At 41.3% G+C, this 62984-nt stretch overlaps 1 protein-coding gene across 1 annotated transcript; it reads left to right on the forward strand.

Moving 5' to 3' along the window:
• The first annotated feature begins 32106 nt into the window (after window positions 1-32106).
• BMX (BMX non-receptor tyrosine kinase) lies at window positions 32107-60667 on the forward strand. The gene is made up of 17 exons (XM_075410908.1): window positions 32107-32244; window positions 33278-33382; window positions 35676-35757; window positions 37399-37518; window positions 39234-39295; window positions 44008-44186; window positions 47260-47319; window positions 48966-49020; window positions 50627-50706; window positions 51438-51565; window positions 51988-52062; window positions 52820-52991; window positions 53920-54136; window positions 56343-56407; window positions 57348-57466; window positions 59429-59586; window positions 60593-60667. Exons 1-17 carry the CDS (start codon window positions 32107-32109, stop codon window positions 60665-60667), a joined length of 1890 nt encoding a protein of 629 aa, XP_075267023.1.
• The last annotated feature ends 2317 nt before the right edge of the window (window positions 60668-62984 follow it).

The following is a 62984-nucleotide window of genomic DNA, read 5'->3' on the forward strand; positions in this document are numbered from 1 at the left end:
GCACGCTCTGTCTCTGGATGGGAGAGCAGCCCTGAGGATTCATGGCCCCGCTGTAAGCGCACGCCTTCCACTGCCACAGACTGTCCTTGCTTCTGGGCCTCGGATCTCTAGTGCTGCAAATCAGAGTGTTGAGGAGAGGGAAAAAAGTCTCTGAAAAGAAGATTTGGGGAGAGAAAATGAACTGTACTGGGAGAAAGAGTATGGTCCTAAAACCGTGAAGGCTTTATGTGTAGAACACAGGAGGAAATGCTGATATTTGCTGGCAGGAGATGCACCATTTCAGTGTTGTTAAGTCTTGTGGTATTTACTGCTTTTTAATGCTCCAGGTCCTGAAATATAGTTGTGAAGTAATCTGATTTTTTTTTTGAGTAAGTTCCTTTTGATACGCTTCTGGATGAATGTTTGCAAATGTATGCAAAACCGTAACATGTATTAATATTTCTTTTTAAAATCTGCTTGAAGACCTGGTTCCAAATTTCAGTTGATAATATGGTTACATAAGTTCTTAAAATAGCTATAGGTACTGGGACTAACAGAATGGGTTCACAAAAGAACAGAAATTGTAAGATTATTTGGAAGGTGAGGTTGTCTGCTCCATTAGGGTTATTCAATCCAGGACCTTGTCCATGCCAAGGGGGACAGCACACAGAGGGGAAAGGAATAAACAAGAACACACAGAGACACAAACCTGGTAGACAAGGAATGACAGAAGCAATGCCAAAGACCAAAAGTCTCCCATCACTAATTGATGGGTTATTAAGAAATTACCGTTCTAGCTTTGGAAAAGGTCAACTTGGGCTTTGTAACTGATCAGAAGATGGAAGCAAAAGGAACATAAGGATTTGGGATTTTCCAACGAGCTCAGTGGGACTGTGCCAAACTTAAGGAATGTTTAGGGAAGGGGACTGAGGAAGAACAGAGAGGGGCTAGACAGAGAGGGGCATAAAAGGGGCCGGTTGCACGTAAAACACCACTGGACGGTACGCTTGTGCGACTGATGCCTGCACCTGATCGCCACAGTCTGTCCTATCTGCTTATTAAATCCTTTCTTAACTATCTCTCTGTGCAGTCCCGGCCTCTGTCCTGTGCGAGAGCTGTACGGATGAGGTGCCTGCCTGGCAGGCGCAGGTGGGTATGGGGCCAGCTCCCGGATCCTGCCCGGGTGAGGGTCTCGGCTGCCAGCCACCAGCGCGGGAGTGTTGCATGTCCTGAACACCGGCTGCTGGGACAGATGGGAGTGAGTGAGGGGCTCGGCACCAGTGGCCCCAGTGCTGCAAGTGGGAAAGCAGCAGCTGTGCCTGTCAGACAGAGATCCCCATGTCTCTGAGCAGGGCTCCATTGGCTGAGCAGGGAGAATCCCCCAGCCTCAAGTATGCTGGAGGTGGAACTGCTTTTAACATCCCTTAACAGAAATCATGTAAAGATATTAGAATTATAGAATATTAGAAAATCCTTGACACAGAAGGCATGCAAATAGAAATAGTATATCCTGCACTGCTTGGGCTTGTCAACCTCATGAATCAAAATGCTTTTTCATCTCTGACTTCCTGTTATAGCACACTGATCGTGCAGACACTGATGGGTCTAGCATGGCCTTTCAAGACTTGCTCTTGTGGGAGATGTGGGACAAGAGCCAGAATCGTTCATGACTGAAATGTAAGGCCAGAAAACACACCTAAAACATTACATAGCTCATGCTCTATGCTAGGATTTTAACTGCAACATGGCTGCACTTTAAATGAAGCCTGGGACACTCAGTTTAACCAGCAGCTGATAGGATAGATGGTGGTGAAAGCAAGCTGAACACACCCTGCAAGAAAAGACAACACAGGAGTAGTGTTGAGCTGCTGCAGATTGCTTCAATGACTTGCAAAAAGACAGAAATTTAGGAACCTGCAACAGTAAGGTGTCCACAGTAGGGGCAGGAGGGGATTTCCTTACAGTGACAGGGCTGGGTAAGAAACCCTGGAGTAAATTCGGGAGAGGAGCCTGGCCAGGTAAACATAATTCAAGACCTTGAGGAACAGACAGAAGGATGAGTAGAAAAGAACAGACAGGCAGTAACTTTTATTTTGTATTTTTAAGACGCCAAGACTGATAAAGTCTAGTCTTAATTTGAAAAATGGGCTGCATATGATGGCATTGACCATCCCATGGACACAGCAGAGGTGGAGACAGAGATGGATTGTGAGAATCCACAGAAGTGGAGCCTGCTTCAGCCTCATGAACTTTGAGACTGTATTTCACAGGATTTTCAAAGCCACAAAACTGCACAGAACCTTTGGACGAGTAAGCTTGCACCTGAGGCTACTGTCAGAAATCTTCAGTCTTAGAGATCAAATCCATTATTAAAGCTCCTTACTCTCCACACTAAATTGTTCTCATCACTATTTTCATTAGTGAGAAACTGCTTCATATAGCAATTGGGGATCTATGAAACAACTGAAAGCACACAATCAATTATTTCTCAGGAATTTGTTAGAAGCAGAGACAGAAGAAATGAGAGGCCAAAGCAATTCAGACAGACATATGGGTTTTGCACTGCTCTAAGCTTTGCATGTTTTTTGGTTCACTGTGACAGTGGTCTGGCAGAGAACAATATACTAACAGGAAAATCACATGCTAGGCATTACATGCTTATATATAAATGAGCATAAAAGAAAAAGAACTCAAATCTTCTGCCTTGAACTGTTTTGGGGATCATTTTAAATAAATGAATGTGAAAATTATAAAATGCATAGAGACATAGGGAAAAGGAATTATTAAATCTATCAGTCCAACATCTATCCAACTGGCCAGCGTCTTTTTCTGAAGTAGCAACAAGCATTAGGTACTTCACAGGAAAAGTCAGAAATCCCACATTGGACAGATTAAGTGTCTTTCTGTTTTCTAACAGAGGCTGTCTCAAACTGACAAGGATGTGGTTTAATAACATTCTAATTTTTTAATATTTTTTAAACCAATAACCACCACAACCTAGAATGTTCTTATTAACCCTATATTTCTGTCAAAGAGTTTATGAAACTTGTTATGTTCTCAGCATCAACAACCTCCTATGACATGAGTTCCAAAGCCTAAATACATTTTTGGTCTAAAAAGCAGTAGCTTTCATCAGTCTTCAATTTGCAAACTTCACATCTGCACTGAATGTCCCCTTCTTGTCTCTTAACAACAGAAAAGCAAATATTCCTGGATCTACTTACATGTCATAGTCTATTCTGAAAAACAAAATAAACTAAACAACCTTCCAAAAACTCTACCTGCACAATTCTCTTTACAAAAAATAATGTGACAATATAGTTAAAAATCATAATAAATTAAGTTATAATTTAAACACAGTGCGATTTTGTATCTCAAGCTACTGCCCTAAACATATATCATTCAGGGACATGCCCAGCAGCTGGATTTTCTCTTTTCTCAGAAGACAGGATCTGGCAAGCAAACATTCATCTATCTGTCCAGCATTCTGCATATAGCAATAGACCCCTATCCTGTAATTTGTCCTTTTAGCTACCATTTGTCTATTCTCACAGCTAGTGAGGTGATCGTTACATACTCACTCCATCCTTGCAAGGAGACATTTAACTACCTAGAATTTTAAGTCCCGCTAGTTGGTTTTGCTCCTTTAAAGAGAGGAGAGGTCATAAAACCCCTTGGTTATGTTTTTGAAAACTGTATTTGAAGCCCAGTGCTTATAAGCATTAATACTACAAACTTTCACATCCTTCTGTGAGACAACAGCTGCAGATTGCAGCACTTACTGTCTGGTACAATGATCACGCAGTTAAAGCAGCCAAGGCCCCAAGCTCTACCAAAGCTTTTTTAAACCAATAACCAAAAACCAATAACTACCAAAGCATTCTTCTGTTTTTACAATGTCCCTTTCCTTACCCAGCCCTACCTTTCTTTCCTAAAGTGTATGAAGGAATCAAAATCCTTAGATTCTTTTTTGTGTTCATTACAATAGTCTCTCTACTTTTCCTCACCATGAACCCAGCTTTAGCATCTAAAAGACTTTTACAGATTAGATCGGTTTAATAAAAGGGCCACAGAGCTGACCTATTTCGCTTAGCACCATCTCCTTGCGCCATGTGATCAGTCCAGTCTCTTCAACACCTCTTCTTTCTAGTGAAATTGTTTTTTCCAGAAAGGCTGCCATCAAATGTGTGTTTTTAAGCATGAAGCTAGCAACAACAAAAATTTTCTTGCATATAAAGTGTAGACACAGATTGGCACTCCTTCTTGGGGGACTGTCCATTCCTGAAATCCTGGTCCTTTCTGAATGTTCTAGTGTCTGTATGGTTGAGTTTTCTGTGGTTAAAGGAATCCTCCTTAATTGTCTACCAGTGACACAGAAGACATGGAATACATTCTCTAGCCAGCTTGCTTATTTCTAAAGTCATCATTTTTGCAAGAAATTCAGTCACAGCATGTGACCTGCATACATGCAAGCTTGAGAATTGTTACACATACCCCCAACATTTTAGAGTTAAGAACTTTGTCACTCCAACCACCCTATCTAGACAATAAAGAGGCACTTCTCAGTGTGATCAAGGCTGCACAGCATCTTGGAGGTTCCTATTTCTCTTCATTAAGGAAAGCTATGAAGAGTATAGGTGTTGCTTAACAGAGGTGGTAAGGAACCAAAGCTGCATCCAGGCTTATCTTATATTTAATCATATTTTCAGAGAAAATTCCAAATTCTTTCCCTTAGAAGTAGCCCAGCATCCACTCCTATACTGCATCTCTTACAGAGCATTTCTGGCTTCTACTGATTTGATGGCATGACCTTACTTCAAATTCATATTTGTTGTAACACCAGATACACATATCTCCAGATTTGCAGCAGAGATAGGTCTATTTCCATTATCCCTAGTATTTCTAAATTTGCTGCAGCCAGGTAAATATTCTGTTTGGGATACAAGAAAAAATATATTTGATGCAGTCCTGGTAAACAAGAGGCAAGTACAAAAGGTAAGTACCCCCATATCTAGCAATCCTTCTGTACATGGAGGAATTTCTAGCTGCAGTGTATTCTATATGCAGAATGATGTGCACCAGTCTTAGAAGGACTTTTCTTAGGTAACTTCATTGAATCGCATGAGCTCTATACTGTGAAGTAATGCTCTATAATTTTGAGTTTCTGGCACTTACATGTTCTTGTGTTGGTACGAAACAACTGGACTTCAGGTTAAAGGTGTGTGTTGGGACAGCACCCACTAGTAATAGAAAGAGGTCTACAGAATAAGAAAATATAGAAAAATACGGTGACATTTTGTGAAAGATGGAACAGGAGACACCTCATTCATAAGATGAATGCCTCCGATGGGATTCCTAGCACTTCCTTTAAAGCTGCTCCACAAAAATTCCTTCTGTCTTCCATAACACTGTTGACATTCAGTGAAAAAAAAAGGTCTTTTTTTTTTTCTCTCTGTGTACACTCTTACTGTGCTTCATAGACTGCTTGGAGAGGAAAAAAATTCCTGTGCCAAGCTAGTTTGCAACAGAAAAATTGTATCCCTTCTAATCCACAGTCCTCAGTATACTTGTTCATATCACCCTATCAGAAACAAATTAGAACAGCCAAAAAAAGCTAAACATTCCTGAGACTGTCTTTTCATTTACAGATTGCAATTACAGATGGAACCCATTACCACTCACTTCCTCAGTTAGAAAATGGTTACTCTGTACATTTTGTAGTGCTCCTCAGATGCTCTGGGTGCATTTGTCCAGACAGCTATGAGTGAATTCTGTCCCCACTGCACGAAAGTCAAATGTAAGCCAGCTATGGAGCACATGTCTCATGGATAAAGTCATGGATATCTGCAAATCAGCCTAGTGAAAAACTGATTACCTGAGCCTGAGTGTAGCACCAAGCTGTGTAGTGCAGCTCCCCTGCCCCAGACCTTCTCTGGCTCCCACGTCCCATGGACAGAGAAGCCCACATCTGTCTGCATACTCTGTGCAGATGCATATCATTTGCTTGTAAGTGGAGACTTGCTAGATAAGATAGTCATTGTGCCCTGTTACTTACATGTGTACAGTTGATTTCTTTCAGCATGGCATTGTTTACATTCAGGCTAATGTTAGCCTCCAAAAAACTACATGTCAGGCCTACACTTTTGTATAAAAGCTTTTGCTGCCTGTAAAGGCAGTGAAGAAAGAGAAGCACCTGGACAATCAGTTTATCTGGTCTGAAGAACATGTGTAAATTAGAGACAGATGCTTCTTTTCCTATCAATTACATACGACCTCCAGACATTCAGCTAACTTCTGTAGAGCCCTACATGCTTTACCGGAAAAGTCTAAACCTGACAAGCTTTCTGACTGAAAAAGTTACAGTCTGGAGGTATGATTTATCTGGCTAATACCTCTTATTCATACTCACTGAACCATAGGGAGAACAGTAAGATACAGGCAGTTATTTAGAACAGCAAAAGTTATCACAGAAAATTTCCTCTTGGTGCAATGGGAAGAAAGAAAGCAAAAGGATGTGCTAGAGGGTGTAATACAATGAGTACATTTCCTTACACGTGCTGTTTATTTTGCACTGCTCTTCTTTCTAATTCTGCAGGCTCTCTCCTCTAAAACTGCTCCTTGAATGGGCACCTGGACTGAACTCCCCTTGGGCTGGGGACTGTCAAACAGATGTGTACAGAGACACTTGCATGCTCTTGACGTGCTACAGAGCTGGCTGTCAGGTTAAAAGGAGGAGATGAATGCAGAGGCCAAGGCTGAGGTTGAAGCTGGGAGCAGCAGGGTGATCCCCCCTACGTGAGCACCTGGAAGCTGCTGTGCAAGCTGTACTGCTGGTTGTTCCTTCCCAGCCTGCTCTGATGAAAACATCCTGCTGGTTCACAGCAAAGACAAAAGCTCAGTTTTCTTTGACAAGACACGTTCCTGCAGATCACAAAGGTATTCTTTCTTACCTAAACCTTGTATCTGAGGAAATTGACTCTCTCTTCCATCTGCTTCTAGACCTGTGTGTAATCAAACCCTAACAAGAGATTGCATTCTAATAAAATTATAAGCAAAAATAAGCAGCTTGACTCATACACATTCAAAGCCTCTCACCCCAAAGATAGAAAAGTTCGAATAATTTCTTTGTTTTAACAGAAAGAGGAAATAAAACATGAAACAAAAGCACTTTTCATTGTGCTTTCATTCTTTTTTCACAAGGCACATTTTGCTATAAGAAAATTACTAGGACAGGAAATCACATAAGCAGGTGACCTTAAAAATTATTATTTTTTTGCCATTATTTAAATTTTTCCATTTCATACTACACTAGTATTCAACAGAAATTTTTCCAAGACAACTTCCTGTTTGACCAGACATTTGGAAAAAAGAGTGGGTTCTTTTTCTATTTTTAATGAGAAACAAAAAATGTTGCTGTCTTTCTGATGCATATAACTTTCATTGCTATGAGCTACAAGTATGTATCAAGAAAGAAAAAACTCTTCTGAGACTCAGCAAAAGGGAATATATACTTCTGAAATATATTTAATTTATACATCTTAAATGCACTGTAGATCTTCTAATCTGGACAGGAAATTGAATATTTACATTGTCTGTAAACAGCCTTTATACTTTTTAAGGAAAGAAAAGCCATGTAAAGAAACATGGAGGAGTCTTTGACACCTGAGGGTCGTGCCACCATCCAGAGGGATGTTGACAGGCAGGAGAAATGGGCTGACAGGAATCTCATGAAGTTCAACAAGGGGAAGTGCAAAGACCTGCACCTGGGGAGGAACAACGCCAGGCACCAGTATGTGCCGGGGACTGACATGCTGAAAAACAGCTCTGCACAAGAAGACCTGGAGTCCTAGTGGAGAGCAAGCAGGCAATGAGCCAGCAATGGACCCTTGTGGCAACGAAATCCAATGCTGTCCTGGGCTCCATTAAGTGCATCATCCACAAATTGAGGGACATGATCCTTCGCCTCTACTCAGCACTGGTGAGACACATCTGGAGTACTGGGTCCGCTTCTGGCTCCCCAGTACAACAGAGACACAGACAAGCTGGAGTGAGTCCAGCAGAAGGTGACAGAAATGATCAAGGGATTGGAGCGTCGGAAGCAGGAGAAGAGGCTGAGAGAGCTGGTATCATGCAGCTGGGAGAAGAGAGGGTTCAGGAGGGACCTTATCAATGTATACAAATGCCTGATGAAAGCATGTAAAAAGGAGACAAACTCTTTTACCTGGTGTCCCGTGGTGGGACAAGAGGCAATAGGCACAAACTGAAATGCAACATATTTTGTTTAAATGTAAGTGAAAAAAATGTTTTACTGTAAGGGTGACAGCACACTGGAGCAGGTCTCTATCTTTGGAGCTATTCAAAACACAACAGAACACAACCCCAGCAGCCTGCTCTGCATGACCTCAAAAGCAGGGCCTTTTGGCCTAAAAACATTTCCAATGGTGCCTTCCAACCTTAACTGTTCAGTGATCCTGTGTCTCTCTAAGGGGTAAAGTACTGCCCTAATATTTATGCCAAAATTACAGTCAAACGCATCTGGATTTTGGTTAGTGTAAAAACTATGGTCATCAGTTTCCTTCTTTACAAGCTGCAGGAATAGCTTGCTTACCAGAGGAAAAAAAAAGCGTGTATCAAATTGAAGGGATTAAGGGTCAGCATTCTTTAAAGTAAAATTTTTTTCAATGCTTCTCTTTATACAGCTATGCCAGTAGACCAGAACTTTTGTTGTTGTGGTATGAGCAGGAGATCACCTTCCCTTAGGCTTCCTAATGATCTGTGCCATCAGTTCTCACACATGGAAAAGGTATTGAAAGGCTGTCAATCTGTCTTCTTTTGCTTGGACTTAAGTGACAACAGAAATGATAGCATCATGCAGAACCAGGCCTCTTTTTGCAGTCTGCTTTCTACACTTCCCTGGTACCCAGCAACCAGTGGCCTGCTCCTCCATGCCAGAGTAACACAACTGCACCAGGACAGGAAGAGCCAGCCAACATCCAGCTTTTCAGACCTGGTCTGACGCTCCATCCCTATGGCACAGGCATCCTAGAACAGAAACTTCAGGGTAAAGACAGTGAGTTTGCCAAGAACAAGAGCAGCATAAAGCCTTTTTAATGCCACCTACCTTGACTTGGTTGTTCCTACTACTCTTCCCCCACTGTTAAGCCCATCCCATAGAAATCTTTATCAATAGGACCCTTTGTCAGCAAGACTGGACCCCCTAACAGCATGAGATTTTTCAAGGGAACACTGCTATCCTTTTTTAAATATTATTTTAAATAATAACTTTTAACTTTTAAATTTTTAATTTTTAAATATTAATTTTTAACGGTCTGCAGACTGACATTAACTAGTACCTCTCATTAACTAGTACAAGCAGTCAGAGTGGATTCAAACTATTCATGCAAGTCAGAGCTGTACAGACAAACCCTTTGCAAAGAAACTCTTCACCTAACAACACGTATACGTAAGACATTTTTTCATTGAGTGGCAAACCATGCCATAAATATGGCTTGTAGTATATCACATGAAGGAGTGATTGTAATAAAATGAGGCTTTGCAAGAAATACATCTTGCTGATTAGAAATCACAAGATAGAACATTTTCTGCATAAATGCAACCCTCAAAATTTATTTACAAAATTCAGAGACTCTTCAGTCTTCAAGTATAAGGAAGCTGAGAAAAGAGTTATGTTTAAACTTGTCTACAGTTGTATGATAAATAAAGTTCTACAGCATGCAAATCCCTTGCATATACCAACCAGCTGTCCCAGTGTTCTAAAGAACTTACCTTTGCCCCCAGCGTCTCCTCTGAAATGATGGATGGAATTACACCATTCTTACGGGGTTTTGGCACTGCTTCGATTGTTTCATGGTAGTGGGGTCTTACAATTTTCTCTGATCTGCTCAAATTGATTAGATTTGAAGGCCATGGGCTATTTTCTCTGAGAAAGAGATCTCTGCATGAAGACCTGTCTGTCTCATCCAGTAAAGAAGAAATGGATAACAGATGACACACGAAAACCAGAAGTCAGCCACTACATCTTAGAACAGAGGACGACAGGAGTGGGGCAATGCCGCAAAACATTTCCCAGCCTAAGAAATACCCACAGAAAAATACTAAAAGGCAAAGTACAATGCAGTGACATAGATCGAAAACACACAGTGTTAAAGGCATCATAAATATCCTACACTCCTTCAACAGCAGAGACCATATCAGAGGAAGCACAGGTGGAGACAAATAAATACTAGAATTGCATTTTATGGGACAAACTGATAGGCTGAGACTTTCACCTGATTTGAAGGTAAGTTAGGTAAACAATCACTTCCTATCTATTATCCATTCATTTTTCTGTGTTGAAATGTTGCATGGAAAAATACCACTGAAATGCTGGTGGAGATTTAAGCAGCTCAAATCTAAAGATTCTCAGTAAAGCATGGCATATTGAGAATTCATCTGGAATGTAAACATGCTACATTTCTGAGGGCAGAGTACAATACTTTGGCTGACTTCAACAGCTGGTTGCAGCATACCAGAAAGATGCAGTAAGAAAGACATGCAATATTTTTAGGCTGCAAAGTCTTAATCAATTCACATAAGAAGGCAGTTGGAGCCTTTTAAATATCAGGTACTCCTTTCTGTCAAGATTGCTTTAACCGTGAATAGCTTGGGTTCTGTTTAGTCGCATGTCCACAGAAATCTGCATAAGCTGTAAAATCTCTAATGGTTAAGTTACCATGAAGAACAAGGGATACAGATTAATGCAACAAGTGCTAGCTGCATTCAAAATAATCAGAAACCCAAATACTTTACACGAAAAATAAAGATATATGCTCCAGTAGAATAGGCAGTGGTATAAAAGAAATAATTTATTCCACTGCAGCAAACAGCTGAAGGCAATATGTGTGGTTTCCATACCTCATGTGAAAATTACACTTTTTGGTTTTGTTGTCTTCATGCCTCTCATTTCTTCATTTCTTTTCTTTTTATTAAGCTTTTCCACCTTTTCTGCCTTGTCCATTCTTACATCTTTGAACTTTCCTCTTTTTTTTTGCTTTTGTTTCTAGGACAGGAGAAAGAGCAGAAGAAATAAGCTAGGATCTTAAACCTGCACACCATAGGATTTATTACAGTGGTAACACAAAAAAACCACATTTCACTACGACTGTCCTCAACGAGGAAAGCAGGAGGAGAAGCTCTGCAGCAGAAGTCATGGTCAATCTTTCCTGCAACAGCATATTGAGGAAAGCAATGCCAAGACATCTGCAGAGGACTGTGCAGGTCTGGCTGTTCTTGCAAGCACATAATGCTCACTTTGAGGTTTTCAGAGAACTGCAAATTAAATCTGACTGAACCAGCAGCTGAATTCCCCGGTTAGCTGGACTCTAGCTGCTGAGGCAAGAAGGAATACCTTCAACTGGCCAAGCATCTCTGGGCTTCAGTTGGTTTCAGTTGCCAGCAGGGCGTAGGCTCACGCATTTCTCCATCTGTTTTTGCTCACACCAGATGAGCCCTAGCATCTGAAGCTACAAAATAATTCTGTGCTATCTCCTCTCTGGCTCAGCTTCTCAAAAAGTAGTTGCAGTTTGAGCGAAACTTAGGTCAAACAAGTTACAGATCTGGGACAATAAAGCCAAGGATTGAGAAAGACCAGGGGTATAATTATATGGGCGGGGAGAGGATCAGAAGTCAAATATAAAGCAGCATATGTGGGCACCTAGAATAAACAGTCAATTAAACTAAATATGATCTCCCATGCAGGGACTGGCACAGACAGCGATGATCAGAAAACCTGTCCCCCTACTTCAAGAGAAGGCCTCAGTATAGCCCATCCTAAGCATTTACAAACCACAAGTCCAGCCTGCAGAAATCATGCTGCTCTAATAAATATATATGAATTTTTAGACATTGTCTACCATGTACATTAATTTTTCCATGAAACCTCCTAACTTCAGTATGTAAGTAAACAGTTCAATGCTCACTATAAAAGGGAAGCAGCAGATAACGGTCCCCTACTCTCCATATGAGGGAAACTCCATCTATCATATCAAAATCCCCCACACCAGGCAGGTGGATATTTTAGCTGACCTCTCCTGTCACCTCTAGTCTCATCTGCACTATCTATTTTGTGGGCCTTCTCTTGCCCCCTCCCAGGCCATCTCCTTCGTCTCCCCGGTCCGTCTACGCTCTTACATTACCCCATCTCTCTCACACTGCATCCCACCCCTCCAGGCCCATCACATCTGCAGAATGCAGATATTCTTTTTTGGTTTTGTTTTTTGCTTTTCTTATAATAAATTGCAAGCATCTGTAAATGAGTGCATTAAGAAAATGGCAGCCGTTCTGCTCCAGTCTGACTCCACTGAACGTGATGGGAATCTGCAATTGTACTGAATGAGGAAATAATATCCCAGGAGATGGAAGGCAGGAATAAGGAAACAACATGCAAATTAGGGACAGGTCTCAGTATCGCAAGACTAAATTCACAGATACATGTCACAGAGAAGAATAATCATATGCTCACTTACGCCATGGGTGAATTTGGTCCAGAACAGTCTTTTTGTACTTATGAAGACGAAGAAAAGCATTTTCAAAGTAGTAAAAAGCAAGTTTTGCAGGATGTGTAGACAAATTACCACAGCCTCAACAAAAATATCTGTATCATTTTGCAGCCATGGATTTCTTTACGTGCTACAGTGAGGCAGTATTTCATATAGTCATGATTTTGTTTCAGCATTTACATAAAAGTTTGCTGAAAATCAAATTTTAGGGACAGCTAATCCATCTCCAGAATTATACCACATTAATATTCTTACTCAACTCATGTTTGATGTTATGTGAAAAATCTCTCCCCTTTTAATCAGAAAGCTTCAACCTAAATTATTTCTAACATTCATCCTGGATATATAGGAAGTTACTTCAATGGATAACTCAATTACAAGGGTATTGCAAACATTTTTAACTCTCTAAAGTTAGATTCTTGTGGTTTATGGCATTTGTAGTACACCATGCATAGAGTGAATTGCAATTTTTGCAGTTTATTTACTATTTTACATATAATCTGGTGATTTCCATCTAATCCTTCTGCTGTTTTCAGTACAACCCAGTCCTTTAACTTGAACTTCTGCAATTATATAGTAAGATCTACAAGCAGTGTTTCAAAAGAAAAATCTGTGATTATCATTTCCCAGTTAAAACAATGATTTTAAATATGAAATATAATCTGTAATTTTGCATCTTTGCTCAATGCCACCCTAGTAATATAACAGCAGCATTTCTCCGCTGGTTTTCCATCTCTTCATTGACTGAACTTTGAATAACTTGCCTTGTCCATTCTTTAAGAAAAACTTACTTGTCCTTAAATTTACTGAGTCATTTAGTTAATATATGCTTCCTGTGATGTTTGGATGTTTGGTTTAATCACCAGTTGTGAACAAAAACGTGTATCTTATTATTTTCCCCCAAGGCATGAGAAGCGCTATTCTTTTAAAAAGAAGGGTTAATGTACTACTGCCACACTTAGTTTTATACCACTGAAACTTTGCACTAAGAAAAAGTCAACAATGTTATACCACTACAAAACATGTTGTATCAGGCCTTGAATGGAGATCTACAATAGAAAAGTTGTATGTGTAAATCTGTGCCGAGTACTTTTGCATAGATAATGTTTCACCCTTACATGCAGTTATATTATGAAAAGGTCCAGAAAAGTTAAAGCTGCTTTAGGCTTTGTTACAACACCTTTATATAGCTTTTTCTTTAAAAGACCTACCTTGATTTTTTCTAAACCTATCAGTCTAGAGACAACGTACATAACTTTAAAAGAAAGAACTGCCAAGTGTCTGAGCTGTGGGAACAGGTAATGCAGTTACCCTTGGATTGCCTCTTTAAGGTGAGTTTCAGAGAGCTGCCACTGGCAGAGGGGCTCCTCATCCAAGTGTGAATGCTACCAGAAGCTCAGAAAAACAGAAGTCTCATGCCTCTACAGGTGACTATATATCTTTTGCTGAAATTAAATACTGCTGAGATAGAACAGTGAAGAAGAGAGTCAACAGTAAGAGGGAAACATTATCTCTGCTTTACAGAGACCCTCAAAACTTTTTCCAAGGAGGAAGACATCAAGTACCCATTGCTCATCCACAGTTTTTAACTCTGCAGCAGGGTTACTGCTGGTTGTGCTCAGGCAATTTAAAATGCAATGCACAACTGGAACAATTTACAGAGGCATTAATCACCACTTACTCTTGTTAGAAAAGGACGTGTGAAGAATCTTCCAACATTAAGGCAAGTGCTATATGAAGTTCATCAGATAGAGCCAATTCTCCATCCTGAAACAGTACTTGGTTTTAATTGTAGACTTTACTGCAATGAATGAGAGATTAATCTCCAAAGGGAGACTACCATTCATGAAATAGTTGAAGAAAGTTTTACACACAAATTGTTTCATAATAGTCAAATCAGACACACACATAGGATAATAGTGTCCCAGAAACTCATAATTCTCTGCCCACAACATTTGTAGATTTACCCAGATCATCATTTTCTGTCTAGGAGATTCTGCCAGATTAAAAAAGGGAGAGAAGGAGGAATGAAAACCACTTTAGTAATAACTAAAGAACAAAGAGTGGTTTTGCCAATGTAACATATTTGTTTGGGGCAGTGTCAAGAAAAAAAACAAAAAAACAAACTAAGTCTTTTAACATAGTTTGAAACCAGATTCTCCTCAGAGGAATGGAAAGAGGGGGAAAAAAAAAAAGGCTGTTTGTCCTGAGGCTAGAGATGAAGGCACACTGCAACACTTCTAACTAAAGGTCGCTGCCCCCACCACCGACATCCCACAGACACATACTGCTGCACTGCAACAACACAAGGCTCCGGGTACAAAAGAAGCGAGACTGCTTTGTTAGGTTTATTTTCACGTAGAAGAATCTAGTAAATGTGTCGAACACTAGTACTCCTTTGATAGTATTTCCTTTCAGAAAGTGTGGCTGGGCAGTGGAGGCAAAGAGCAGCAGGACTAGAGAGACTGTTCTGATGGACAAGAGCAGGAAGGCCCTTACACCTGAAGATGGAGTGTGAGGAGGAGAAAGAGGTGAACAGGAAGCTCAGCTAAAAAAGATGTACTATAATAAACGCTTTCATGGGAATATTTTAACAAAATTGCTAATTCAAAATATTAAAAGCTTTCACTGAGAAGAGTGAGTTGAGCCAGCAATTGAACCAAGGCAATGAAGTTGGCCAGCACCTGGCACAGGTGGTTTTCTATCAGCCAAGCATCTCGGTTCCCATGCTTTCCTAAGGAACAGGGTAGAGGAGGCACAAGCAGGCAGCAGCTACCTAGGAAGTTGTCTTTGAGCTCCCTCTGAAAGTGTTTTTTCTCTTTCTAAATCTTTGGTGGGTTCAGTTGCATTATTTGCTTCCTTTAGCAGAAATTCTGGCATATGAAAGTCGCATCTCCTTCCTATCTCGCCCCTTCTTAGTTCCTTATTCCTAACCCTGCACCATAATTCCCAGCTCTCATCATGAAAACTCTTTTTTTAGCACATGGTGATGAGCTTATGACACAGACCACAAACAGTTATGTTAGCACAACTGAGAGAGTTGCAGGAATAGGAAACAGCAGCCAGGAGATGGGAAAGGACAAGAACGTCTTGTCTCCAAAGAAAGCACACTGTGGAGCACCCTCCTGAGAGCTCAGCCAGCTTCAGCCAGGCTCCTGGCTTTCCAGAACTACTCCCCAGGCCTTGGCCCAGCACATCTACTCCCTCTCAGCATCAGCTGCTAATGTGAATTTCACAATACTAGCTGTTTTCCAGTAGCCCTTCTGCTCTGGAATTAAGTTAAATGAACTTACATTAAAAAACAAACCAAAAAAAGCATTTGTGGTTTGAAAGACAAGTTTGATAATGTGAACTCTGATGATTCAACACATCTAGAAGGAACAAAGCTGCATGGAATTAGTAATTTGTTCACGGCTTGATTTCATGTCTTCTTGGACTGACTCATGACCGTAAGGCTCAACACCTGCAACACTCCTATCTGTGTTTGACTAGGTAGAACATCTTTCCCTCAGTTTGTCTATAGTTTCAGCCTAAAAAAGTCAGCTTCCCCATGTCTATATAATGTGATTGCAACTCAAAACAGAGGTGTTCTTCTCTCTATACACACACACATGCCCACAATAAAGCAAAAGAATACAAAATTAGGAGAGAAATCATTGGCTTTATCCACTCCCAGATGGAATAAACAGATCAACCTTATCAACCAAGTTTGAGAACGTCTGCTCTTGCCATGCTCAGCCACCAGCGCTTTGGTGGAAGCAGTTTCATGACACATGGTGAACTACCATAAGAGCTTGCTCTTGCCAGCTGCACACTCCCTGTTGCTTTAGTTGTGCCAGCTTTCATGTTGTTCATCAGATTTCTCCATGAGCCAGTGTAACTTACGCAACACAGAGAAACAATCCGGCAAAAAATGAAGACATTTTTGCTGTTTTAGTGAGTCAAATCAATTCAGTAGAAAGTAAGCCACTAACCAAAAACCTCTGCCAAGGAGAAGGCAATCTAAGTGACCTTGCATAGCTCATTTTCTCCTTTACCTCAGCTTCCTTTTTGTAAACGAGGCTCTTGCAGAAAAAGGCATGCTATTCATAATGGCGCTTTTCTTCTGAATGTTGATGAACTTTGTCCAGTTGTTTTGTCCAGACTTGTTCCTGTTTTACCAAGTTTTGAGTTTTCTGTAGTTAACCAGAAGCCAGTTACTTGGTAATTGGAGGCTAAACAGAAAGAGATAAGCAGTCTCTTCCTAGCACTGTGCCCACTGCCTGTGACTAGCAGTGAGCTACTCCAATATGCAAGGCTCTAGCTGGTATTGCATAGCCAGGTGCTCTGGAGGCATACAAGCCTCTGCACAGCTGGCTGAAATTCTTCCAACACAGGGCTACATCTCTGCTGCTTAAACCTACAAAAAGTTTGGGCACATCATTTCTTCAGGAGCTGGAAGGCTGAGAACCAGCTTAGCATTCCAAGCCAGCTGAAATACAATGCCTTGATCTGGATTTTGAATGCAAGTTAATTTTGCTTACATGCTGCCAAGATCTCAGACAGTGCTGCCTTCAGAGCCAGTACTTTTACAAAAACACGTTTAAACCAGAATTCACATCTTTGGAGATGGGATATGTACGGAAGAAGAGTAGGAATACAGCTCCTGGCCTTGCACTTGGCACCTTCCTCAAGGTCCCCTGGCTTAAATTGGTTGCCTGATACACTAAGAAAATCCCCATTTGAAACTACCATTTCCTGAAAAATACTAAACCTTTCAGATTCTAGGAAGTATTATCGAAGTCCTTGGTAGCTACCACCAATGCTATTCCCTCCCTCCACCAACACTATACATGTTCTCGGGAAGCATATGCATCAGGAAGTGTTTAGATCAGTCAATAACAAAGAGTTCTCTCTCCATAGACTCTTATTTTCATCTCCTAAATTACCTTTTAAGTGAAACTGTGAACATCAGATACAGAGGTATCAGATAGCTAGTATTTTTGTTCTGTAAGAATTGCAGTTTGAACACTTATCAATGACAAATTTTCCTTAGCTGTCTCCCAAGTTGAGAACCAGAAGGCCAACCACCTTAAGGGTGGGTAAGGCTATTGTGGATCCTCTTGCATCCCTCCAGGAAAACCTGCATGCTCGATTACCTCTCTGAAATGCATGTACACCAATGCACACAGCATGGGGAATAAACAGGAAGAACTAGAGATTGTGTGGTCACAGGGCCATGATTTCACTACAATTACAGAGACATGGTGGGACAGCTCGCATGACTGGAATGCTGCCATAGATGGCTACGTACTTTTTAGGAAAGACAGGCCAGCAAAGCGAGGTGGTGGAGTTGTTCTTTACGTGAGGGAGCAACTGGAATGTATCGAGCTCTGCCTAGGGGTGCATGAAGAACGAGTCATAGAATCATAGAATCATAAAATGCTTTGGGTTGGAAAGGACCTTTAGAGGTCATCTAGCCCAACCACCCTGCAGTGAGCAGGGACATCTTCAATGAGACCAGGTTGCTCAGAGCCCTGTCCAGCCTGGCCTTGAATGTTTCCAGGGATGAGGCCTCCACTACCTCTCTGGGCAATCTGTTCCAGGGTTTCACCACCCTTATGGTAAAAAATTTATTCCTTTTCTCTAGTCTAAATCTACCCTCTCTTAGTTTAAAGTCGTTGCTCCTTGTCCTATCGCAACAAGCCCAGCTACAAATATTTTCCCCATCTTTGCTATAGGTCCCCTTCAGGTACTGAAAGGCTGCTATAAGGTCTCCCAGGAGCCTTCTCTTCTCCAGACTGAACAGCCCCAACTCTCTCAGCCTTTCCTCATAGGAGAGGTGCTCCAGCCCACAGGTCATCTTTGTGGCCCTCCTCTGGACCTGCTCCAACACATCCCTGTCCTTCTTGTGCTGGGGGCTCCAGAGCTGGATGCAGGACTCCAGGTGGGGTCTCACGAAAGCGGAGTAAAGGGGCAGAATCACCTCCCTGGACCTGCTAGCCACGCTTCTCTTGATGCAGCCCAGGATACAGTTGGCCTTCTGGGCTGTGAGCGGCCCTTGGTGGTTCATGTCAAGCTTTTCATCCACCAGTACCCTGAAGTCCCTCTCAGCAGGGCTGCTCTCGATCCTTTCATCCCCCAGCCTGTATTGACAGCGGGGGTTGCCCTGATTCAGATGCAGAGGCTTGCACTTTGCCTTGTTGAATCTCATGAGGTTCACACAGGCCCACTTCTCCAGCTTGTCCAGGTCCCTCTAGATGGCATCCCGTCCTTCTGGTGTGTCAACTGCACCATTCAGCTTGGTGTCATCTGCAAACTTGCTGAGGATGCACTTGATGTCGCTCTCTACGTTGTTGATTAATATGTTAAACAGCACTGGTCCCAGTATGGACCCCTGAGGGACACCACTTGTCACCGGCGTCCATTTGGACATTGAGCCATTGATCACTACCCTCTGGCTGCGACCTTCCAACCAATTCCTTAGTCACCGAACAGTCTACCCATCAAATCCATATTTCTCCCATCTAGAGTGAAAGATGTTGTGAAGGACTGCGTCGAAGGCTTTACAGAAGTCCAGATAGATCACATCCATAGCTCTTCCCTTGTCCACTGATCTAGTCACACCATCATAGAAAGCCACTAGGTTGATCTGGCAAGACTTGCCCTTGCTGAAGCCATGTTGGCTGTCTCAAATCACCTCCCTGTCCTCCATGTGCCTTAGCGTAGCTTCTAGGAGGATGTGTTCCATGATCTTCCCAGGCACAGAGGTGTGGCTGACAGGTCAGTAGTTCCCAAGGTCCTCCTTCCTATCCTTTTTAAAAATGGGCATGAGTCAAGAGCTTACGGGTAAGAATTAAGGAACAGGCTCATATGGGTGACACTGTTGTGGGTGTTTACTACAGGTCACATGACCAGGAAGAGGAAGTCAATGAGACCTTCTACAGACAACTGAAAGTAACCTCATGATCACAGGCCCTGGTTCTCATGGGGAACTTCAACTGTCCTGATATCTTCTGGAAAGACCACACAGCCGGGCACACAAGGTCCAGGAGGTTCCGACAGAGCACTGATAATAACTTTTTGACACAGGTGGTGGAGGATCCAACAAGGAGAGGTGTGCTGCTGGACCTTGTGCTGACAAATAGACATGGACTGGTTGAGGATGTGAAGGTTGGGGCAGCCTAGGCTGCAGTGACCTTGAGATGGTGGAATTCAGGGTCCTGCGTGGATGAAGCAGGGCAATAAGTAGGATCGAAACCTGGAATTTCAGGAGAGCTAACTTTGGCCTCTTCAACAACGTCCTTAGAGGAGTCCCATGGGTTAGGGCTTTAGAAGGTAGGTGGGTCCAAGAGAGCTGGTTATTACTGAAGCATCACTTCCTCCATGCTCAGGATCGGTGCATCCCCATTAGTAAGAAATCAAGCAAAGGAGGCAGGAGACCTGCATGGATGAATGAGGAGCTTCTAGCAAATCTCAAATGGAAGAGAAAGGTCTACAGAATGTGGAAAGAGGGACAGACCACTTGGGAGGAATATAGGAACATTGTCAGAGTATGCAGGGAAGCAACAAGGAAGGTTAAGGTCCACATGGAACTAAATCTGGCAAAGGATGTCAAACACAACAAGAAGTGCTTCTTCAAGGACATCAGTAGCAAACGGAAGACTAGGGAAAATGTGGTGCCACTGCTGAATGATGTGAGTGCCCTGATGATGGAGAGTACAGAGAAGGCGGAGTTACTAAATGACTTCTTTGCTTCAGGCTCTACTGCTCAGGCTGGCCCTCAGGAATCTCAGTCCCTGGAGGTAAGAGAGAAAGCCTAGAGAAAGGAAGACCTTCACCTGGTCAAGGAGGATCAGGTTAGAGATCATTTAAGCAAAGGGGACACCCACAAATCCATGGGCCATGATGGGATGCACCCAGAAGTCCTGAGGGAGCTAAGTCACTCTCCATTGACTTCCTGGAGAACATGAGAAGTGCCTGAGGACTGAAGGAAAGCCAATATCACTCCAGTCTTCAAAAAGGGCAACAAGGAGAACCTAGGGAACTACAGGCCAGCCAGCCTCACCTCCATCCCTGGAAAGGTGATAAAACAGCTCATTCTAGATGTCATCTCTAAGCAAGTGGAAGAAAAAGTTATCAGGAATAGTCAACATGGATTCACCAAGAGGAGATTATGCTTGACCAATCTGATAGCCTTCTATGATGACACGACCAGCTGGGTAAAAGAGGGGAGAGCAAAGGATGTTGTCTACCTCAACTTCAGCAAGGCTTTCGACACTGTCTCCCATAACATCCTCATAGGGAAGCTCAGGAAATGTGGGCTGGATGAGTGGTCAGTGAGGTGGATTGAGAATGGGTTGAATGGCAGAACTCAGAGTGTTGTCATCAGTGCCACAGAGTCGGATGCGCATAGCTAGTGGTGTTCCCCAGGGGTCAGTGCTGGGCCCAGCCTTGTTCAACTTATTCATCAATGATCTGGATGAAGAGTTAGAGTGTACCCTCAGCAAGTTTGTGGATGACATAAAACTCGGAGGAGTGGTAGATACACTGGAAGGCTGTGCTGCCATTCAGCAAGACCTGGACAGGCTGGAGAGTTGGGTGCAGAGGAACCTGATGGAGTTCAACAAGGACAAGTGCGGGGTCCTGCACCTGGGGAGGAACAACCCCATGCACCAGTACAGGCTTGGGGCAGACCTGCTGGAGTGCAGCTCTGTGGAGAGGGACCTGGGAGTGCTGGAGGACGACAAGTTATCCATAAGCCAGCCCCTTGAAGGGCAATGGTATCCTGGGGTGCATTAAGAAGACTGTGGCCAGCAGGTCGAGACAGGTTCTCCTTCACCTCTACTCTGCCCTAGTGAGGCCCCATCTGGAGTACTGTGTCCAGTTCTGGGCTCCCCAGTTCAAGAAAGGTGAGGAACTACTGGAGAGAGTCCAGCAGGAGGCTATGAACATGATGAGGGGACTGGAGCATCTGTCCTACAAGGAAAGGCTGAGGGAGCTGGGCTTGTTTAGCCTGAAGAAGAGAAGGCTGAGAGGGGACATTATAAATGCTTATAAATATCTGAAGGGTGGGTGTCAGGAGGATGGGGCCAGACTCTTTTCAGTGGTGCCCAGCGACAGGATAAGGGGCAACAGGCACAAAATGAAGCATAAAAAGTTCCATCTGAACATGAGGAAGAACATCTTTACTTTGAGGGTGAAGAAGCATGGGAACAGGCTGCCCAGAGAGGTTATGGGATCTCCTTTTTTGGAGACATTCAAAACCCACCTGGACGTGGTCCTGTGCAGCCTGCTCTGGATGAACCTTCTTTGTCAGGGGGATTTGACTAGGTGACCTCCAGAGGTCCCTTCCAACCCCTACCATTCTGCGATTCTGTGTGATCAACAAGTTATGACGAGAAGAGATCACAAAAGTCCACTATAGTTTCTGCTAGTTAAAAATAAACCCAAGACACCCTTTCTAGATTTTTTCTTGCTATTATCTCTGAATCTTGAGATTTAACATTTAGCCTTACTGCAGCGCTTCACATAAAGCAGACATATCTGAAGAACAAAGTTTCTCCCAGAGACGAAGAACGCGCGGCCTGATACATTAGTGATTGGCGCCTTGCTCAGTATAATTGCTCACAGTTTCACTAGTCTGAGTTGTCAAGGCTCAGATTTGACTCAGAATAGATCATAAAGGTCGTTATTATCTTAAGCACTAGCTCCGTGTGTTTCAGCATTTTGATTGGAACATCTGCAACACAGAATATGCCAGAAGTCTTTTCAGAGGATGAGTTTACAAATGCAAACATTTTGGTTTGACAAAGGCATTATGCAACTTAGTCTCAACTCACAAACACAGTTCAAGCTGAAATAAACCAGCTAGTGGGATGTTACACTTGCTTTCAAACCTCATCAACAACAATGTGCAGTACTATGTAGTTTTCGTTAGAGTGAGATTCAGCACATTTTCTTGTCTCAGCTTTACATGGGTTTGTACATAACGAACCTCATTTAGAGTTTGACCCCAACTGCAGAATTTCTTCCTAAATTTGGTGCACAGGTCATGAAAATTGAACCCCATATATTACACAAACACACAGTGAGAACCTGTGTGTGAGGAAGACTCATGAAACCATCAACACCAACAAATGACTACAAATAAACAAGAAGGCAGAATTAAACTAGTTCTTTTAAAACATTTATAATCCTCTGTGAAATATTTGGCAGCCTTTTAGAGAAAGGACATTGACATAGTCCAGAGAAAGTCAACAAGAATGATAAAATTTGATTGTTAACATTCACAGAAAGTCTGGAAAAACGTGAATACCATAAAGTGAAATCTAAGCTTTTAAATTCTTCAAATGGTGTTTCATAAAGGAATAGAGCAAAACCAACAGTATCACTCCAGGAACAAGACAGTGCATTTTGCAGAGCAATAATGGAGCAATAATGGAGTTCCCTGTGGTTTTAGGAGTAAGAGCTCTGTTAGCCTACCTCTATGGTAATGTGCTGCTTAGAACTGAGGAACCCCCGGCCCAACTCTGAGCTTTTTGGCATTTTTACCTAGAAGTCAGCATTCCCTCATTTATACAGATGACACCAGTATCCTGACAGCACTGGACTCAGATCCAAAGGTTCAGGTCAGTAAACAGGGAGTACATCCAAGTCCTTTCAATTACTTCGTCATTTCAGACATTTTAAAGATCAAAAAAGCACAGGTAACTGAAAGGACAGATCAGGTTTCTTTCCTCCTCTAGAAAGTGCTGCAGTTGTGCACATGCAATGCCATGCTTACCCAAGGAGGGCAGGATGGACACATATACCACAGGAAAATTGTATATATCTACAGTGAGTGTGTTTCCTGTGTACTGCATCACATTTCTGAGGATGTATCCTATTTCTCCTTCTCACCCTTTTCTGTCCTTACTCTGGGCCTTATTGAATGTCATTATTTTTACATTAAAGGGAATTTAGATTGAAAATAACCGTATGCCACTCTGCACGACCCTTTGCTATGGCTGGATCCTGGTGTAAGAGCTCTGACATTATCAGGCTGATGACAAACAAACCGCTCGAAATTCCAGCACTCCCAGGGCAAAGAGCTCCCTACTTCAGCACATGGTTGTAAGTGACCCAACAAACTCTACCCGCCTGATGAAACTAGACTGAAATGTTCTGTCCTTCTCCTTTTGGCCTTCATTTCTGGCCGCTAGACAACCTCTGCTGCTGTAAATTTCCACCAACTCATTTAAATGACTCAGTTTTGAAGCCCCACCTTGTCTGCTAAATTCAGTAAGTGCTGAACATTAAAAAGAACAGGGGCAGTAATTTTTTTTCAAAGTGAAAGCAGGAGTGAGACATAAGGAACATATTAAGATGACTGAGGGCACCCCTACTCTGTGCAGTGGAGTATGGCACAGAGATCCCCAAACTATCACTCAATCAATTAGCTGCAGAACAAGCAGCAATGTAACTACATCAGAACCACACTGTTTGTGGGCTAATTAGCCTTGCGAAAAGCACCACATTAACATAGTTACAGTGTTTCCAAGACCAAAGATCCCCGGTTTTGTGGCTAAATCAAAACAAAAGTCTAGTTGCGTTAACGCAAAACTTTGAAAAAATGGTGGGTTTGGCAAAAATAACAATTAGAAAACCCCCAATTTGTTTAAGCTAGTCACTGTGGGCATTTTTTTGTAATATGCAAGGCTAAACTCATACGGGCGGAGAAACAGCCCCCAAATCCTTCTAATGTCCTCCATAGCACAGTCTTGGCACCTCTGCAGAAGAGTGCAGTTCACTTTTCTTATCTGTTTCACTGTGCGTGAAAGTTTGAACTAAAGCTTTGTCTCCTACTCTAAGCAAAGGTGGAGACCCATTACATTCATCCTTTTCCACCAGTTCCAGTACCCAGACAGCTACTGGCCACAGAGAAAGAGACTGACACTGTGATGATGATTAACAAATTCTTTGGAGAGGTTTTGGTTTCAGCTCTTAATCCAGCACATATTTCGGAGGAGCAGTTTCAAAGACCAGAAGAAACCACCCTGAATTCCCTGCAGCCTACGGCAAAACAAGCTCCACATGAAACAAAGGACCATGGTTCAAATTCCATTCCCAAATCTGGCAAAGAAATAACTTAAGGAAAGGTGCTCTTTGTCCTCCCACTCTTCATAATGAATACTCTGACCACTGTGTTATGAGTGTGGGCTCCCAGGGCTAGCACTAGATCCTTTGAATATTGTTTCTGAATTTATTTTAAGAAGGTTGCATCCAATTTACCCCACTACCACCATTAATCAGTCAAATGCCCACTTCTGACGATTCAGTTTGTCCCCCTCAAACATTTGTACAAATATATTACTACTTCATTATATGAAGCATCTTCAAACTGCTCAGTTCAGCCCTGCGTCTGTGTCCTGTGATTAGGAGCAATGGCATTTCAATACTAAAAAATCCAGCACTAAAAACATAAGCTCTTACTCCAAGCACTCAGCTAAAATTTCTAAACTGACAGTAATCACAAAGCCTTCAGGTGCAAGTAGTCATCAGCTTATAAAAGCCATTTATATTACATGTCTGCTCATTTCCATGAGCTCCCCCCCCGTGATTAAGGTGATGTGTACGTACAAGCTGACAATTTTGTTTTTTGCATCAACAGAAATTTTGATATATTCATGGCTTGTGTCAGAGTACGGTAACACCAACAGCATAACAAACTAACAATAAAATTAGATGGAGCCTAATCATCTCTAACAACCGTGTCTGTTTACGTGAAGACATCATGCACAGAGTGCAGCCTGCTCTCTGCCCTTGTGTTTCCCAAGGGTCCTCAGATGCTCGCCAGGAATGAAATACAGGCTAAACTGGTGAGCAGCAAGGTCCAAGTGCCTTCTCTCCTTAAAATCCCATGTTGTGGTCCCGTTGCTAACTGGTGACACACCTTTCTGGGGACCAACCTGTAATGTCCTTGCTGTGTTGGAAGGCCTATGTCTTTTGTTCAGTCAACAAGCTCATATGCATATATGAGGTCATGAGACTGCTTCCCTATAAGGCATCTATAAAATGCTTCATAACAGGTCAGACGACCTTCCTGTCAGCAAGGGAGAGCCATGGAAGATCACCATTAACCTATGGGGCTAACCCCACAGGAGGGAGGCCTGCCGGAATAGTGTAGTGCTACCTGGCTTGGGCACATAGACTCATAATACAACCTTGAAACAGAATTGACCACAAATGAAACTTTTTTCTTTTTTAAATATGCTGAATATCTCTAATTAACCCCTTTTTCCTAAATCAGCATGATTTTTTTAGTATTTCTCCCAGTATGAAACACACCTTACCGCCGCTTGCGGACTCTTACTGCTGTTGAACCGTGCCATCTGCTGGCTCTCTGCAGGAAGACGGACTGGGGGGAGCTCAAAACCACGGGGTGCTCCCCGGGCTGAAACGGACCTGTAGAGAGTCTCCTGCCCAAATTCCTGTAGGAAAGGATGGCCCTGCTTATGCCAGGCGGAGTCTCAACTATTTCCGGCAAAGGAGATTCCACCATGACTCCGGGCAGCTTATTTCAACATTAACTCTTCTCACAGTGAAGTATTTTTTCCTTATATCCAGACAGAATTTCCTGAGGCAACTTGTCTGTTGCCTCTTGCCATGTTGCCTGTGCATCTTTGTGAAGAGTGCCTCCATCTTCTCTAAAAATACCTTTTAATGTTTTGATATTTGATATTCGATTAATTAAATATTTGAAGAATGTAACTAGCTCCCCCAAGCCTCGCCTCCTCTCCTCTCCTCTCCTCTCCTCTCCTCTCCTCTCCTCTCCTCTCCTCTCCTCTCCTCTCTTCTCCTACTCTCCTCTCCTCTCCTCTCCTCTCCTCTCCTCTCCTCACCTCTCCTCTCCTCTCCTCTCCTCTCCTCTCCTCTCCTCTCCTCTCTTTTACTAGATGACTTCTTTTAAGGCACATGGCCCTATTCACTAAAGGTCTGTAAGGCAAGTCAGGCCCTCAGCTGCAACTTTGGGCTACCAGGTGCAGGGTTGATGAGACCTTTGAACAAGAAAGTGGGTTTTCACCTATTCCTGCAAGATGTACTCTTTGTGTAATGTTAGCAACAAGCAAAAGCAGACACAGAATAGTCAGGTTTGAAAGAGACCTTCAGAGAATCATCACATTCAACCTCCTACACAAAGCATAGGCCCAGCTATGGGCAACTGCATCACAATGTGAACAAGTAAGAATGCAGTTTGTCACCCTATGGAATAATATCCCATTTCAAATAGAATTCAGATGGTACATGATAAAAAAGTTATTAAACCTAAACCAGCATAAATGAAATGCAAGTTTAAACACACTTCAGTGGTAATATTTTAAGGGACTTGAGGCTAGACCCCATGAATATTCCCTTTACAAAGAACGAATTATTGTGGCAAGCCCTCAAAAAGTAGTTTCGATATTATACTCTGCATACAAAAAGTTCTGACCCTCAGTAATTTTGAATTGCACAGAAAAAGAATGAGGGAACAAGCGAGATTCTGTGGGTAAAGAGAAGTTTTCTGTATGTAGTGAAATTAGACTGCCACTTAATATACAGAACAGTAAGTAGAGTATTGCAAAGATTTCACAGGTCTTATAATGTGAAGAAAAACACACAATACCAAAGAGATCATTTTCACTGAAAAGTGAGGGCTGAAATGCAGGATAATTTAAACCATGATTTGAAATTAAGTTTTAAAATTAGAATACAGAAAAGCTTAAGACTACTAGGACTATTTTCCATGTATACTTGAGTTGTCTCCTTCACTGGTTTCCATTACACCAGGCTCAGGAAATGGTTCCATCTCTTAGCCTAAATATGACTTGCTAAAATGCACAAGACGGTGCATCATAAATATCTAAATAACATGGTTTAATGGAAATGTGTTCAGATTTTTTATGCTTACGTTTTTATCGTATTAAAATAAATTGCTTGTCTCATTTTACCTGGCTTTTTATTCACTGTTTATGTTAGAGCCACCTTAATCATAAATTATAAACACCAAGGTAGTGCTTTGCAGCTGATTTAATTAACTAAAATGTATTTCGAGTGTGGTGGATTGAAAAAGGTCAGTTTATCAAAACATTCAAACTTAAAAATTTTATGGTTCACTAGCAAGGCTAATACAATTTGTAAGTAACTAAAGATTATTTATTTTGCATGTCTACGTGCACTTTGGAAGTTTTAGAATTAGTAGCTCTCGCCCTCTGCATCTAATTTATTTGGAAGAGGGAAAAATTTTGTATTATTCTAAATCCCATGTTGTTTGAGAGCTTGGAATGAACAGCTTGCTGAGCTGAAATAGTTCACCTGAAACGAAGGAAAAGGCTCTCTCTGAACCTGCAGGAGAGAACCCCTGTGAAATGTCTGCTAATCCTATGAAATGAAGTGGTGTTTGGCCATCTTTTGTACAGTGAAGGCCAGCAAAGCCTGCTGCAGTGTCCTTACGCCAGCTGGGGCAGGGGTGGAGGAAGATGATGGAATCTCTCCTCAAAGACGGTCCACATAGCAGAGTGGGGGTAATCTAGTCCTGCAACAGCTTACCCTGACTGACATGTGCCCATCACCCTAAGGCATTTGCCTGACACCTCTCCTGCCTGCCTTGACCCCACTTTCTGCCCTGCTAGTTGTGCAGCCTGTGATGGTATTCCTTTCCCCATGAGCTGCCCACACCCTTACACATGGCCATACAACGCCCCTTCTTCCCTGCCTCACCCTGAGCCTCTGCCTGCTGTCCCACTAGCTGTCCCTGCTTTGCATCCAGCGACCATGCCAGCTGCCCAGGTCCATGCCTGCTGTCCCACCACCTCCAGCAGCTGACAAAACCCCATGCCTGCTGTCCCCAGCCAGCTGCTGGGACATCCTCCACTGCTTCATACCCTACTATGGCCCTGTTCACACCCCCACCAAGCCCCTGTCTACCACCACACCAGATATCCCAGACCTTACTTTCTACCCTGATAGCTTCACAGAACCCTGCCAACAGCCTCACCCGCTGCCCAGGACCGTGTTACTTTCCCCACCAGCTGCCCGATCCCCTGCTCAGGACCGCAGAAGACCTTGCCTTTGCTCCTGCAAAGCCCCTGCCTGCTACAGGCAGATACTCCTGTAGCTACCTGTTCTTCTGTTCCATCTCCCCAATCCTTCCCTGCTCCCTGCTATCCTGCCTTCCCCACCAGGCCTGTCACTATCCCTCCTCTCTCCTGGTCCAGCCTATACCACATCATCCTGTCCTGGTCCCTCTGCATCCACCCCCACCACCCCAGGATGTCCCAGTCCCTCTTGCTCTTTCCTGGCTGAGTGCAGTTCTGTTAAACTGTCTCACAACAGCTCTCTTTCTGAAAGGCAGGGTGGTTTCTAAGGCTTTAAAGATCTGCTGGGGGAATAAACCTTGTATTTTGTCACTGTGTTACAGAAAGCAAAGAAAATACATATATCCTCAGTACAAGCACAACTGTTTGGAACACAAGACACATGTTTCAAGCGTGGAAAAGTAATCAAAGATCCCTAGACCCTTTATGTCTCTTCACATCACACAGAACAAATGTCTACAGCTAATTCCATACATTTTTTTATTTTCTTCCAGGGAGAAATTAGATTTCACAGTTGAAGGATTTGAGCTCCATCCAGCAAAGAGGAATAGTACCATACCTTGCAGTTCTCGAGGTGGGCAGAAATTTGTACACAGCACGGGCCACTCTCTGCACTCTCTGCCCGACAGAGTGGTTAGTGCAAGCATGTTCTGACCCAGCACAACAGAGTCTGCTCATGGAGGAAGGGCAGTCTGGGCAGTGAAAAGGCAGTACGACACAAACACATTTTATTCCTGGAACTGCAGCCTCATTCAAAAAAAAAAAAAAGTTTGAATATTTCATTTGGCATAATTTCAGCTGTTGTAATTTCTTTTCCAAAAGTGGAGAATCAAGAGCATTGTGCAGTGGATCTGGACAGGAAGTAGTTTTGCTGGCAAGATTTTTTTTTTTTAGAGTTTGAAATTGTTTTCTATCTCAAATTGTAATGAGAAGTCAAAATCTGGAAAACATTTTTTTAAACTTGAGCCAGGGCACTCCAGTAATGAAGTGCTTTGTATACGCTGCAGTATAAGCAGCTGCATCCTCAAAGGCTGAATACACAGTATTCTGCCTCAGAGAAACTAAGGGATGTAGTAATTTTTATAGGCTTGTTTGAGTGTTATAGGTGTTTGTCTTAACCTACACCTTTAACCTTCTATTGCACACTTGGATATAGGTCGTGTGCTTGCTACAAGTCCACAGACAAGGCAGAAGGCATGCTGTTAGACCACAAGGTGATCCAGTATGTCATTTACTACACAAGGACAAATCCAGAGACATTGAGTTCCTAAATTTAACAGAACATTGTTTTCAGCTAATTAGTTTAGAAAGAAGAGTATGTGTTTTTTCCCATATCAACAAAACTTAAAATGTTGTAAATATTTATAATTTTGTTTATTAAATATGTTCAATAAATCTTGTAGGAGTTTACTGTTTATTTAATAATTTGAATTTGAGAAATTTAATATATCTTCCTGCATTTTTTTAATACTGTTTGTTAACAAATAGCTGTTGCAACGTACGGTTTACATAACATAAGGTTAAAATGAAACTACATATCTTGATAAATCCTTTTGTCTCTACTCACTTCTTGATGTGCATTCAAAGCACAACTTTGTCAGACCCGGAGGTTGTTTTCTTAGTGTCTCTACAAGTGGAAATGGAAGTACTCGGCCTTTTTTCTAAGCCACACTGAGTGTAGAGTGCAGTCACTCCATGTGCCTTCAGCTGATACTCTCTGGCCTCTCAGTGGTCACAGTGTTAGAGCCAATGTGGATTAGAAACCTAGTCTCACGTGAGCAATGTTACCAGCCCTGGCAGTTCAGGTAATTGATCTGATGAATTCAAGCAGCAGTTAATTGAGAGATTTTTGTAAAGATCACATAGTGACAACCCCAGAAAAATGACCTGCAAATAGTACTTTAAAGTAAAGTAGTTGAAATTCCATCTCACCCATCCTTTTTTTCTGGCCTCCAGCACCTCTGTGAGCTCCAGGAGTTTCAGTGAGCTGGAGCTAAAGATTAAATGTTTCCCAGCGTAAGGAAAAAAAAACCACGAGTCGTTACAAAAAGTAGAAGTTCTTAGTGCTCCACTGTGGGAATGACATGATTTTTACATTTTCTATCAAACCTAGTATTTTAATTGCAAAGACAGCTTCTCTAAGCTACGTTAAACTAACTCCTAACTTCATACTAGTTGCTCCTACAGTCAGTCAGGGCAAGTACCTACCCTGTAATGCCTAAAAAATGTCCTAAAGTGGGGTGGCTGTTTCTCCTTTCCCCTATATCAGAGCAGCCATCTCAATGGAAAGATTTCAGCCCCAACTCTTCCTTTATCTACTTCAAGCCTGTATCTCCTTCAGACGTCACATGTCATGGCAAGATTGCCTTTCAGCTGACTCACCAGTGGCACTACCATGCACTGGTCTGTCCAAAAGGGAGTTGGTAGAAGGTGTGAGTATGCATCCTGTCCATGGGGAGGGTAGCCAGAGACTCATGCTGGAGTGATGGCTGGTAAAGCCCTCCTTTTCCTCCTCAGAGTGTTCCTACTAGGTATTTGTTGTTTTCTGGGTTCAGGTAGGATTCAGTGGATAGATTAAGCGGGTGTGATGAGCATCATGCAAATTTTCTCTGTCTGCTGGGTGCTCTGTAGTGAACAGGGACATAACGAAGTGGGTAGCTTAGCACAACACCTCCCTTGGAGCTCCAGAACATACAGGGCAAAGGGCGTGACCTGCTTTCTTCACATTTGGGTAAGATAACCTGAAACCGTATTCACTTGTAGAAACGTGATGGATCTCATCCTTCCTGGCATTTTCTGCTGTATGATTATCCAGGCTAAGAAAAACTACATAGATAGAAGTACATACGTATATACATGTTGTGCAATGACTTTTTTACTTTTTGATCTTTTCTACGTGTCACTGTTCCATAAACGTACATTTGTTTCAGCTGAAAGAAAGAAATGGGAAGTTTTCAGTTCAGGGACCACACCTGTCAACATTAGATATGTTTTTCTGGTCTGTAAATAGAAGGGTTTTCTTTCTTGTTGTCTTTGTCTTTGCTGCTGTAATGACTTCTGTGGTATGCTGCAGATGTAATACATTTGTGCATAAAGCAGACTGTGCTCTTTGCCAGAAAGGGTGCATGGCTTCAGAAGGAAAGATCCTCAGAGAACAAAGTAACAGAGACTTCTTGTTTAGAACTATAGTATATGTGTACCTTAATTTTTGTTTACCATGATTGTTTTTACTCAGTGATTAAGCTAAATGACCTCATTTGTTTAAGCAGGATTAAACACATGCTTTGTACCCATATTTTACTATAAAATTTTATAGAACATATAGAGAACAATGGCTCAATATATTCATAATTACAGTTTCTATGCTTGGTGTTGTAATGTTATTATTAGTAGTAAAGTAATGAAAATTAATAATAAAAATTAATAAAATAATAAAAAGAGAAGTAACTGTGATGTTCTTTTAGGGATATATAATGGAGAAGAAAACAATTCTAGAAGAACTTCTTTTAAAGAAGTCACAACAGAAGAAAAAAATATCGCCAGTTAATTACAAGAAAAGGTTGTTTGTTCTGACAAAAGCAAACCTTTCTTATTATAAATATGACAAAGGGGTAAGAAATAATTTTTTTAAGTGAACTGTTCTAAGATTTTCCAGGGTCACCTTATTCCTTCAGTTTTCTTCTGTGAAACTTGATTAGACATTATGTGTTAGAACAACAGGTGTACTTTGTTTTGAGTAGAATTATAGGGTATCAAATCCTGGTTTCAGTTCAGGAAAACACTTAGCCACAGGCTTAAGAGTATCTCTATTCACAACAGCTCCTACAGTTGTGCTTACCACTGAGCATCTGTTTCTGTCCTTACGAAGAGAACTGCAGCAAGTAATTAACGTTGGCATATGTTTACACATTGTCCTGAACAGGGATGTTTTCCTTGTTCATGCTTCCCTCTGAACTGATGTAAATAACTGGCTTCAGAAGTTACTTGCATGAGGCATAATTAGCTTATAGTCTCATCCCTCAGCTGCACACAGCAGATGGTTAAGCTATCCTTGTTTCCTAAGGAGTGACTCTATATCACAAAACGTTGGCTTTTTACTCAGAAGATCTCCCATCGGGAATGCAAATATATGTCCCAGACAACTTATTTTAAAGTTTTTCCTCCTTTTCATGCATTTGGACTCCTCCTGTGAGTTACATCCCATTACAAAACTGCAGGGAAGATCTGTGAGAATAAGCTCCATTGGGCCAATGAGCCTGTGTGAATCCCATGAGGTTCAACAAGGCAAAGTGCAAGGCCCTGCATGTGAATCAGGGCAACCCCCGCTGTCAATACAAGCTGGGGGATGGGGGGATTGAGAGAACCCCTGCCAAGAAGGACTTGGGGGCTACTGGTGGATGAAAAGCTTGACATGAGCCACTAATGTGCGCTCGCAGCCCTGAAGGCCAACTGTATCCTGGGCTGCATCAAGAGAAGCGTGGCCAGCAGGTCCAGGGACTTTTACTACCTTTCTTGTAAAGTTTAACAAACCTGAAGCTATGGCTTATGCAGACTGAAACATGAAATTGCACAAAACAGTCAAACTAAAATACTTTTTATTTTGTTAATGTTAGTTTTTAGTCTGTTGCATTTTTTCCCTCCTAGAAAAAAGGAAGCAAAAGGGGGACAATTGAGATTGAGAAAATACGATGTGTTGAGACAGTGAATCTTGAGGAATCAACACCTCGTGAGAGACAATACCCTTTTCAGGTTAGCCATGAAATCTTTCATTTACATTTCATGTGAGATTTTCCAAGCATCCTAAGGTTACACTGATCGTTCCTATCCGGCGTGGTGATATGTGATATTGCTGAGTGCTACAGATATTTACAGCAAAGAGAAAATCAGTCCCTATTACTGATGTGATTTTGCTGAAATGTTTTCATTGACTGTGACAGAATTTAGACCAAGTCTTGTTTCTTTTGTGTTGAAAGATCAATCAGATATTTGCTTTAATACGATCTGGAATATACAGATCACTACACTATGTGTTTAGCACTTATTTAAAGTCAGAATTAAGCATTTAAAAATTCCTATTTCAATTGTCCCTGCCTATTTCCACTACTTTTTTTTTTCATCAACACCAAGTGCAGGATTTGACCCCTGACTGCCTGATTACCATTCAAACGTGCCACAGTCACGAAATCCAAGGCTATCCTTTGTGCATGTGTCAGAAGATGCAACTGCACTAAGCACTACACATGTTCAAGAATTAAATGTGATGCAAAAACCGTAACTTCAAATTTGCTGCCTTTCATCTGTTTCAGTTGCCCAGCTCAGGTTCCTCCTAGAGCCTCTATCAATCTCAATTCTATGGGCAGTGGGACATGCAGATGTGAGAAGCGGCCGCAGATCCCTTTCTGGAGGGCCGCTGCCAAACAATGCAACCGCAAGGAGCGGGCTGCTAGAGTGAACAACAGGGTTGCTGAACAGTGCATTAATTCATGGTCCTGCAATAATTGCCATACCCAAGGGCAACCTCATGAGAGGTACTTCATATTTCACTGCCTGGTTGATCCTGGGTGTCATTCCTGTCTTGCTTTCCTTCTTCCTCCCCCAGTTCTCTGGCACCGAATGACACATTTATGTAAAATCAGTGTATTTATGTCAGTAGTGCATAACTCAGTTAAGTGGGCAAAAGAGTGTGTGCTATAGTTACAGGATGGGGGACTGTTCTGGGAAACAGTATCTCCAAAGAGGACTTTAGGGTCATGGCTGCTGAACATAAATTCCTGGTGTGATGCTGTGGCTGAAAGAGCTAATGGCATCCTTGGACATGGAAGCAGGCACATACTGAGTAGAAGCACTCGATATGTTTTGACACTAGTGTGATCACCAGGAGAATATTGTGTCTGGTTCTGGTGACTATAATTGAAGAAAGATGTTGTAAGCTGAAGAGAGGTCAAAGGAGAGACTTGACAATGACTGATAGATTGGATGGATAACACGTTAAAGAGAAAAACTCACAGGGCTCCACCATTTAAGTAAATACAGAGACAGAAAGCAAATTAATCAGTCATGTACACTTAGCAGTGGGAGAACACATGTAATAATGAGGGCTTTTCAGTCTAACAAACAAAAGCAATAAAGCAGCATTTGAAATTCAGTGCAGGTGACTGAAGAGCAATGTACACAGGGAAATGAAACCCTGACTTCACATAGACACATGCACACAGTCAGCCCCGTACTGCACATGAACCAAAAAGCAAAGCAGAAGTTAGCAATTATTAGGTAGGCATCAAATGAAGCTAGCAGAAGACAGGCTGAAAACAAGTAAAAAAGCTGACTGTTCATGTTATGTAGCTGAACTGTAGGGCCGCTTACTGCAGAGATTACTGTAGGGCTACTTGCTTACCTGTTGTAGGTACTAGTCATGTGCCTAAAAAGGCAACTGGATGAATTCATAGAAGAAAAATACCTCTTAAGGGTATTAAGTATAAATGCATCACTTGGATCAGAATTCCCTGATCACTGTACAGCTGCCCTGAGCCCATATTCTGCCTCGGTGTTTGTTACTGGACACTGTGAGAGACAGGTTCATGGCCTCGGTGAGCATTCGGTCTGAGCTTGTGCAACACGAGCCAAAAACTGGAAGACTAATCTGGAAAAACTGAAGTGGAAAGGGAGAGTTTATATGAGGGCTACAAGGTCTTTTGTGTGTGGAAAATGGCAATATCCAGAAATATTTGATGCTGCGCTGTGTTTCTGCAACTGTGCTTTAGGACACAAACCACTTTGGTTAAGATGGTATATATTTTTTATATATGTATATGTATATGTATACCTATATCTATATATTTACTTATAGGAAATAGGAAGCATTTATATGAAATGACAATAATGTTAGTGACATCTGAGAAATGTTACTAAGTTGTGGAACTTCAATGTGGATCCACAAAGCTTATTTTTTTGGCTCCTATCTGCTTCCCCTTTCCCCTCCTGCACAGCAGCATGTTTTCAGGCAGCACACTCTCACCATGCTGGCTTTCCCAACCTCTTCCAGATTGTGTACAAAGGTGGCATTCTCTATGTCTATGCCACCAATGAAGAGAGCCGGGAGCGGTGGCTTGCAGCTTTGCATAAAGGTAATACTATTCCTTCGTGTATGAAAATATTCAAATAACATGAGGAGAGATAGGAAAATGCTTCTGCCCCATCGTTTTCTGCAATTCTTTGTCACCTGTTTTTAGTCTCAGTCATACTCCAGCAATGACTGGTTGAAACACATGATATTTTCGAGAATGGATTAGAAATTTTAAAGGCTGAAAGCTTTAGTAAGAAGTAAGCCAAAATGAAGCTTATTTTTATATTTTTCATGGGCAATTGCTCATCTTCATCATACGTTCAGCCTTTACCAATGCAGGTTAACAGAGCACAGCCATTCCTGATGTGGCTATTACAATGCTTACCTGCATGAATACCATCTAGATATCCAATATTGCTAGTGCTTATTCCTTTCTTTTTTCCTCTTTTATTTTTTTCAAGGAAATTTCCATTGTTTTCAATGAAGCAAAATCACAGTCACGCAAAGTGTAAGTTATAAGCAGAAAACTGTGTCCCTGCATAACTCCAGTGAAGGCAAAAACCCCACATTGAATAGGGCAGCCCTCACACATGCTGGCCATTGCAGGAACAAAAACAGGCGATCTATAATGGACTGTGAACAAATATCCTCCCTGATTTTGCTTGCAAGCCTGTGTATGAGCTATCTATCTGTGACTCCCTTTACATATACAGAAGTGAGAGTCTGTCAATTAATCTGGCACTGTTATGGAGAATATGGATGAGAAACAGAATGTGAAGCATATGGCAAACTAGCTACATTAAACCTTCTAGAAACCAAGATTTTCAGTAAGATCTTTTAAAACAAAATTTGTGAATAATAAGGTTGTATAAATGATATATTTTGTAATGCTCATGAGACAAATAATAGCACAAATATTCTAATGATTATAAACTTAAAAAGCATATAAAACGCGTTTGTCACCAAGAGCTGCCCTGATCCTTTTGCTACTCTCTCACATGCTCAAGAATCTGGGGTTTGTTGCGGTTCACTGCAGCAGGACCGAGAAATCCAGTCCTGAAACAAGCAGTTTTTAAAGTCTCACTCTACACCTTCTACATTTCCTTTAGATACAGAACTAACATATCACTAGCACAGTGGTAATACTGGGGCCATTTTCCAAGAGTAAACCAGTGCTTTGAATATAAAATAGATATTTCTGTGACAGTGTGCTTAAAGAAGAAATGTATTTTAACAAATACATTGTAGTTTGGATAGGTATTGAGTATCTGTTCTGATACTGAGTATCAGTGAATATGATCTTCGTACAGTAGATAGTTCTAGGAAAATATTCAGCATATTTTGATACATGAAAACATTTTCTTCTAATTAGTTTTATTACTGATGGTGAAATCTTTACCAGATCCGTGACACATCCTGTTTTATCTTCAGGTGTTTCGTTGAATTGTACTGTACCTCCTTCTTGACTTCCAGGTTTCTTTCTCAAAGAAACAGGTAGCTGGCAGGGGATGAATTTCAGACTCAGGTTTGCATAGAGGAATGTGGTACAGAGATAAAAATGTGACCAGAATGTGTGCCTAGACGTAGGAGTCAGTAAGCACTCTGGGGTCCCATGGTTTAGTGCAGCAGACTCTATTGATCATGAAGAACATTCCCATTTTGCAGCCTGTCATGTTCTCTTTGGTTTCTTTGTGCTTTCCAGAAATTAAAGACAATTCTGATTTACTGAACAAGTACCATAAAGGATTCTTCATCAACGGGGAGTTTCTCTGTTGCAACCAGACCTGTAAAGCAGCCCCTGGATGTACAATTTGGGAGAAATGTAATGTGTTCTTTTATTTGTTTGATTAGTCTCATTTATATTTTTGACAAAATTGTCAAATCATATGTGCATTTAAGGCAGTGCAACCAATATTAAAGCTAATCTACTTACACCTTTTCATTCATGTGATAAGCTCTTTGTAACATCATAGTTGCTATGTGTTGTAGCATATAGTATAACTGGGGGAAGTTATACACTAAATTATATCTGCACTGTTTGATAAAAAAGTTAGTGACATTTTTGCCTACAAAACAAACCAGGTGGAATTGTTTTCTAAATAGTAGCATTATTATTTATAATTATTTTTCTAAATTGTACCATTATGCTGTAAGACCTTCCTCAAAATGGGGTCCCATACTTTGGATGGGTAGGAACAATACAAGTTCAGCATGAGAGTGTGTAAGAATGAATCTGAAATAATATCATTTCATAACTAAATAGAAGTAAAACTATTATGTTAACATATAATTATATTTATATGATTTCTTTTTCTAAACAGTGTGATTTAACTTGCAGCAGATTTTTTTTTTATTTCAACATGCTTTTCTAAAGTATTTTTGTAGAACTTAGTCACAATTATTTAGGGGTTCTAGTTTTTATCTGTAAAGACTGAGAAAAATTTGTTTCACATTTTCAAAAGAAAATTTCCACGTCTGTGTACATGCTTAACAGTGAAAGGCAACATTTAGGACATGTAACAGCAGTTTATGAGTATTTGGGCTGTGATTAAACCTTGATCTTAAGCATTTACAGTCACAATCAAAAAAGCATGAACCCAAAATTAAAAGTTCAATCCAAAAATGAAGGTGTGAGCAATTAAGAACATGATTTAGATCTGTGAGACTGCCTGTAACAGTATAACATTTGCTTTTGAAAATTGAAATTAATGATATAGGCTTATCTACTATTACGACAGGTTTCATCATTATGGAACACTAAATAATGCAAAGAGTTGTCAGCTGATTTGTAACAGTAGTTTGAATAGCATCATCTAGCTTCAAAACCACTTGTTATAAAAGCAAATAACGCCAAGAAACTCCCTGTCAGTGGCAAAGACAAGGAAATACCTCATTACCAGCCATGGAAGGCTTAGCCAAGAGAAGGATTAAAAAGAGAATTTTTGTATATTGAATGCTTCATTTATGTCTGAGATAATAATGCACGCAGGATGATGTGCCGTATCTACTTTAAATTTGTTCCTAAATAGGTTCCTGAGGTTGCTAACAGAGATGTGTGGAGCAACAGGGAGACTGTCTATGTAGGGATGACTCCAGACAGCCTCAGCCTTGCAACTGGGTAATTGAAAGCAGTATTTCTTAATTACTGCTTCATAGACTAAAAGTGTCAATAAAACAATTTAAAAAATAAATAAATAACAATAAAGCATACGTGCGTTTCCCTCTGTATGCAATCAAATAAGCTAGCAGAACTGGGAAAACCACAGAGCTAAATACAACTACAAATTTCCCTGAATTTTGTATTTTGGCATAGATGAAGACATGGATGATGGGGTGTTTTTAAGATACTGAGATGGTGCTTGAACTAAAAGAAGGCTGGAAAATACAGAACTAAAGTGTGTCGATAAGTCAGGGAGGTGAAATGTCAGTTGTCATGATGCTGTTGCTGCCACTGTATAGATCTGCAAGTGAGAAAGCCTCAGGAGATAAAGCTTTACTTAAATCACGCTTTTGCCTTTATTTCTTCCTCTCTTCTAGATGTGACTCTGTGTTGCACAACTGAGTCTGTGAAACCACTGCCTCCAGTCCCTCAAATGCTGGTAGGTGAAAATATTTGAGTATCTGGCTACAGGGAAAGCACTGGCATCCAGATCATAGGGAGGACTGTGGGATGGGATGGAGAATTGCAAACAGCCACTCACTGGAAGCTGATGTAGACCTGTAATTTACAGTGCAGTTTCAGCATCCTTGTGTCATCATCCCCCTCTTCCATGTGCTATAAATGGCAAACTGGGAAAGTCTCAGCCACATTCAGTTCACTGTAACATGCTGGTGGCAGTACGGGTTACAGCCCTTGTAAGGATGTCTTTTACTTTATACGCTTATTTCCAGTGGGATCAGGGAATGCCATCAAAATTAGCTCTCTAGTGTGTAGGAGGTCCCCATTCCTACGGATGCCAAAAAATCCCTGCCACCGGCCTCCCCAGTGAAAATGCTGCTCACAGTACTTGCAGAAAACATTGCAGCTGAAGATGTAAACAAATATAACTGCTTTGTATGGGTGAGAAGTGGTGGATGAACTGCATTTATCTTAGACAAGTCCCAGGTTGTGCTGCTCTGGGGTCGGGTCAGGAGTACAGATGGCTGGACAGGAATGCTTATTTAGTCCAAATTTACAGAGACAGCCTCTAAGTTAATGAATTGGGAAGTGCATCTCAGCTCTTAGTGTCCTCTTGCCTATATCTTGACTTCATATAGGACAGAAACCCAGGAGTGTGGTGTCCCACCAGCACCCACTGAGACTTGCTGTCTGTATGAGAAAGCCAGGCTTTCACAGACCCAAAGAAAAAAATAAGGACACCAGAATGCCAAAAAGCACTGCTCGTGCTCAACCCAGACTGAGTCCTCCAGCAGCTGCTAGATGAAGAAGGGCAATATTTGGCAGGGTTAAGAATAAAAGCAAGACTGGAAGATCTGCTTCTATGCTTATTTCCTCATCTATCTCCTCCTGTACAAACACAAGGGCAATAGTGGTATCTTTGACCTTAATTTTACTGCCCAGCCTAATTATTGAGGTTTGTAGCTGGGAAGGACCTAACAATGACAAGAGAATAGAAAAGAACAAAGTGGCTTAAGTTATGATGTTTTTATCTATTTAAAAAAGGACGAACAGTATGGTCTGTCTGTGTATTCATAGATCATTACCCCAGCCTCCTCTCAATTAAACTAGATTACGTTTCAAATCATGGCATTTTTAAAATTGTATTTCCTGCTTTATTTTCATTTGACTTCTGTTCTGTGTCTTTAAAATATAGTCTGGGTCTATTTCCTCACCTCTCTCTGTTGATTAGAAAGTAACTTAGAGCAAAAAAAAACGAAGCTGGAGTTATTCTGTATACAGCTGACATGAACAGTCAGGGCTTTAAGAAACACATAGTATATCAAGAGACAGAAGATAAAATCACAAGAGCTGTAAAGTGGAGCTTCAAGAAAAGTAATAATAAAACCTTGGAAAGAAGCATGAACAAAGAACCTTTTGACATTTTTTGTGATAATGAGATTTGAAAGTAACAGCATTGTGAACATGCAGCAGCGTAACTTGTTTTGAATACCGTGGTTTGTTTTGCCTGGCTTCCATCAGAAGATACTTTGTCTATCTGGAGAGATCATCAGTCATTCAAATCTGCTCCTGAACATGCTGGCTTCTGCTAGGCCTTTATAATTTATTATTATAATATGCTTGAGTTCAGAGAAGATATTTTGAAAGGAAAATTTAAAAAGCAGGGACATGACAGTTTTTGGATGGGTACTTCTAAAACAGGTTTAGTAATTGCTGATGTAATAACTACAACATCTGGTTAGAACAACTTGACTCCATTTTCCCAAGCCATATGATATCATCAGGTTAAGAAGGCTAATACTGACTTCTCATGGTGAGGAACACTTTATAGTCACAGAGCTGCTTCTTTAAGCTCTCAGCACGTTTTTACTTTGCCCTTTCATCCACTCAGTTTGATCACCAGAGGTGCCACCGTACCCCCAGCTTTCCTTTTGCCTGTCTTGGTTCATGTCCCTCATCTCTCCAGCCTCTGCGAGTCTTGCTCCCTTGCTTTCTTCCCAAATGACCAGAGGCATTGCATTTTGCATGAGGCATTACTTTCGCACGCTTACATCCTGTAGCTTTGATGCCACTGTCCCTTTCATCAGTTCAGCATTATATGCCTAGTCTCCCACAAAGGAGCTGGTTCCTACAGAGTGATGCAATTACAAAGAATACTGGGCACAAATATTCTAGCATGGGAAGTAGAGGGCACTTCCCCTGTGCTTTGGTAACAGCAGGAAGCAGAGCAGGAGCTTCCTGCCTGAGAAATTCTTTCACCGCTTTAGGTGCCTGGCATCCGCTGTCTGCAATGGCAAACAGTTCACATAGGTCAGACCAGCGCTTCAGCAGATCAGGTAGAATTCCACTGAGTGCATACACGAGTCTTCTCATGCTTATGCACTGGACAAGTTTTATGGAAGCTGAAATGATCCAGCACATGCCTCCAGCGGTATGGTAGGGATGCAGTGCTGCAGATGGTAACAGTTCCCCATATGCACATCGTACTGCATCTCAGACTGTCACCTATGGCTCTTTCTAGATGACAGTGGCACAGTCATCAACATGAAAACCACAATAATATCACAGCCAGAATAAAGGAAATAATAAGTTCCCCTCAGTTACTATTAGGAAACTCTCCTGGGCTCTCAGCCAGTGCTGGAAATGGAAAGCTGTATATATGGACGCAAATCAGGACATTAATCTGTACCAGGTTACAGATGAAGTCCATCCAGAATATTGCAACAGACAAATACAGATCCAGTAGTGAAACTCAAAGGACTCAAAGGGATGCAAATCTGATGTGATCATCTTTGGCTGGTTCTTTTCCCTGGCAGGTTGGACAAAGCAAAACTCATTTCTGTGATAATAAACCTTTATACCATTTACTTTGGCCAACACTTTGCAATTTCTCCTATTCACACAAAAAGACAAAACTCCATCAGAGGGAGACACTCTGATCATTCCACAAGCAAAACATAGGAAATCAAGAAAGAACAATTTAATCTCCAAAAACTACCAAAGCCAAATATCAGAGGTCCACATCAGCTCATAAACACATTTGGTGAATATCAGCTTGCTCTAACATCACCAGATGCTTTAAAGAGAAAACGGTTTAATCTCTGTCTTGTAATTTTCTCCATCTTTCTGAAAACTGCAGGCAAGTCTAGTTCTGTCATTATTCCACAAAGCAAATGGACAGTCTAAGACCTGAATCCTGCCTGACACAGGCCCTCAAGCTATCAGCTGCTTTCCACCAGAGTCAGATAAGACAAATAGAAGCCACCCTTATTGGGTTCAAGTAGTAGTACTTGATAAGACCTACTTCTACTCAAATGAAGACAACTCTGCTGTGAGTGATACCTCTTTAAAGAATGAGTATCTCCACTGGAGTTTGGAGAGATCAGATTGAGACTTTGTGTGTTTGCAAGAAGAGACCATGTATGTCTTCTGGCTCAGTAAACTCAATCAGACATTCACTTGGCTCTTTGGTTTCTCCTTGTTTAAATTAATCAAAAAATGTCAGTAAAGAGGAAACAAGTAAACATACAATGCCGTGGTCACTTGGACTTGACTTCAAGGAATCACAGTCTGCTTCAGGACACTTGGAAATTTTCCCTGGCATTTCATTACAGCGGTTTTCAATTATAAATAGCTGGCATTTGGACCCTCTTCTCCTAAGTCTTTCTTATTTTCCCTCATCCTTTGCTGTCAGTGTTTCATGTGTAGTTTTCTCTGCTTTTAAAGAATTGTGATGTCTGGATTTTCTCAGTTATGACATTTCCCTGATTTCTAAATGTATTTCAGTGCATGAATTTGCCCTTTTGCCTATGGTTAGTCTGATGTCACCTAACTTTAATGCCAGGCTTCTCATCCAAGTTATTTGTCTAGACCTCCTCAACGGTCAGTGATGAGAAGTAGACACTCATGTAGGATGACATATTTCATATGAAGATATACGTCAAATATAGGCAAGATGAATCCTGTAGTTACATACCTACACTTGTTTAACCCTGCACGGCTAAAGTTCGGCACCAGGGAGTGGGATTCCTTAATCCAACATGCTTAGCAGAGAAGCATCAATAAAACATGGTGAGGAAAGGGAATGATTTAGAATGAACATAGCTTTTTGCTTTCAGTGCTTAGTAGTAACAACTGACTAATGCTTGTTGCGCTTCATGGTAATGTTACCTATTGATCAAAAGCAATTCAAACAAACAAAGTTATTTCATAGTATTGTGATGGGGTCTTTTGACACAACAGGACATCACCGCACTTCGCTACAGTAAAGCACAATTCAATGATGTGGTGTCCAAAGCCCAGGAATTGCAACTGTTCATTAAGTAGTATCAGCTTCGGATAGGTGGCAGGCACTTGAAAGGACTCAAGTCTGTCATGTAATCCTGGCAATGAGAGCTTCCTATTCCATCAGTGTCAGCCTCCACTCAGAATTAATTGCTTCTGGCATCATTGTCATGCAACTTGGTTCTGTTCTCACCTGTCTCACAAATGTGGACAACAGTTTCTGGGATGTGCTTCGAAATGGATGAGGAAAAAGCTGCTTGCCTGTGCCCATGCTCTTAGCTTTGATTAATTTGCCTAATATCATTAAACATGTTGAAGATACAAGTGATGGTGTACTTGTCATATGTTGTTTCTTACTGTATCCTGTGTTGCATCTCCTTATCACTTTATTTCCTCTGTCTTCAGAAGTGGAAACACAGAAGCCTGCTGCAGGTGCTATCCCCAGACAAGTCAGGCCTGAAAATGGCTGTGGCCAAATGCAGCTATGAACCTGAAGGAAATTCAGCTATCCAGCTTGTCAGAAGCCATAAATACTATGTATTGCAAGGGGAAGATTCTGACTGGTGGAAAGTAAGGGATTTGCAAGGGTAAGTATGTGCTGCAGAATACTTTTGTTCCATGACTATGGTCTTCCACATGCCATCTTCACAGACGACATTGCAGGCAGTCCTGTTACCTTTCAGGGCCTATGTTAGCCCTTAGTAGCTTTAAAACCTTGCTCTAGAAGCCTCGTTGTCTTCCGTACAGCTCCATTTTCACTACCACCCTTGGCTGCCAGGTTGGGTAAGATTTACAATAGTTGCTGCCTGGTATACTAAGATAGTACCCAGTGACCTTATTATTGATATGTGCTTGAAGAAGGGCTGTGTATACAGAAGCTGTCCACTTTTTCCAACTATTGAGTTTAAGTGAATAAAAAGATAAAATTTCTCCTCACAAATGCTGCCACTCTTGTTTGCACTAAACCATTTTTAGACAATCACGGTTACTGCTGCAATAGCAGTGACGGCAGGGAGACCAGTGAGAAATGCTGAAGCATTAATCACTTCTTACTTCAGTCCCTTCCCAGCTTTAGCAATACTTTTCCACTGAGACAGAACACCTCAGCCTGTACAGGACAGAAGAGTTTAATTGCTCTCTTTGAGGTTCACAAGTGGAGGAATCCCCTTCAGCAACTTAAAATAGATATTTTGCATTAATACCCATCTGGAACAGAAAACAGTTTCTCTTCCCGAGTTACAAAATGAGAAATGGCTTTAGGAGTACACTGGAGACAAAGGCAGCACAACAAACAGGATCTGCCTGGAAGAGATAAGATTCCTTGTCTGTCTCGTGATGGATACTAGCTGAGTTTGACTTTATGTGATTAATAGAAATGTGGAAGGGAAGAATTTTTGAGCTAGGGGATGCCCAAACTGATTTGGAACAGAATGAAACTACTTGATCCACTCATAATTCACTGACTATGTTTACAACTGCATGGAAACCAACAAATAAAGCAATCTTAAATTAAGGTAAAGTGTCTGCACTTTATAACTCACAGGACTGGCATACCATTCTGGATGAAGAAAGCATCACACAACCCCAGCAACTCAAAGACAATGATAAATTAGTAAGATGAGATATGTTCCTAAATGTCTTCACTGGACTGTTTATGGCTGTGTAAAAGCATATGATCCAGGCAGCTCCACTTGTAGAGCTTCAGTAGAGGGCTCTAAGATGAATGAAGGAGCAGAGAGAGATTAAGAAAAAGAGGGACATTTATAGTTTTTTCTTTGGCTTGAGAAAGTGAGACTTTTGCAGTATTGATTCTGTAAGGACAACTCACAGATACATCACAACAAAACATTCAAATTCTGCTTGAAAATATACTGAAGATCTTGTTTTCTTGAATGTAGTAGGAACAAACATCAGGAGTTACCTGTTTCACCTGTTTTCATGCACTCTCTGTCTTCTTTTCACTCTATGGAGATCTGTGTTGAAGAAATCCTTCCTTTCTGTGTCCATCCATATTCAAACATACAATTTATTCCCCCTATTTATTTTTCAGATGGGCACAGCATACAGCCCACCCCCTTACAACTACAGATGCTAGTTGGCCCCCATAACTTAGAGCCATCATGCCATGCTTCCAGCTGCCTTAAGTGGTAGCTCAGCTGTCCATATTCATTTAGCTTAGCTGCTCAGTTGCACCTGGCATTGTGTCAGGAAGAGTGCTGAGTCTACCTGTTGACTTTCTGCGCTTGACCTTGGATACTCTGCTGGCACCCATTAGTCGCTGGCATCCTTCATCACAGCAACTGAGATGGCATATAATGATACTGCCGAACAGCTGCTCCAGTCTCCCATATGATGAAACCAGTCACGGAAGAAGGAGCCATTTCAAAGACTAGTGAAAAGTGTACTTCATTGAAATGTAATTTTCTAAAGCAAATTACTTCTCTATTTTTCTACATGGTAAGTAAAAGCAGAAATGTTTTAACTATGAGCAGTTCTGTTAGTGGCATTCTAAAAAGTGACTCTCCGATTAATACCTTTTTTAAGTGACCGAATTTAAGATGCAGTCATGTACGATAGCTAAACTGTGAACTGTTTATTTTGCAGGAATGAAGGTTTTGTACCAAGCACTTACTTGAGAAAGTTATCTCTGAATGATGATGAGCCAAGGTGAATCAATATACAGCCATCCACTGTTTAAATGTTTTACTCACCACTCTAGTAAAGATTAGGCAATATTTCTGGAATATTTTTCTTTTTAAATAACTTTCTGAGTACTAAGCATAAAGTTTTCTGAAAGTTGCAGAATCAGATACAATTTGTCTTCTTGACTCATACATTAATGCAAAAAACATCCATTGAAAATCCTGGTTTCATTTAAATCAATACTGTTTTGCCACTGACTTCAGTTATGCTGGGATTTTAATCTTTATGCTCTTATTTCAGCATAAAATCAGCCTTGCTAGCACTCTCACACCTTTGTATGTATGTGAGTAGTCCAGTACAGGATAAAGGGAGTCCAGGTCTGTCGAAGTGATGCATCAGATCCATCTTTCCCTTTTTAGTAAGATGACAGGACATTGTAAGCACTAAATGTATGCCAAAGTCTGTGAATGAAAATCTTGCAGAAACAGAAAAGATTGTCTCATAGTAAACCATGCTTGACAAGATTCAGAGGTTTCCTTAAAAAAGCCATACTCTTACAGTATCGTGTAAAAGGCAGCATAAAGAAGAATCAAGAAGATTATTTTAGAGGCCTCTTTTTCTGGCACATGAACTCCTGTTGTCTGTCATGCTAAGAACATTTATTTGGAAAGTCTAGGGCTGTGCAGTTTTAGAAATCGTCCACGTAAATTTGGAAAAGGTAGATGCATTCTCTTCATAAGATCACTAAAGGGGTATGTAGTTTCATTGCCTGTTACATCATGCACAGAGAATATTTGGGTTTCCAACACATTGCACAGTGGAGGAGAGAGGCTGTATAAGTGTTTACCAAGTCATAAAAAAATCAACGTAATTAAATATGTCTAAATTTTTTGAAATATTCAGCTTAGACCATGGTATAACTGCTCAAAAAATATATGTAGTATGACTTTTAACCCAAAGAAGGTATTTCTCATAAGTAGTTTTTCACAAGTTCAGCATGTTCTTTTGTCTTTGCAGGGAAAACCTCAGCGTCAGTGATCAGACATTGGCAGAAGAGCAGAGTATTGCTAAGCACGAGTGAGTACATAGAATATATCTGCATGAGGACCAAAAGATTCTTTGGGCAGAGACTGTCTTTCCACTTTACATGTCCACTATAAATAGAGCAATGGTATCCTATGTAAGGCTGTAATAATAATAATTGTAGATATTGTCATGAGCAACATCACTGCCCACAGACTTCCAAAGGCATGCTGTGTGGTGTGGTTGACACGCTGGAGGGAAGGAATGCCATTCAGAGGGACCTTGACAGGCTGGAGAAGTGGGCCTGTGTGAACAACATGACGTTCAGCAAGGCCAAATGCAAGGTCCTGCAAGTGGGTCGGGGCAATCCCAAACACAAGCACAGGCTGGACAGAGAGTGGCACGACAGCAGCCCTGAGGAGATGGACTTGGGGGTACTGGTGGATGAGAAGCTCAACTTGAGCCAGCAATGTGCACTTGCAGCCCAGAAAGCCAACCATATCCTGGGCTGCATCAAGAGAAGCATGGCCAGCAGGTCGAGGGAGGTAATTCTGCCCCTTTACTCCACTCTTGTGAGACCCCACCAGGAGTCCTGCATCCAGCTCTGGAGCCCCCAACATAAGAAGGACATGGATGTGTTGGAGCAGGTCCAGAGAAGGGCCACAAAAATGATCAGAGGGCTGGGGTACCTCTCCTACAAGGACAGGCTGAGGGAGTTGGGGTTGTTCAGCCTGGGGAAGAGAAGGCTGCGGGGTGACCTTATAGCAGCCTTCCAGTACCTGAATGGGGCCTACAAGAACGATGGAGAGGGACTTTTCACAGGGGTGTGCAGTGATAGGACAAGGGGGAATGGCTGTAAACTAAAAGAGTGCAGATTTAGATTATATATTAGGAAGAAATTCTTCACCATGAGGGTGGCGAAACACTGGAGCAGGTTGCCCAAAGACCCTGTGGCTGCCCCCTCCCTGGAAGTGTTCAAGGCCAGGTTAGATGGAGCTTTGAGCAACCTGGTCTGGTGAAAGATGTACCTGCTCATGGCAGGGGGGTTGGAACCAGATGATCTTTAAGGTCTCTTCCAACCCAAACCATTCTATGATTCTATGAATGTATTTGGTTTCAGACAAAAAAAGTCATTTACACAAATCAGTTTTGTACGCTAAAGGGATGCTTCATGAAAGTGAACTGCTATTAAAAAGGCTTCATTGGAGTTCCCTGAACTGATCTGACATAGCATGTTTAGCTTGTTTCCTCCATTTGGGATCTCTCGGTTTACTTAAATATTGTGACAACCAGAAGGTTCAAGGTTGGAGGAGAACTATGCACCTCGCAGCTTTTAGGGAGACAGCTGTGTCATGGTCTGCAGGAGACAGAGCAGCGTGCTTCTGCTAGAGCTCCAGGCAGAACTTTAGGGCAGCAGGATTCTTCTCTAAGGAGTTACTGTAAAAAGTCAGAGTCACAGGGTGAGCCCAGATATTTCAGGGCAAGGAGAGCCACTGGATGAGAGGGAGCAAATTGGAACTAGTGGTTTCCCTTTTATTCCGGGGCCTAAAATCACATATGCAGGAAAAGTCCCAAATCTACCTTCTGGCTTTTAAAACCAGTTTTGAAAGTATTTATGATGTCTGGCATTTATCATGTGTCTGCTGTGCCTTATTCAGAAATCAGCCTGTGAATAATAAGCCCAATATTTCTCGTTGCAGTTGGTATGCTGGTAATATCTCCCGTGCCCAGTCTGAGCAGCTGCTCCATCAGAAGGTCCTATATGTCCTTTATTGCTTGTATATGAACAACCATGGAAATATTTCTGTCTGTTGTCTTTGCTATGCTGTGTAGCTAGAGGATGCTGATGCTCTTCAAATAGCTGTAGTATTACAGACTGCTAGAAATTCTTGTGCTAACTTGGTATCGATAAACAGATCTCCAAAAATGCTTGGATATGTTAATGGTCCTTTTACACAAATAAACAAATGATGCATCTCTAAAATAGGATTGAAACAAATCCATACGGTGTGCATTTGCCCTCAGAGCTCTGCTTTTTGGTTTTACCTCTAGGACTGTGCTGTTTGCTGCAGTGTGGCTTTTCCTGCAGGTCAGCCTAGAGGAATCCTCTGTGATGATTTTACAATACACAAATGTGAAGTAAAAAAAGTTCACCCAGACAAGCAGACAACCCCGAGCAAGCTCAGTGCTGTGTCCACTGAGCGTTGGCCGGATGCAGCTGACTGGGAGCGAGGATGGATAGCACCACAGGGCTAGTCAGGTGTCTTTACAGTGGATGACTGCAGAAATACTTGTCCATGCACCTTTCTGGTGGAGACCCAGCCTCAGCCATGCTTTGGTCTTGGATGTGCTGTGTAAACAAGTTTTCCTCTTATGGCTTGCTGCTTTCTCACAGCCAGTCCTACTGGTACTCAGCCGCTAACAACTTTGATATAACCCGACCCTTTGGGAGCCTTGTCTCAGTGTCCTTTCCCTTAGACCTGCACCACAGGTTCAGGAATGAAATGTGAGCTTGGCAAATCACTGGAGAAAGGCAGATATGTCCCAGTCTCAAAAGGTGTTGGATGCTCCTGACTCCAGTTAACTTTAAGGGGATATGGATCTTCCTTTGAACTTCACAGCGATGAACCCTGCCCTGTATGTGAGGTTCTAGATGTCTTCTTTCCTCCCTGCAATAGCCATTCCTAGAACATTTGAGGTGTAGCTGTTAAATGAACTATGAAAACCAGAATTTCGAGCTCTGCATGGCAAACCATTAACAGAAGTAAAAGTGGATAGTGAAAGTTAGGACCAGAGTACCACATAAAGACTAAAAATAGTCCGAATATAATAGAGTACAGTGAAAATATTTCTACTTATTCAGTAATTCAGGAATACTTTGGCAATAGAAAATTCATCAGTCTAACGCATTATGTAAAGGAACTGAGTGTGGTGGATAGAGCTCTTATTCAGATAGCATGTATGTGGTAGTGTTTGGGTCTTCTAGTGTGTACCTCCTCTGGAGGGGACATGACAAAGGAAATGGGGTTAACAACTCTCCATGTCCCCATTTACAAATCCGTATATGTGCACCAAAACAAAATTGCAGACTACTTGCTGCATGTCTGGGCTGGGGTACAACTCAGCTAACTTAAGACATTTACAGTGGGATACCACAACCAGTTACCTAGACCCTCTTTTTGTTGGAGAGAAATCTATATCTCTCAGGAATAATTCATCTTGTCCTAATGTCATCCTTAAAGGAGGTCAGAAGAGTCATGTCTCCTCTCCTTTGTGGACATTACAGTGTAAAACTCAGAAGTTCACTGAAAGGAATCCCAACCTCATCGTTCCTTGTTTGTTTGCTTTTATTTTTATTCAGGGAAAAGAAGGTGCTTTTATGGTTCGGCAATCTAGCCAAGCAGGAATGTATACTGTGTCTGTATTCAGCAAGGTTTCTGAGTGAGTATTCAAAGAATGAGTACCATTTATATGAGCATGCTATGGGCATGTTGCTTGGTGTGACTGGTCAGACAAAATCTCTACGTTGTATTAAAGGTGAATCGCGGGCACATTCAGGTCATATCAGTTATTTGAATTCATACATGCCAGAGGCTCCCTGAACATGGGAATAGAGGCCCAGAATTGTCTCGTCTAAACACAGACATGTAACAGGCACATCATCTAGGGTAATAGTGAGTCTCAAGAGTGAGAAAGAAACAAAGGGAAGGGGAAGGGGAAGGGGAAGGGGAAGGGGAAGGGGAAGGGGAAGGGGAAGGGGAAGGGGAAGGGGAAGGGGAAGGGGAAGGGGAAGGGGAAGGGGAAGGGGAAGGGGAAGGGAAGGTGTTCAAAATCAGGTGCAGAACCATTGCAAGGGCAGTATGTGAAAGTCTTTTGCTCTAGATGTAGCTGTTGGGAGACAAGTACTAACCATCAGACTACATTAGAGGATGCAGCAGTCTCCAGTGTGCTAGGACCCTGTACTACATAGCCAGCAGGTATTAAGGGGGGAAAAGCAGTCTGAGACAAATGTAACAGTCTTCCTGGTGACATCTACTACATATTTTGTTATTCGGCCAGCTGGAGTGTTGGAGTGTTGCTGTTCATTCAGCAATGAACTAATCTATTAACACGTGGGCTGGAAGGCACTTTGCAAGACTTTGACATGTACAGCACTTTGTGATGTTTTTCAGAAGTAAAAAAGGAACAGTCAAACATTATCATGTGCACAAAACCCCTGAGAACAAGTATTACCTTGCTGAAAATTACTGTTTTGAATCAATTCCCAAGCTTATACACTACCATCAGCACAACTCAGCCGGTAATCGTTTATGTTCTTTCTACTTAATTGGTTTTGGCTTAGGCTTCTGGACTTCTCAGAGTTATGGCGAATCTCTTCTCATATCAAATGTTCTAAAAATTGAAACGTCTTTTGGGACACTTTGGGTGGAACTTGATCTAACATATTCACAATCAATATAGTTGCTTTCCTTTGCTGTACAGTGCTTTTTGGTATTGCAGTACCTCTTCTTGCAATACCTTTGCTGGACTAGCCCTTAAGCATAGAAAATTTTCAGTTTTGTGTCATGATGCAGCAGGTGCTTTATATTGAATATTTCATATCTCTCATCATCTAGATGGGTTTAATGTGGCAGGGGAAGGGAGGTATTTGTTTCCCTGTATTTTCTTTGATTTCAGAAGACTCGTGTATATATTGTGACCTTTAATAAGTTTTCTGTGTAGGTATGGTGACAAGACTCCGGCATGCAGTGTCTACGCAAGTAAATAAAGTCCCAACCACAGCTTCATTAGGAAACGGTATGAAGATAACTTTCCTTTTTGAAACTGATGTCAATCTTGGCCACCAAGGAAAGAATAACCAGAAAACCATGACTCTTACTGCTTTTTGGGCTTGCAGGAGGTTATAGGATCTTTGAGCTCTTTGTTTGGTTGCCATTTCCATTTGTCCACACAGGAGGCAATGTGAGAACTTGGCAAGGATGCTCTTTCAGTCCATAGCTCCTTCTGTAGTTTCCTCTTGTCCACTGCAGCATTGAGACTTTATGGTTCTGTGAAATAGGGTATCCCTTCCTACAAGCTTGTGTAGACCACTTCCAGGACAAGGTGAATGCAAAGTCACTTTATATAAACTTTAAAAACTTTTATGTTGTGCCGTTTTTAAGGCATTTTATGTCAAGTTTTATATCAACAGTGCAAGACCTTGTGTGCTTCCTTCCCCAGCACATCTGAGCCATGGCCATTCTTTCCTTTTACCATATTACCTGGCATAGTAATACTCGTTCTTCAATCCCCTACATGAAAATATATCATCATTTGATGCATAAATCTTTCTCAAAACTATTTATAATGCTGAAACTTAAGCAGTAGCAAACAACACTTGTATGAAGTGTAGTCTCCTTCCATAATTCAAACACAAACCCACAAGACAGGTGTGTTGCTTCATTACTGTATGATTCTGCAACACTCCAGAGAAAACAACAGCATTGCATGCGGGGGATACCATGCCTGCCTTTGTCCTTTTTTATAGCTAAAGGTTTTTCTTTTGTGCTTCTAGGAATCTGGGAGCTGAAACGAGAAGAAATTGTCCTGTTGAGAGAGCTAGGGAGTGGTCAGTTTGGAGTGGTGCATCTGGGAAAGTGGAAGGGACAATATGATGTGGCCATAAAGATGATTAAAGAGGGAGCAATGTCAGAAGATGAATTCATAGAAGAAGCTCAGACCATGATGTAAGCTACGGCATTGCTTAATTATTTGGAAATAGTGATCTCTCCAAACGTTAATCAGTAATGTATACCACACACAGGAAAGAGAATTTCCTCTTAAAAATAGCATAAAGTAGCATTGACGATGTTAGGCATAAGCTAAATAGGTAGCCACATAGGATATTTGAAGTATTACCAAAGGAACTTCACAAAGATGGATAGGGTCATCTACAAAGTTTGCACTTAACATCTATTCCACAGCTTCAGAAGTTCCATACATGCCACTTAGAACTATGTTTCATTAGCATTTATACAGAAACAGTTAGGAAGCTGTTCCTGCCATCCTGCAGGTAGAAATGAGAGACAGATTAATAACTGAGAAATCCCAGAAATATGAATATGAGACTTGAAGTTTTAGTCTCTGACTCTGCAGAGGTAAAGATGTTAGAATTTCCAGTGAAATTCCATGAGATGACAATTGAAGCCTACGGATTCAAGAATATTTTGGATATCTCACATCCTGAAGGAATGCACTACATTCCTGTCAGTTAACTAGCTGATATGATCAGGATTCTCAATCTGAAAATTTTGCAACTTGGTTTTAGCAAAAAACTTTAAGGCCTAAGGTCCACCCCACCAACTCAGATCTATTTTCTCCCACCAGTAAAGTTGCACTTCTGCGCTGCTAAATCCTATTTCAAGTTTTGGCTAGAAAGTTATCATTTCACCAATACTGAGTCTTCTTTTGATTGTCGTCAATACTGAGTTTCAAAGTAATGAGCAGAAGGACACTCAGTTCTTCCTGAAAAGGAATATTTAAAGTCTGAGATGGGACTGTATCCAGTCTCAAGAATTTTTCAGTACGTTGCATAAATATTTGAAGAACAAAACTTACAGAAATGCACAATGATCTCTATTTATTCTTCAATCATTTTAACTTTATTTATTTCAGGAAACTTAATCATCCCAAACTGGTTAGACTGTATGGTGTATGCTCAAAATTGTATCCCATCTATCTAGTGACGGAATACATGCCTAATGGCTGTTTGCTCAGCTACCTAAGGAGTCATGGGAAGGAACTACAGCCACTTCAACTTCTGGAAATATGTTATGATGTTTGTGATGCTATGGCATTTCTGGAGAGCTGTCAGTTCATACATAGAGATTTGGTAAGCTATCCCACAGGAGAAGGGGAAGAGGGAAGGTGGGGGATGACCTAACATTAGGCAGCCGTACCCCTCAGGATCTGCCACTGCTGCGCTGGCTCTGCTGGCACACACCCCAAAAAGCATTGCGGGCTGCCAGACAGGGACACCCAGATGGCTCCATACAAGGCAGCCCTGGACGAGCAGCACGAAAGCCACACGTAAACAGCACTGCCCACAAGCTAGTACGCTCTGCCTTGGAGCTGAGCGGACAGGTCTACAGCACTGGACACTGTGCTGCCTGCATTTATGGGCCCTAGCCTCGAGGATTTATGCACCACTTGGCAGCACAGGCATCCAGTTGTAAAATTAGTCCACTGAAGTGAAGGGTTCTGTCCAATGATTATGTACTCCTCCAGGAGAAAGAGGCGAAACATTGAATATTTGGGTCACTTAGATTGGGGATTTATCTAATTGGGAGCTATTTCTCTGATAAAAAAAGCGTGAATGCTACTAGGATAAACTGACATGTACTCCGGTTCACTGCAAGCAGGAACAGAACTTGAAAGTGTTTATCTGCCAGTTTTCGAGCAAGTATTTCAAGTTGCTTTTGATGAGGGGATCAGTCCTTTCAAGGACTTCTACCTAGAGTTTATGCAAAACTTAGCTTTCAAGAATACGGCCATTCTTTGGGGAAATAAGCTGTTATTTTATTGGCCTATTAAAAGTGAACCTGGACAAATTTCTGATGCATTGTACTTCAGAGTCAGTAGCAGTATTTTACCTTCTACCTCTAGATAAAAATACATTGGAAGATTTGTGACAATTTATGTTACAGACTTGCTTAATTTTCCAATAGGGGTGCAGTCTCCTCAGGTAGCATATTAAATACCTTGTTGATGATTTCAAAGAGCTGTGGTTCTCCTTCCCCTCTACTCTGCCCTAGTGAGGCCCCATCTGGAGTACTGTGTCCAGTTCTGGGCTCCCCAGTTCAAGAAAGATGAGCAGCTACTGGAGAGGGTCCAGAGGAGGGCTACGAGGATGGTGAGGGGACTGGAGCATCTCTCCTATGAGGAAAGGCTGAGGGAGCTGGGCTTGTTCAGCCTGAAGAAGACAAGGCTGAGAGGGGATCTTGTAAATGCTTATAAATATCTGAAGGGTGGGTGTCAGGAGGATGGGGCCAGACTTTTTTCAGTGGTGCCCAGCGACAGGACAAAGGGCAACAGGCACAAACTGAAGCATAGGAGGTTCCAGCTGAACATGAGGAAGAATTTCTTTACTTTGAGGGTGAAGAAGCACTGGAACAGGTTGCCCAGGGAGGTTGTGGAGTCTCCTTCTCTGGAGATATTCAAAACCTGCCTGGACAAGGTCCTGTGCAGCCTGCTGTAGGTGACCCTGCTTCGGCAGGGGGGTTGGACTAGATGATCTCCAGAGGTCCCTTCCAAACCCCTACCGTTCTGTGATGCAGCGTTCATGTGTAACCAAAATTGTTAAATCCATACCTCATCAATTTTCACGTTCAGCAATCAGGAATATCAGACGACTTAAGCAGCAGAATTCAATTTGCAAATACAAAGTCAGTTTTCTGAAAACTGGCTGTGCACGATGGGAAAACAGAAATAAAACATGAGCTTGATTTCAGGCTGAAAATTGTAGATGCAAACTGTATCACAGAAATTAATAAGCATGCAAGCAGAGAATACAGCCTTAGATAAATGTTCTCAAGTGATCATTTGCAGAACTAGGCTTGTTTTGAACTTTTCATAAATCAAGCTGTTTGAATCACCTTTCATTGCTCTATTCTGTTTAGAGTGCATTGCGAATAACCCAATGAATGTTTTTCACTTTTTGATGCCTTGGTAAATTCTGAGACTACTGATAAGGATGCTGGAGTAGAAAACAATTTGAAAGACAGGATTTAGTTTCTGGTTTTGTTGCTGTTTTTCTGGGTGAATGTGGGTCTCTCACCTCTGTTTCCTCATCCCTCAATGTCCTTATTTGTAAAGCTGGGATAATGGTACAGTATGTTTTTCAATCAATAGTCAAAAAGTGAAAAAGAGAGCTGCCTACTATTTCCTTACAGTTCCAGACTTAATTGCTTCAATCAAATAATGTATTATTCACTGGAACTCTAGAGGACAAATTATTATCAGCAAAATACCAAGACATGACATTATTTCCTCCTCTTTGTGTTTTTCCCACTCATCTCTTTCCTTGTTTTCTACTAAAGGCTGCTAGGAACTGTTTGGTTGACAGCAATCTTACTGTGAAAGTATCTGATTTTGGGATGACTAGGTAAGTAAAAGAACTGGGAGCCTTGCGAAGCGATGCTGTTAGTGTGTGTATAGCTCACTGGCATTGATCAGCTAGCAACTGGTTGTTAGGCAAGTCAAGCCACAGGGTGTGACACAGCTCTTTGTGCCTCCTTTCCATTAATGACCGTAAGCTGTGGTAGGGTTAGAATAAACGCGTTCTGGTGTCTCAAAAAGTTAAGGTTTAAAGTCCAGTCAAAGCCGAGAGATTTCACTAGTTATGTTCGTTAAAGAAATCTCAGAGTTTACTTTGTGTACACAATTTTCACCTAATTTGGGGGCCAAACATCTTAATTAGCAGCCTCAACGGAGAGAAGTTGGAGAAGATGAGCAGCCTAGAGAACTTGTCCTCTGAGAAACAGCTGACAGAGCAGACTGCTTAGTCTGGTGAAGAGAGGGCTAGGAGGGGATCTAAAAGCTGCCTGTAGCCACTTCAAGTTACAAAGGTGATCGAGCCAAGTAAGTCTTATTAGAGCCAGGCAATGTAACAGCGGACATCGGCTACACACTGTAGCTTGGGAAGTTCAAGCTGGACAGTAAAGAGAAGTTGTTTCCCCAGGAGTGTAGTGGAACAGTGAAACGTGCTATTCAGGCAGACTATGAGACTGCTGTCTTTTGGAGGCTTTTAAGACTTGGCTTCTCATGGTTGACCTGATCTGATGTTGGGAGCAATCCTGTCTGAGCAGGAGGCTGGGATATGTGGCCTTACAACGAGCATTTCTGTGATTCTGCATTATTTCTCTTATACATTGATAGCAATGATCTATTCTATAGATTATAGCTAATGCCTCTATCAGGTATCCTTTGGAAATCTGGGATTCTGCCCAGGCTTTTCTTAGGAACCTTGTGATGTGCAGGGAAAAAGCAGTAAATAGTATTTCACTGTAACTCAGTCACAACCAAGTTTGGTTCTTGCCTTGTAGGTATGTTCTGGATGATCTGTATGTAAGTTCACTAGGAACCAAGTTTCCAGTGAAATGGTCAGCACCAGAAGTTTTTCACTACACCAAATTTAGCAGCAAGTCAGATGTATGGGCCTTTGGTATGTATGGAATTTGACATATAAATGTGTATGCATATATGCCATGATGTTTGGATTTCCTCAGCTTACTAAGCAGAAATGCTAGCCATTTACACACTGAAGGAATGTATGGAGCCGTTACAGTTTATGTTCTTGTTTAATATTTTGATGCATCGAAGCCCTATACTCTGAATTTTTTTAGCCCTACAGTTTTAGGCACATGGAAATTCTGCCTGCTTCCCATTTGCTATATGTGCATTTAATATGGTAAAGTAAACTGTTGGCAGTGGAGATCAAACAGTATCTTTGGTGTATCTAGACCATAAGTAAGTGCTGCCCAAGTCAAATGAGCTTTTCTGTTAGTTGCAGAGGTCAGAGTGGACTCTGTGCATAAGGCAGGTGTGGAAGAGAGTCTGTGTGAGCTGGGACTCTGTATCTCACAAAAATAAGATGCATTTGCAGATCACTTTTTACCCAGGAATTTCAAAAATTTGAACTTCTACTTGAGTGGGTTTTCAGGCTATTATTTACAAATCCCTGGAGTGTGTTCAGTGTTCCTAAAAGTCTGCAAAAGGTGTCAAAGGAAAGAAGGCCTTTTGTGAATGGGCTTAAATGCCGCTTACATGGGTTTGCTCCTCCAGCAGGAAAATTTTGGCAGCAGTCAGGTTGGTGAAAGATTGGCAGCCCACTTTTCTTGACATTGAACAACAGTGAATTAAAGCAGATAAAAGTGTTTACAAATGCTGGGTGGCTTCTTATCTTTCACATCAGCTAGTCTCCCAGTATTAAACACTCTGGCAGAGAACAGCTCATTCACCTTTACAAATTGTTTATATTATATACGAGTAAATCAGAATTTGCATTTTCTGGTGATACATTTTCTTTTTGTTCTTATCAATGAAATCCTGGCTCCAGGCTTTATTGTCGTTAACTTCAACACTGGCATTAACTTCAGTGAGAAACATTATTTTTCCTTAGAAGGTGTTTTCTCATTTTAACACTACGCATTGATGCAGTGGAAACAATGGGAGAGTGGGATCCGTCAGTTCTTGTTTGGTTGTTTTAAACTAATGAGTCTTTAAAGGGCTAAAGAATTGAACTGATGTATTCATATTCCAAAAGCAGATGTCAGAGAAAAAATAATCTTGTTTTTTTAATGTTCTCATCAGGGAAAGCTGGGATTCAGGTACCATTTTATTCTGATCCTACTGTAACACTGCAATGCTCCAGCCTTCAAGCCGGGGGGAAGTCAAAGATCCAATAAATTTCTTTTTCAAAAAAGTCTTCACTGCCAGTATTATGCATCATTGTGAAATAAATATTTGACAATTTTTTTTTTACTTTACAGCTGACATGATTATCACATATGTTCAGTTACCACAAAAATTGTTCTTTGCAAAGCTATCCTAATGAATTAATGATTATTATATTATCCAGTGTTTCTATTGCTTCAGTATAATCCAGTTTTTTAAGGCATGTGTAGCTGACACTATAAAGCATTCAGAAATCTTTCTGATACCAAAGGAGTATATGTCCCACTCACTTCAAAAAACAGTAAAAAAATTATTTTTTCTATAAAAACTTAGATGCCTAAAGCTGTCAATTTGTTTTTCCTTTGCTTTTTCTCTCTCTCTCTGTTTACACACACACTCACATATATAAGGGGATGTTTGTATGTATTTTGTAAAAACTGCAATCCCTGGATTGCTATGTCTTGGGCTTTATCCTTTACTATCCACATTAAAAATATTTCATAAATAACTGTATAATCTAACTTCACCTTCTACTGCAGCAGAAGTTGTTTCACATTTGGGTACAAAAATCACATTTTTCAGTCATCTCCATACTTTTCTTTGGATAATATTATCTTTAAAAAGGCTGATGAGTTACATGTTGCATGTGTGTCTTGTTCTGGAAAAAAAGGTTCTCTTGCATTTCTTTACTTTTTTTTCTTGTCTTCCATTGCTGTAAATGTTTTTTCAGGTATCTTAATGTGGGAGGTGTTCACTCTGGGAAAGCAGCCCTATGAGCTTTACGATAACACGCAAGTGATTGAGAAAGTTTCTCAAGGATACAGACTTTATAGACCACAGCTGGTTTCAGACATCATCTACCAGATGATGTACAACTGCTGGCATGAGGTATGTATATCTGCACGTGCAGACTGGAGAAACCAAATAATAGGAGTCACTAGGAGTCACTGTTGATAGCTGAATTAATGTTCATAGTGGAAAATATCCCTTATAAAAGCCATTGCTTGTATGTAGTACATATTCTATAGCAGCCTAGTTCAGGACATTTTTAGTACAGGAAAGAAGGCAAAAAGGAAAATTGACTCCCTTGTCCTCAGAACCACGTATTTAAGCAAATAAGTGCAAAATACCCTTCAACGTCAACATAATATACGGGGTGAGATTCTGCTCACCTAATTTTAATGGTTTAAAATTTGACTGCTGAGCTAACCTAATTGTCTAAATTCCTTCCAAAATTACAGGACTATCACTGGTACCTCTCCATGGTCATTTGCTCTTTTTGTTTTAGCCACCATGAAATAAAAGACATCTGCTTTCATATACAGGGATCTTAAACAACTAATTTAGATGAGATCTCTACCTTTTTAGATACCTGATGTTACTTGAAATAACCCCACCCTTAGAGTGGGAAGAATGTGTTACCCCATCTGTGAGTCTTCTAGGAGTTGTAAGTCAAATGCTGATCATGCTCATTTTATTTTGAAAGATCTGTGTCTGCTGTGCCAAGATCTGTCCTGATTTATTGCTCTTCTTCATCTAAATTCTCACCAGCTGTCTGTGGACCATGATCTGTTTCTCAGCAGCAGCAAAGAACTGTTTGGCGTATTACTGGTGATACCATGAAATATCAGTGATATTTGGGGTTTTTTAGATATAATTGTCAGAAAAATGAAGAAAATAACTCATGTTTGGGGACATGTTAATGCAAAGAAATAAGGTTAAACTATCACAACATAAGAAATATGTAAAAAGTAACTTCAATTTTCTTCACATCATAACCATCACTGTCTCTACAAATTTCTGCATGCTAAAATTAAGAAAAATTAATGCAAATTACAGTTCCTGAGTGGTTTAAAAATTAAATAACTATGCCCATCATCTTTACTTCATTTAGCTACCAGAAAAACGCCCTGCCTTTTACCAGCTCTTATCATTTTTTGAGGCACTGAGAGAAGACAACAGAGCTTGAAAAAGAAGATTCACAAACATATGACTGCACATACTGGTTCCTTATCATCTGTCTTCTGTACAAGAGCTAAATATGAAATCTGCCTATTAGCCACCCCTACTATTCTGTATGTTGGTGGTGTTCTCATTTAATCAGGGAGTTGACGAAGAAGCGTATGGAGAAAGCTTTTGTGACACTCTGCGGGTGACAGAATTTGGAAGGATACTGTGGAACAATGTAATTCATTTTGTTAGCACTGTCTCAAAGGACTTCTCAGACATTGAGATATATAAACCAATTTTGTATGCTCCTTCGGTGCTTCCAAGCTGTCATTATTTGGCCTTAACTGGAAGTGTAAACAGGGAAATATATGTCTGTTAACTTTTCTGATTATCATAACTCATCTGAGTGTGTTTTTTTCTTTGTAATCTCTTGAATCTGATGCCCGAAGTCAAATTTAGAATTGCTGCAAGTGACAGCAACACAAATAGTTGTAGTCTCGCTTTCAGTTACTTAGAAATTACTACTGGTAAAATGTCATATCAGTTTGCTTACCAGTACTATTGACTTTAGTTTCAGCCCTCAGGGTGTACATTTGATTTGGAATTTATTCTAAGATACATATCTAAGACATTTGCAACTTAGCTACATATGAGGTGTTTACTGGAGTGTTATTGCTTCCTGCTACAGGTAAAAATAGAGAAAAAAAGTTTTATGCAGAATTCCATAGTCATTACAATAGTAAATGGCAAATTTGCTGGTATCTATAAAAACTGAAGAGCAAAACTTTGAAGAGAACTGAAAATGGTTTTAATATAATTGCTTAGCCAAATATTTTACTGCTGAGGGGCTGACATTTGGCTTCTGATGTTAACACTTAAATAAGAGCACCCAACTTTCAAATGTCCATAGCACTGCACAAATTAGTGCTAACTTCTGTAAGTCTAGAGATGCCAAATCCATCTGAAGCTGCATAACTAAAACAGAGGTGTCTAAACTTAGACACTGACATTTGTAAAATGCTGATCGAATATGTGTAAAGGGGGTTTAAAATAAAGTAAGGTCTGAAAAAAATCCTCTCTCCTTATATTTGAGCTAGTTCAGCGCGTGATGCCTCCAAGAGTCCAAGCGACATCCACTTGCCCTTTGTCTGGGGGAGCTGGCCCAGCCCTAGCAGGGACCCCTCTGCAGCTCCAGCCTGAGCTCCCCTGAACCTGGGGAGCGAGAAATACCAGGTGCAGACGTGTGGGGAGAGGGGAGAAAGAAACGCAGGCGTCTGGCCCGCCGGAGGCTCCGGTGCCCGTGCTTGCTGGCATTGTCTGGTCCCAGCTCCAGAAGCTGGCTAGCAGAGGGCATCCCTGGCTACGTGGGGAGCTGCCCACGTGTTCCAGGGAGAGCAGCTTTTGGGGACACGCAAGCGGGTGTGGGGAGCTGCACAGGCCTGGGGGGCCATGGGAGGCTGTGCATGAGGGAGGTTTAGGGCACGGTATGATGCTGCCCTTGCATCAAGCTGGGCCAGGGATAGGGTCGGGAAGGAGTGCTGACACAGACAAAATATGAGAGGAGGGTGGGCTGAGCCCCCTCAGCACAGAGGGTGTGAGGTGCTGTTGGGGCTAATGCATGCGGATGATGTTTTCAGTATAAATGCTGTCTTTTTACTTCTGTTCTTCCAACATACTGCTGTATTTTTTTTAGTGGCTTTCTGTGTTGACAATTCCTAATGGTGTTTTTTGATTCATAGCACAGCTTTTAAAATTAATTGCTTTGAAACTAAAGTTTTGCCTTAATAGAAATGTTAATCTTAACAACAGATCTGAAGATGGCTGGCGTGACTAATTACATTATGTGATTCTTTCCAGCTTTGCCATTCTCTTTTTCTGTTACTGCATGACAAATGGGAAGACCACATGCAGTTAAATTATTTATCGTAAAAGTTCAGCTAAAGTACTAAAGTTTGGGGAAGTTATGGCAATGGGATATGTGGTGTAGGCAGGCAACTTTAAGAAAAATTATTTTCATTCCTCTACATTCCTGCCTAGTTTGCATTTAATCAGTATCATCTGCCTGCCATTTTGAACTGTCTCATTTAAGGGTCTTAAATCTTAAATAGCAAATGAATGTGGAGCATTAGGATAGTGTTTTGTGAACTCACAGAGTCCAGCCGTATGCTTTCAGGTATGTGCTTGACTGCTTTCTGTGGTTTCTAACAATTTTGGAGGCCCATGAGTTCCAGAGTCCATGGATTTGCTGAACGTTTTTCATGCAGGCTCGTGTCTGCTCCCAACTGTCTGTTGGAACGCAGGACTGAGGAGACACCTTGTGCCTTTCAGTAACCCTG

Source organism: Opisthocomus hoazin, chromosome 1, assembly GCF_030867145.1.
Source record: "Opisthocomus hoazin isolate bOpiHoa1 chromosome 1, bOpiHoa1.hap1, whole genome shotgun sequence".
Classification (NCBI taxonomy): Eukaryota; Metazoa; Chordata; class Aves; order Opisthocomiformes; family Opisthocomidae; genus Opisthocomus; species Opisthocomus hoazin.

Coding starts and splice junctions, on each gene's coding strand:
- BMX (XM_075410908.1), top strand. CDS start 32,107: ATGGAGAAGAAAACAATTCTAGAAGAACTTCTTTTAAAGAAGTCACAA. Junction 35,758..37,398: donor GCTTGCAGCTTTGCATAAAG/GTAATACTATTC, acceptor TGTGCTTTCCAG/AAATTAAAGACAATTCTGAT. Junction 56,408..57,347: donor TCTGATTTTGGGATGACTAG/GTAAGTAAAAGA, acceptor CTTGCCTTGTAG/GTATGTTCTGGATGATCTGT.